At 45.8% G+C, this 71,687-nt stretch overlaps 3 protein-coding genes across 3 annotated transcripts; 2 read left to right on the top strand and 1 right to left on the bottom strand.

Annotated features, from left to right (window-relative positions):
- Nucleotides 1-22,109: 22,109 nt before the first annotated feature.
- On the top strand, nt 22,110-28,232 carry LIP1 (lipase 1). The gene is made up of 9 exons (XM_048673637.2): nt 22,110-22,394; nt 23,553-23,663; nt 23,848-23,988; nt 24,461-24,571; nt 24,654-24,797; nt 24,878-24,918; nt 24,995-25,074; nt 26,460-26,555; nt 27,746-28,232. The coding sequence occupies exons 1-9, from the start codon at nt 22,206-22,208 to the stop codon at nt 28,075-28,077; spliced, it is 1,245 nt and encodes a 414-aa protein (XP_048529594.1). The 5' UTR covers nt 22,110-22,205; the 3' UTR covers nt 28,078-28,232.
- A 2,762-nt stretch (nt 28,233-30,994) lies between these two features.
- LOC125508840 (Pseudouridine synthase family protein) lies at nt 30,995-38,106 on the top strand. Its single transcript, XM_048673634.2, has 10 exons — nt 30,995-31,384; nt 32,868-32,939; nt 33,816-33,956; nt 34,042-34,089; nt 34,181-34,258; nt 34,762-34,875; nt 34,978-35,070; nt 36,039-36,150; nt 37,219-37,265; nt 37,353-38,106. Exons 1-10 carry the CDS (start codon nt 31,046-31,048, stop codon nt 37,713-37,715), a joined length of 1,407 nt encoding a protein of 468 aa, XP_048529591.1. The 5' UTR covers nt 30,995-31,045; the 3' UTR covers nt 37,716-38,106.
- A 101-nt stretch (nt 38,107-38,207) lies between these two features.
- LOC125508841 (PRP38 family protein) lies at nt 38,208-43,230 on the bottom strand. The gene is made up of 6 exons (XM_048673636.2): nt 42,786-43,230; nt 42,557-42,678; nt 42,337-42,427; nt 41,748-41,877; nt 41,580-41,665; nt 38,208-38,885 (listed from the first exon to the last, which is right to left on the bottom strand). Exons 1-6 carry the CDS (start codon nt 43,073-43,075, stop codon nt 38,420-38,422), a joined length of 1,185 nt encoding a protein of 394 aa, XP_048529593.1. The 5' UTR covers nt 43,076-43,230; the 3' UTR covers nt 38,208-38,419.
- Nucleotides 43,231-71,687: the final 28,457 nt, after the last annotated feature.

The raw sequence follows: 71,687 nt of genomic DNA, 5'->3' as shown, positions 1-71,687 counted from the left end.
CTCATACATCACATATATATCATTCATCATTCAACACAACTTTGGCCATATCACATCACAAAACACTTGCTGCAAAAACAAGTTAGACGTCCTCTAATTGTTGTTGCAAGTTTTACGTGGCTGCAATAGGGTTCTAGCAAGAACGTTTTCTTACCTACGTGAAAGCCACAACGTGATTTGTCAACTTCTATATACCCTTCATAAGGACCCTTTTCATCGAATCCGCTCCAACTAAAGTGGGAGAGACAGACACCCGCCAGCCACCTTATGCAACTAGTGCATGTCAGTCAGTGGAACCGGTCTCACGTAAGCGTACGTGTAAGGTTGGTCCGGGCCGCTTCATCCCACAGTACTGCTGAAGCAAAATAAGACTAGTAGCGGCAAGAAAGTTGACAACATCTACGCCCACAACAAATTGTGTTCTACTCGTGCAAAGAGAACTACACATAGACCTAGCTCATGATGCCACTGTTGGGGAACGTTGCAGAAAACAAAAATTTGGGGCAGTTCCGCTTCCAGTGACCACTTTCCTTGCAATAAAAGCACTCAGTCTCGGGCTTGGGTCCATTCTTTGGCTTCTTCCTGGCAGCTTGCTTGCCGGGCGCGGCAACTCCCTTGCCGTCCTTCTTGAAGTTCTTCTTACCCTTGCCTTTCTTGAACTTAGTGGTTTTATTCACCATCAACACTTGATGTTCCTTTTTGACTTCTACCTCTACTGATTTCAGCATTGCAAATACTTCAGGAATGGTCTTTTCCATCCCCTGCATATTGAAGTTCATCACAAAGCTCTTGTAGCTCGGTGGAAGTGACTGAAGGATTCTGTCAATGACCGCGTCATCCGGGAGATTAACTCCCAGCTGAGTCAAGCGGTTATGTAACCCAGACATAGTGAGTATGTGCTCACTGACAGAACTGTTTTCCTCCATCTTACAGCTGAAGAACTTGTCGGAGACTTCATATCTCTCGACCCGGGCACGAGCTTGAAAAACCATTTTCAGCTCTTCGAACATCTCATATGCTCCGTGTCTCTCAAAACGCTTTTGGAGCCCCGGTTCTAAGCTGTAAAGCATGCCGCACTGAACAAGGGAGTAATCATCGGTACGTGTCTGCCAAGCATTCATAACGTCTTGTTCTGCAGGGAGAACAGGTGCTTCGAGTGCTTGTAGGACATAATCTTTCTTGGCAGCTATGAGGATGATCCTCAGGTTCCGGACCCAGTCCGTATAGTTGCTGCCATCGTCTTTCAGCTTGGTTTTCTCTAGGAACGCGTTGAAGTTGAGGACAACGTTGGCCATTTGATCTACAATACATGTTGTAAAGATTTTAGACTAAGTTCATGATAATTAAGTTCATCTAAATCAAATTATTCAATGAACTCCCACTCAGATAGACATCCCTCCAGTCATCTAAGTATAACATGATCCGAGTTAACTAGGCCGTGTCCGATCATCACATGAGACGGACTAGTCAACATCGGTGAACATCTTCATGTTGATCGTATCTTCTATACGACTCATGCTCGACCTTTCGGTCTACTGTGTTTCGAGGCCATGTCTGTACATGCTAGGCTCGTCAAGTCAACCTAAGTGTTTGCATGTGTAAATCTGTCTTACACCCGTTGTATGTGAACGTTGGAATCTATCACACCCGATCATCACGTAGTGCTTCGAAACAACAAACTGTCGCAACGGTGCACGGTTAGGGGGAACACTTTCTTGAAATTATTATGAGGGATCATCTTATTTACTACCGTCGTTCTAAGTAAACAAGATGCAAAAACATGATAAACATCACATGCAATCAAATAATAATAGTGACATGATATGGCCAATATCACATAGCTCCTTTGATCTCCATCTTGGGGCTCCATGATCATCCTGTCACCGGCATGACACCATGATCTCCATCATCGTGTCTCCATGAAGTTGCTCGCCAACTATTACTTCTACTACTATGGCTAACACGTTTAGCAATAAAGTAAAGTAATTTACATGGCGTTTCTCAATGACACGCAGGTCATACAAAAAATAAAGACAACTCCTATGGCTCCTGCCGGTTGTCATACTCATCGACATGCAAGTCGTGATTCCTATTACAATAGCATGAACATCTCATACATCACATATATATCATTCATCATTCATCACAACTTTGGCCATATCACATCACAAAACACTTGCTGCAAAAACAAGTTAGACGCCCTCTAATTGTTGTTGCAAGTTTTACGTGGCTGCAATAGGGTTCTAGCAAGAACGTTTTCTTACCTACGTGAAAGCCACAACGTGATTTGTCAACTTCTATTTACCCTTCATAAGGACCCTTTTCATTGAATCCGCTCCAATTAAAGTGGGAGAGACAGACACCCGCCAGCCACCTTATGCAACTAGTGCATGTCAGTCAGTGGAACCGGTCTCAAGTAAGCGTACGTGTAAGGTTGGTCCGGGCCGCTTCATCCCACAATACTGCTGAAGCAAAATAAGACTAGTAGCGACAAGAAAGTTGACAACATCTACGCCCACAACAAATTGTGTTCTACTCGTGCAAAGAGAACTACGCATAGACCTAGCTCTGATGCCACTGTTGGGGAACGTTGCAGAAAACAAAAAATTTCCTACGGTTTCACCAAGATCCATCTATGAGTTCATCTAGAAATGAGTGATCGGATTGCATCTACATACCTTTGTAGATCACACGTGGAAGCGTTCAAAGAACGGGGATGAGGAAGTCGTACTCGACGTGATCCAAATCACCGGAGATCCTAGCGCCGAACGGACGGCACCTCCGCGTTCCACACACGTACGGTCAGCGTGACGTCTCCTCCTTCTTGATCTAGCAAGGGGGAAGGAGAGGTTGATGAAGATCCAGCAGCACGACGGCGTGGTGGTGGATGCAGGGGTCACCGCAGCAGGGTTTCGCCGTTCTACTACGAGAGGGAGAGGTGTAGCAGGGGAGAGGGAGGCGCCAAGACTCAAGGGTGCGGCTGCCCCTCCCCCCCCCTTTATATAGGCTCCCCTAGGGGGGCGCCGGCCCTAGGATATGGGATCTCCTAGGGGGGCGGCGGCCAAGGGGTGGAGTGCCCCCCAAGCCAGGTGGGGCGCCCCCCCACCCTAGGGTTCCCAACCCTAGGCGCATGGGGTGTGCCAAGGGGGGCGCACCAGCCCACTATGGGCTGGTTCCCCTCCCCACTTTGGCCCATGGGGCCCTCCGGGATGGGTGGCCCCACCCGGTGGACTCCCGGGACCCTTCCGGTGGTCCCGGTACAATACCGGTGACCCCGAAACTCTCCCGATGGCCGAAACTGCACTTCCTATATATAATTCTTCACCTCCGGACCATTCCGGAACTCCTCGTGACGTCCGGGATCTCATCCGGGACTCCGAACAACTTTTGGGTTACTGCATATTCATATCTCTACAACCCTAGCGTCACCGAACCTTAAGTGTGTAGACCCTACAGGTTCGGGAGACATGTAGACATGACCGAGACGGCTCTCCGGTCAATAACCAACAGCGGGATCTGGATACCCATGTTGGCTCCCACATGGTCCTCGATGATCTCATCGGATGAACCACGATGTCGAGGATTCAAGCAACCTCGTATACAATTCCCTTTGTCAATCGGTACGTTACTTGCCCGAGATTCGATCGTCGGTATCCCAATACCTCGTTCAATCTCGTTACCGGCAAGTCACTTTACTCGTACCGTAATGCATGATCCCGTGACCAGACACTTGGTCACTTTGAGCTCATTATGATGATGCATCACCGAGTGGGCCCAGAGATACCTCTCCGTTATACGGAGTGACAAATCCCAGTCTTGATCCGTGTCAACCCAACAGACCCTTTCGGAGATACCCGTAGTATACCTTTATAGTCACCCAGTTATGTTGTGACGTTTGGTACACCCAAAGCACTCCTACGGTATCCGGGAGTTACACGATCTCATGGTCTAAGGAAAAGATACTTGACATTGGAAAAACTCTAGCAAACGAACTATACGATCTTGTGCTATGTTTAGGATTGGGTCTTGTCCATCACATCATTCTCCTAATGATGTGATCTCGTTATCAATGACATCCAATGTCCATAGTCAGGAAACCATGACTATCTGTTGATCAACGAGCTAGTCAACTAGATGCTTACTAGGGACATGTTGGTGTCTATGTATTCACACATGTATTATGATTTCCGGATAACACAATTATAGCATGAATAAAAGACAATTATCATGAACAAGGAAATATAATAATAATCCTTTTATTATTGCCTCTAGGGCATATTTCCAACAGGCGCCGCCCCCCTTCCTAGCCTAATTCGGACTTGGGAGGGGAGGGGCGTGCGGCTGCCCCTTGGCCGCCTCTCCTCTTCCACCAATTGGGCCCATGAGGCCCATTAACTTCCAGGGGGGTTCCGGTAACCCCCCGGTACTCCGATATATATCCGATAACCCCCGGGACCATTCCGGTGTCCGAATATAGTCATCCAATATATCAATCTTCATGTCTCGACCATTTTGAGACTCCTCGTCATGTCTGTGATCACATCCGGGACTCCGAACTACCTTCGGTACATCAAAACACATAAACTCGTAATATAACCATCATCGAACTTTAAGCGTGTGGACCCTACGGGTTCGAGAACTATGTAGACATGATCGAGACATGTCTCCGGTCAATAACCAATAGCAGAACCTGGATGCTCATATTGGCTCCTACATATTCTATGAAGATCTTTATCGGTCAAATTGCATAACAACATATGTTGTTCCCTTTGTCATTGATATGTTACTTGCCCGAGATTCGATCGTCGGTATCTCAATACCTAGTTCAATCTCATTACCGGCAAGTCTCTTTACTCGTTCCGTAATACATCATCCCGCAACTAACTCATTAGTTGCAATGCTTGCAAGGCTTAAGTGATGTGTATTATAGAGTGGGCCCAAAGATACCTCTCCGACAATCGGAGTGACAAATCCTAATCTCGAAATACGCCAACCCAACAAGTACCTTTGGATACACCTGTAGAGCACCTTTATAATCACCCAGTTAAGTTGTGACATTTGGTAGCACACAAAGTGTTCCTCCGGTAAACGGGAGTTGCATAATCTCATAGTCACAGGAACATGCATAAGTCATGAAGAAAGCAATAGCAACAGACTAAACGATCAAGTGCTAAGCTAACGGAATGGGTCAAGTCAATCACATCATTCTCCTAATGATGTGATCCCGTTAATCAAATGACAACTCATGTCTATGGCTAGGAAACATAACCATCTTTGATTAATGAGCTAGTCAAGTAGAGGCATACTAGTGACACTTTGTTTGTCTATGTATTCACACATGTATCATGTTTCCGGTTAATACATTTATAGCATGAATAATAAACATTTATCATGATATAAGGAAATAAAGAATAACTTTATTATTGCCTCTAGGGCATATTTCCTTCAACTGGTGCAAGCATCTCGGAGTTGGAATATATGCTTTGATAAAGTGATCAAAGCATATGGTTTTATACAAACTGGCGGTGAAGCCTGTATTTACAAGAAAGTGAGTGGGAGCACTACAGCCTTTCTGATAAGTATATGTGAATGACATATTGTTGATCGAAAATGATGTAGAATTTTTTGGAAAGCATAAAGGAGTGTTTGAAAGGAGTTTTTCAAAGAAAGACCTCGGTGAAGCTACTTACATATTAAGCATCATGATCTATAGATATAGATCAAGATGCTTGATATATTTTCCAATAAGTACATACCTTGACAAGATTTTGAAGTAGTTCAAAATGGAATAGTCAAAGAAGGAGTTCTTGCCTGTGTTGCAAGGTGTGAAGTTGAGTAAAGACTCAAAACCCGACCATGGCAGAAAATAGAAAGATAATGAAAAGTCATTCCCTATGCCTCAGCCATAGGTTCTATAGAGTATGCTATGCTGTGTACCAGACCTATTGTGTACCTCACCAAGAGTTTGGCAAGAGAGTACAATAGTGATCCAGGAGTGGATCACTGAACAGCGATCAAAATTATCCTTAGTGGAATAACGGAAATGTTTCCCAGTTATGGAGGTGACAAAGAGTTCATCATAAAGAATTACATCGATGCAAGCTTTGACACCGATCTGGATGACTCTAAGTCTTGATCTAGATACATATTGAACGTGGGAGCGATTAGCTAGAGTAGCTCCGTGCAGAGCATTGTAGACATAGAAAATTCGCAAAATACATACAGCTCTGAATGTGGCAGACCCGTTGACTAAAATTCTCTCACGAGCAAAACATGATCAGCACCAAGACTCCATGGGTGTTAGAATCATTACAATGTAATCTAGATTATTGACTCTAGTGCAAGTGGGAGACTCAAGGAAATATGCCCTAGAGGCAATAATAAAGTTGTTATTTATATTTCCTTATATCATGATAAATGTTTATTATTCATGCTAGAATTGTATTAACCAGAAACTTTGTACATGTGTGAATACATAGACAAACAGAGTGTCACTAGTATGCCTCTACTTGACTAGCTCGTTGAATCAATGATGGTTATGTTTCCTAACCATAGACATGAGCTGTCATTTGATTAAAGGGATCACATCATTAGAGAATGATGTGATTGACTTGACCCATCCGTTAGCTTAGCACAATGATCGTTAGTGTACTGCTATTGCTTTCTCCATAACTTATACATGTTCCTATGACTATGAGATCATGCAACTCTCGAACACCGAAGGAACACTTAGTGTGCTATCAAACGTCACAATGTAACTGGGTGACTATAAAGATGCTCTACAGGTGTCTTCGATGGTGTTTGTTGAGTTGGCATAGATCGAGATTAGGATTTGTCACTCCGTGTATCAGAGAGGTATCTCTAGGCCCTCTCGGTAATGCACATCACTATAAGCATTGCAAGTAATGTGACTAATGAGTTAGTTGCGGGATGATGCATTACATAAAGAGTAAAGAGACTTGTCGATAATGAGATTGAACTAGGTATTGAGATACCAACGATCAAATCTCGGGCAAGTAACATACCGATGACAAAGGGAACAAAGTATATTGTTATGCGGTTTGACCGATAAAGATCTTCGTAGAATATGTAGGAGCCAATATGAGCATCCAGGCTCCGCTATTGTCTATTGACCGAAGATGTGTCTCGGTCATGTCTACATAGTTCTCGAACCTATAGGGTCCGCACGCTTAACGTTCGGTGAGGATCGGTATTATGAGTTTATGTGTTTTGATGTACCGAAGGTAGTTCGGAGTCCCGGATATGATCATGGACATGACGAGGAGTATCGAAATGGTTGAGACATAAAGATTGATATATTGGACGGCCATATTCAGACACCGGAAGTGTTCCGGGTGATTTTGAAGAAAACCGGAGTGCCGGAGAGTTACCGGAACCCCGCCGGGGAACTAATGGGCCACATGGGCCTTAGTGGAGAGAGAGGAGGGTCGGCTAGGGCAGGCCACGCGTGTAACGCCCCGAGACCGATGTGCCAGTTGTCGTCCAGTTATTCGCCATCGTTGCCATGTCATTCGCTTGCGTGTTGCATCTTGTCATGTCATCATGTGCATTGCATCATCATGTTTTCAAAACTTGCATCCGTCCGGGTCTCCCCGTTCCTTCCATTATCCGTTCTGAGTCCAATCACACTTGCACGCGCCCGCGGAATGTCCGAAATAGTATTTTATAAGTGGCCGGAAAATGTCCTCGGAATGGGTTGAAAGTTGGCGTGTGGTCTTATTATAGTGTAGATAGACCGCCTGTCAAGTTTCATCGCGTTCGGAGTTCGTTTGATAGCCCAATGGATAACTATAGCGGCATTATAGTCGGTCTAACGTCGGACGTTTTCGGTCTCCGGGAACAGGTGTCGGGCCCTCTCTCTCTCTCTTCTCCCCCTCGCAGTCTCGCCACAGCCCACCTAGTCCATCCTCCTTCCCCTCTTCGCTTCCGGAGTTGTCCGATGCGACCGCACGGTCCGAAACCCTCTCTGCACAATGCATCGAATCCCTCACGTGCGCGTCCGAAATTGTCCTGGACCCGACCCGGGCAGTCGTCACCGTTGGGTCCGGAACATCCCCAAACATCTACAAAACGACACCATTTTCTTATTTGGACCTCCTAACTATTTATTTTCTCAACCGCCCGATTACGATCGGAGGGATCCGATAGCCCCAACTTAATCCACCTGCCACATAAATACACAAGGTCCAACCCTAAAAATCAGGTACCTTGTCCCATTCTACCTAGCGCCGCGCCACTCCCTCGGGATCCTCTCATTCCAATCTGCCCAACCACAGCGCTGCCTCCACCTACCAATCCATCGATCCACCCAACCAGAGCCCTCCCATGGCTCCCTTCGATTCCTCCTTCCTCCTGGCCGAGGAACCAGCGCCGCTCGCCGATCTCCTGCCCGAGGCCTCGTCTCCGCCGACGACCAAGCCTAGCAGCAGCTCCTCGCGCGTCCCTGCTCCTCGACATCCTCTGCTAGCAGCCGCCTCCCCTCCCGACTCTCGTGCGGGTCCAGCACCAAAGGAGAGCAGCTCCTCAAGCCTTCGTACGGTCTCTGGAGACCTCGTCGCCGGCAAGCCTCACCGGAGAACCTCCCAGGTCGGATCCCGCCGCCCTGCTCCGTTTTTCCTGGCCATCTCCTTCTCCCCCTTCCTCTAACCTCTCTCTATCTCCAGCCTTGTACAGGGAACCCCAGGGCCACCGGATCTGGGTGCCCCGCCGTCGTCCTGCCCGTTTTCGGCCTCTCGTGCCGCTGCCTCGCCCGGATCAGGCGGATCCAGCGAGTTGTTCGCCGCCGCCGCCCGCATCGGCTGCCTGCTCGTGCCTCGCTTCAGGGACGAGTCGAGCGCTGCCCCGTTGACCGCCCTTTTCCTTTGCCAACATGAACAGCGACCGCGCCCTGGGCCTCAAACCAGGAGCAGCCCAGCAGCCGGCCTCATCCACCTCAGCGCCTGGCCCAGCCGCGTGCGTTGACTGCGCCGCCAAGGCCCAGCGCAGCCGCATCTGTTCCGCCAGCCCAAGATCCACGCCGCCCCATCCGGCCTCCTCTGCCAAGCCGGGCCGAGGCCCATGGTGAGGCCACCCCAGCGCCCGTCCTTTTTTCCCTTTGTTGGGCTTCCTGTCCAGATTCAGCCCGTTGATGTTTTTTTTCAGGATCTGTGAATTTGTCTGTTTATCTTGAGACTCCAGTTTTACAGAAAAGGCCCTCATGTTCATGCATATAATAACTCACAATTCGTACATCGGTTTAAAATGATTTATATATGAAACTTGCTTAGAATTTTGTCTAGTTTAATAATATGCAACTTTCATCCATGTTTAAAATGTTTAAAATATTGTTTGTTTAAATTTTCTCCTATGCCATGCTAAAATGATTTAATTCATAACTATTCAACCGTAGCTTCGAATTAAATAAACTTTATATGTAATTGGGGTAGAATTTTGCCTAGTTTATCATGATGGCTTTACTTTGCATGTTAAACAACTCTAAAATTGTGTTTAGGGCAGAACAGCACCAAATCTAAAATATGCATATGGAGATTTACCGGAATTTGTTGTTCGTTGTTTCCGGCCTCATTTAAACTTGACTAGATAGGTAGTTTTTCTTTGCTTCACCCTCTTGCCATGTTTAACAACATTTAATATTGTTGGGTACATAAACAAGATCGAACTTAATAAGTCACGTGGTGTTTCGTCAATATGCAACGGAGTTACATATTGAGCTCCACTTAATTTGTAGAATTTGCTTGTGCATTTTGCCATGCCATGCCTCATTAAACCGGACATGCATCATACTTGTTTGCGCATCGTGTCATGCTTATGTGGTGGTTGTTTACCATGATTGTTTGCTTCTTTCCGGTGTTTGCTTCTTCGGGTTGGTTCCGATTAACATCGCGTTTGTGAGGAACCGTTCGACTACGTCCGTTTGTCTTCTTCAGGGACTCGTTCTTCTTCCTTGCGGGATTTCAGGCAAGATGACCATACCCTCGAAATCACTTCTATCTTTGCTTGCTTAGTTGCTCGCTCTTTTGCTATGCCTATGTTGCGATACCTACCACTTGCTTATCATGCCTCCTACTTTGTTCAACCAAGCCTCTAACCCACCTTGTCCTAGCAAACCGTTGATTGGCTATGTTACCGCTTTGCTCAGCCCCTCTTATAGCGTTGTTAGTTGCAGGTGAAGATTGAAGTTTGTTCCTTGTTGGAACATGGAGATGTTGTTCCTTGTTGGAACATGTTTACTTGTTGGGTTATCACTATATATCTTATTTAATTAATGCATCTATATGCTTGGTAAAGGGTGGAAGGCTCGGCCTTATGCCTGGTGTTTTGTTCCACTCTTGCCGCCCTAGTTTCCGTCATATCCGTGTTATGTTCCCGGATTTTGCGTTTCTTACGCGGTTGGGCTATTATGGGAACCCCTTGACAGTTCGCCTTAAGTAAAGCTCTTCCAGCAATGCCCAACATTGGTTTTACCATTTGCCACCTAGCCTTTTCTTTTTCCTTGGGAGTCGCGCTCCTGAGGGTCATCATTATTTTACCCCCCCCCCCGGGCCAGTGCTCCTCTGAGTGTTGGTCCAACTTGTCAGCCGCCGGTGGCCACCAGGGGCAACTCTGGGCTGGCCTACCGGAAGTTTAGACAATCCGGTGTGCCCTGAGAAAGAGATATGTGCAAATCCTATCGGGATTTGTCGGCACATTCGGGCGGTGTTGCTGGTTTAGTTTTACCCTGTCGAAATGTCTTGTTGTACCGGGATACCAAGTCTAATCGGAACGTCTTGGGAGGAGGTCTATTCCTTCGTTGACCGTGAGAGCTTGTGATGGGCTAAGTTGGGACACCCCTGCAGGGATTTGAACTTTCGAAAGCCGTGCCCACGGTTATGGGCAGATGGGAATTTGTTAATGTCCGGTTGTAGATAACTTGAACCTTAACTTAATTAAAATGAATCAACAGCGTGTGTTACCGTGATGGTCTCTTTCCGGCGGAGTCCGGGAAGTGAACACGGTTGTTGGAGTTATGCTTGACGTAGGTTGTTTAGGATCACTTCTTGATCATAGTTGCATCGACCGTGCTTTGCCTTCTCTTCTCGCTCTCATTTGCGTATGTTAGCCACCATATATGCTAGTCGCTTGCTGCAGCTCCACCTCATACTTTTACCTTACCCATAAGCTTAAATAGTATTGATCGCGAGGGTGCGAGATTGCTGAGTCCCCATGGCTCACAGATACTTCCAAAACCAGCTTGCAGGTGCCGATGAGTCCGTGCAGATGACGCAACCAAGCTCAAGGAGGAGCTCTATGAAGATCTTGTCCTTTATGTTGTTTCGTTCTAGTTGATCAGTAGTGGAGCCCAGTTGGGGTCGATCGGGGACCTTTGTCGCATTTGGGGTTCTTATTTTATTTTGGTTCCGTAGTCGGGCCTTGATTGTATCTGGATGATGTAATGTTTTATTCATGTAATTGTGTGAAGTGGCGATTGTAAGCCAACTATGTATCTCTTTCCCTTATGTATTACATGGGTTGTGTGAAGATTACCTCACTTGCGACATTGCTTTCAATGCGGTTATGCCTCTAAGTCGTGCTTCGACACGTGGGAGATATAGCCGCATCGAGGGCGTTTCAAGTTGGTATCAGAGCCTTCCCCGACCTTAGGAGCCCCCACTGTTTGATCGTTTTTAGCAGCCGTTGTTGAGTCTAGAAAAATGTTTTGAGTCATTTAGGAATTATATATCGGAGAGTTTAGGAATTCTTTTTACTTCCCAGTCTCCTCATCGCTTTGGTAAGGCATCCTGACGTAGAGTTTTGACTCTTCTCTTCTCAAATTTCACTAATTTTTTTTTTAGGATCACGCGGGTATCTTGGAATCGTTCCGATGGTTTTATGACGAGAACATTGTCTTGGTGCCTCCTGTCAGGGGTTTTGTGGAAGTGTCCCGGGGAGTTGAGCTCTGAGGTGTTGTCGTCATAATTTTATCATTGCAGTTCTGGGATACCTGAATTTAGTACGCTGACATCGAAAATCTCTTTTATGCAGTTCGTTGGTGAGATAACCTCGACGCCACCCAGTACTGGGGCGGGAGTTCGGGAGTATTGCCATAACTTGTATAACAGATGCTTTTCGAAGGTTGAGGTAGACGATTTCCGAAGGTTTCTTGGTTATGTGTTGAAGGATGGATACAGCTGGATGTAGGATTTGCTAGTTTGGGTGAGATATTATGCTTCCCCTGTATCCCCAACACCTGATTGCATAACCGGAAAGTTTCGGGAGTTTCATAGGTGGGAATTCAAGTAGCTCTTAGGATATCTTTCCAACAGATGTATGATATGAAATTGGGGTTCGGCGTCTAGTGGTCCGCCTATTCACGGTCGGTTTTACAGTGGTCTCGTTGTGTCTTAAAGAGTCCTTGGCTATGCCGACTCGGGGACGCTTCGTATGTCATGTGCACTGCCTTGTACATGATGGTGTTGTATGATGGAGCCCGTGTAGGCCCACCACGAAAACTTCGGACAAAATCTCTATCATATGTTTGTTCCAGCTTATTCTGCAAGCCAATCCTTGTTTTGTTTTGAGTTGTGGTATTCGAGTTGCTTCAATGTCAAATGTTGATTCCATACCTTCCCTAAGCGGTGTTCTCATACTCCGATGTGAATACCAATCCTTCATGATAATCGAGATTGTCATGTCAATCCTTTTTCAACCGGCGTGTTTCTCTTCAAGTGGATCCGATCATTTCAACTTCCGCAAGATCATTGATCAGTTCTTCTCAACGGTGTTTGTTTCATCCGTCTCCAAGTTGCCTTTGTTTTTCCCGCCCACCCACCCTTTTTCCTCAAGGACTCGGATTTCTTTATCAAGTATCCTTTAATTCTTGTGAAGTCTCTCCATTCTTTTTTTCCGTTAATATCCTTATCTGGCGAATCTCATGAAGATTCTAATGGAGCTCCAAGTTCGTCATTCTTCATTCTTTTCTTCTCCGGTGGTTTCAATACAAGCTTTTGGTGTTGATCATATCCTTTCCTCGTTTCAGAAGTTTTATCATACCGGTGCTCATCATATTCATTCATTTCTCGCTATTCAATTATTCCGGAGTGCTGAAGATATCTCGGAAGGCTCGTCTTTTCCTTCAAGATCCGTTCAAACCTAATCCGAGGTTGTTATCTCTTTCAAGCCATTTTAATTCAACCGGGGCAACCTCTCTTTTAAATCTTTTCAACGGTGTTTTCTTTTGAGTGGGCCCTAACCCACAGGTCTTTTTTCAGGATCTTACCTGACTCTTCTTATTTTCCCGGCGTTACTTTCAAATTCTTTTCCAAGTTTGACGTAAGAATGAGTTATCATCAGTCAAATGCCTTCTCCTAGATCTTTCACAATTCTTTTCATCGTTGGCTCAACCTCTCCTCTTTTAATCATCCCGGAGTGTCTCAATAATTCATGGTGGTGTCTCTCATCGTCATTCTCTGTATTTGAAGACCGAAGAAGATTTTTCTCTCAATCTCGCTTCATTCTTTTCTAGATTCGTGATTCTAGCTTGTTGCCATCCTCTCATAATTGTATTCGATTGTGAGAATTCTTTTCAACCATCTGGAGTAATTCAGGAGCCTTTTCAGTTTGTTCATCCGGAGCCCATCATCTAAGATTTATTCATTCTCAGCTTTCAGCTATCATTCTCCAAATTTTACCGGTGCTTCGTTCAAGTGATCTTTAATCGGCTCGTGTTCTCTTTGTCTGATGTATCTAAATCCTCTCAAGCATCTTCGTTCATTTTATAATTCTTCCCGGTGTTTCTTTATCTTCTCATCGTTCTTTTCAATTCTTACGGTGGTTGCTCAAGTGTTCTCTTCCTTCTTCATCATATCAATTCATTCCTTGTTTCAATCCCACCGGTGGTCCATTAAGTTTGCGCTATATCTCTCTTAATCTTTTTACGAGGATAAGTAGTATGCCAAATCCGTTGCTTGTCAGCAATTAAATTGTTGAAGGATACGCATAACATAATTCTTATTCTTGTTTCATCCAAGTGATTAATTTCCTATTCCGTAGGCTTACCAAATTCCTGATTTCAATTGTTTCATCTTCTCTTTTTCCCGGAGTTCCAAGCTTTTCCGCATTATCTCGTCGCGAAGCTCCATCTAAATCATTGAAAGGCTTCACCTTGTGTTTTCAACTACCCTTTCTTTCCGTTCGATCATTCTTTTGTTTAACGGAGTTCTTCATGGAGGTTCTACATGATGGTTCATCAAGGATTTATTTCCTTCTCGAAGTGTTCATCAAGATTCTTTTCTAAGAAACTCAAGCTTTCTTCATATTGTAATTCGGAGTGCAATTCTCTCTTTCGTATCATTGGAGGTGGTATTATGTCATTCTTGATAATTTGAATTCATGTTTCATGATTCACATGTTGTTAGGAATGAGGTATTTTAAATCCATCAATCTCGTCATTGGAATTATCTTGGGTTATATTTCACCTAAAGCTTTCCCTAAGAATTTTGCTATTTATGGTGCTTATAAATGACCCAAGTTCTTCATCTATCCTCCCGGTGAAATATAGTCTCGTCTCTTTGTTTATATCAACCCAATTATTTTTCCCGTTAGTGGCAAAATTTCACCTCATAGTTTTGAGATGTTTTTCCATAAGCCCACTACAAACTTATTCGTTTTGTCGTTGGTCTTTCCCAACAACTCCGTTTTAACCTTCTTGGAAGGGTGCCTTCCAAGATCATTTGTGGCAGAAGTTGCCATTTTCTTCTCAATTCCTTCTTTTCATTTATCTATCGTCTATTTCTTTCTTCTGGAGGCATTGTGATGTTGCTCTCTTCGACCCATCATCTTGTTTTGTCAAGATCATGTTCTTTCCTTTGCTAATTCATTCAACCGGAGTGTCGTGTCATCTACTCAAGTTCTTTTCGTCTTATAAAGTCTTGCATCTTGTTTCAATCGGAGTGCTTGCATCTAATTCTTGTCCATTGTAACCTTTTCTTATGTCTTTCAACCTCTCAAGGTTCTTTGGTCTCACTCGTTTGTCAAAGAAGCAACTTAGTTTTACCTCTTCTCTTTCTCTTCCGTTTTTCCCTCCGGTGCCATTCTAGATCTCGGGACGAGATCCTCTCGTAGTGGTGGAGTGTTGTAACGCCCCGAGACCGATGTGCCAGTTGTCATCCAGTTATTCGCCGTTGTTTCCATGTCATTCGCTTGCGTGTTGCATCTTGTCATGTCATCATGTGCATTGCATCATCATGTTTTCAAAACTTGCATCCGTCTGGGTCTCCCCGTTCCTTCCGTTGTCCGTTCTGAGTCCAACCACACTTGCACGCGCCCGCGGCATGTCCGAAATAGTATTTTATAAGTGGCCAGAAAATGTCCTCAGAATGGGTTGAAAGTTGGCGTGTGGTCTTATTATAGTGTAGATAGACCGCCTGTCAAGTTTCATCGCGTTCGGAGTTCGTTTGATAGCCCAACGGATAACTATAGCGGCATTATAGTCGGTCTAACGTCGGACGTTTTCGGTCTCCGGGAACAGGTGTCGGGCCCTCTCTCTCTCTTCCCCCCCTCGCAGTCTCGCCACAGCCCACCTAGTCCATCCTCCTTCCCCTCTTCGCTTCCGGAGTTGTCCGATGCGACCGCACGGTCCGAAACCCTCTCTGCACAGTGCATCGAATCCCTCACGTGCGCGTCCGAAATTGTCCCGGACCCGACCCGGGCAGTCGTCACCGTTGGGTCCGGAACATCCCCAAACATCTACAAAACGACACCGTTTTCTTATTTGGACCTCCTAACTATTTATTTTCTCGACCGCCCGATTACGATCGGAGGGATCCGATAGCCCCAACTTAATCCACCTGCCACATAAATACACAAGGTCCAACCCTAAAAATCAGGTACCTTGTCCCATTCTACCTAGCGCCATCGCTACTCCCTCAGGATCCTCTCATTCCAATCTGCCCAACCACAGCGCTGCCTCCACCTACCAATCCATCGATCCACCCAACCAGAGCCCTCCCATGGCTCCCTTCGATTCCTCCTTCCTCCTGGCCGAGGAACCAGCGCCGCTCGCCGATCTCCTGCCCGAGGCCTCGTCTCCGCCGACGACCAAGCCCAGCAGCAGCTCCTCGCGCGTCCCTGCTCCTCGACATCCTCTGCTAGCAGCCGCCTCCCCTCCCGACTCCCGTGCGGGTCCAGCACCAAAGGAGAGAAGCTCCTCGAGCCTTCGTACGGTCTCTGGAGACCTCGTCGCCGGCAAGCCTCGCTGGAGAACCTCCCAGGCTGGATCCCGCCGCCCTGCTCTGTTTTTCCTGGCCATCTCCTTCCCCCCCTTCCTCTAACCTCTCTCTATCTTCAGCCTTGTACAGGGAACCCCAGGGCCACCGGATCTAGGTGCCCCGCCGTCGTCCTGCCCATTTTCGGCCTCCCGTGCCGCTGCCTCGCCCGGATCAGGCGGATCCGGCGAGCTGTTCGCCGCCGCCGCCAACGTCGGTTGCCTGCTTGTGCCTCGCTTCAGGGACGAGCCGAGCGCTGCCCCGTTGACCGCCCTTTTCCTTCGCCAACGTGAACAGCGACCACGCCCTGGGCCTCAAACCAGGAGCAGCCCAGCAGCCGGCCTCATCCACCTCAGCGCCTGGCCCAGCCGCGTGCGTTGACTGCGCCGCCAAGGCCCAGCGCGGCCGCATCTGTTCCGCCAGCCCAAGATCCGCGCCGCCCCATCCGGCCTCCTTTGCCAAGCCGGGCCGAGGCCCATGGTGAGGCCACCCCAGCGCCCGTCCTTTTTTTTCCTTTGTTGGGCTTCCTGTCCAGATTCAGCCCGTTGATGTTTTTTTTCAAGATCTGTGAATTTGTCTATTTATCCTGAGACTGCAGTTTTACAGAAAAGGCCCTCATGTTCATGCATATAATAACTCACAATTCGTGCATTGGTTTAAAATGATTTATATATGAAACTTGCTTAGAATTTTGTCTAGTTTAATAATATGCAACTTTCATCCATGTTTAAAATGTTTAAAATATTGTTTGTTTAAATTTGCTCCTATGCCATGCTAAAATGATTTAATTCATAACTATTCAACCGTAGCTCCGAATTAAATAAACTTTATATGTAATTGGGGTAGAATTTTGCCTAGTTTATCATGATGGCTTTACTTTGCATGTTAAACAACTCTAAAATTGTGTTTAGGGCAGAACAGCACCAAATCTAAAATATGCATATGGGGATTTACCGGAATTTGTTGTTCGTTGTTTCCGGCCTCATTTAAACTTGACTAGATAGGTAGTTTTTCTTTGCTTCACCCTCTTGCCATGTTTAACAACATTTAATATTGTTGGGTACATAAACAAGATCGAACTTAATAAGTCACGTGGTGTTTCGTCAATATGCAACGGAGTTACATATTGAGCTCCACTTAATTTGTAGAATTTGCTTGTGCATTTTGCCATGCCATGCCTCATTAAACCGGACATGCATCATACTTGTTTGCGCATCGTGTCATGCTTATGTGGTGGTTGTTTACCATGATTGTTTGCTTCTTTCCGGTGTTTGCTTCTTCGGGTTGGTTCCGATTAACATCGCGTTTGTGAGGAACCGTTCGACTACGTCCGTTTGTCTTCTTCAGGGACTCGTTCTTCTTCCTTGCGGGATTTCAGGCAAGATGACCATACCCTCGAAATCACTTCTATCTTTGCTTGCTTAGTTGCTCGCTCTTTTGCTATGCCTATGTTGCGATACCTACCACTTGCTTATCATGCCTCCTACTTTGTTCAACCAAGCCTCTAACCCACCTTGTCCTAGCAAACCGTTGATTGGCTATGTTACCGCTTTGCTCAGCCCCTCTTATAGCGTTGTTAGTTGCAGGTGAAGATTGAAGTTTGTTCCTTGTTGGAACATGGAGATGTTGTTCCTTGTTGGAACATGTTTACTTGTTGGGTTATCACTGTATATCTTATTTAATTAATGCATCTATATACTTGGTAAAGGGTGGAAGGCTCGGCCTTATGCCTGGTGTTTTGTTCCACTCTTGCCGCCCTAGTTTCCGTCATATCCGTGTTATGTTTCCGGATTTTGCGTTCCTTACGCGGTTGGGCTATTATGGGAACCCCTTGACAGTTCGCCTTAAGTAAAGCTCTTCCAGCAATGCCCAACATTGGTTTTACCATTTGCCACCTAGCCTTTTCTTTTCCCTTGGGAGTCGCGCTCCTGAGGGTCATCATTATTTTACCCCCCGGGCCAGTGCTCCTCTGAGTGTTGGTCCAACTTGTCAGCCGCCGGTGGCCACCAGGGGAAACTCTGGGCTGGCCTACCGGAAGTTTAGACAATCCGGTGTGCCCTGAGAAAGAGATATGTGCAGCTCCTATCGGGATTTTTCGGCACATTCGGGCGGTGTTGCTGGTTTAGTTTTACCCTGTCGAAATGTCTTGTTGTACCGGGATACCGAGTCTGATCGGAACGTCTCGGGAGGAGGTCTATTCCTTCGTTGACCGTGAGAGCTTGTGATGGGCTAAGTTGGGACACCCCTACAGGGATTTGAACTTTCGAAAGCCGTGCCCGCGGTTATGGGCAGATGGGAATTTGTTAATGTCCGGTTGTAGATAACTTGAACCTTAACTTAATTAAAATGAATCAACAGCGTGTGTTACCGTGATGGTCTCTTTCTGGCGGAGTCCGGGAAGTGAACACGGTTGTTGGAGTTATGCTTGACGTAGGTTGTTTAGGATCACTTCTTGATCATAGTTGCATCGACCGTGCTTTGCCTTCTCTTCTCGCTCTCATTTGCGTATGTTAGCCACCATATATGCTAGTCGCTTGCTGCAGCTCCACCTCATACTTTTACCTTACCCATAAGCTTAAATAGTCTTGATCGCGAGGGTGCGAGATTGCTGAGTCCCCGTGGCTCATAGATACTTCCAAAACCAGCTTGCAGGTGCCGATGAGTCCGTGCAGATGATGCAACCAAGCTCAAGGAGGAGCTCTATGAAGATCTTGTCCTTTATGTTGTTTCGTTCTAGTTGATCAGTAGTGGAGCCCAGTTGGGGTCGATCGGGGACCTTTGTCGCATTTGGGGTTCTTCTTTTATTTTGGTTCCGTAGTCGGGCCTTGATTGTATCTGGATGATGTAATGCTTTATTCATGTAATTGTGTGAAGTGGCGATTGTAAGCCAACTATGTATCTCTTTCCCTTATGTATTACATGGGTTGTGTGAAGATTACCTCACTTTCGACATTGCTTTCAATGCGGTTATGCCTCTAAGTCGTGCTTCGACACGTGGGAGATATAGCCGCAACAAGGGCGTTTCAGCGCGCCCCTCCCCCTCTGGTCCGAATTGGACTAGGGAAGGGGGGCGGCGCCCCCCTTTCCTTCTCCCTCTCCTCCTTCCTTTCCCCCTCCTAGTAGGATTAGGAAAAGGGGAGTCCTAGTCCTACTAGGAGGAGGAACCCTCCTCTCCTGGCACGCCCCAAGGGCTGGTCGGCCTCCCCCTTTGCTCCTTTATATACGGGGGCGGGGGGCACCCTAGAACACATAAGTTGATCATTGATCTCTTAGCCGTGTGCGGTGCCCCCCTCCACCATAATCCACCTCGGTCATATCATCATAGTACTTAGGCGCAAGCCCTGCGATGGTAGCTTCATCATCACCGTCATCACGCCGTTGTGCTGACAAAGCTCTCCCTCGACACTTAGCTGAGAGTTCGTGGGACGTCACCAAGCCAAAGGTGTGCAGATCGCGGAGGTGCCGTACTTTCGGTACTAGGATCGGTCGGATCGTGAAGACGTACGACTACATCAACCGCATTGTCATAACGCTTCCTCTTACGGTCTACGAGGGTACATGGACAACACTCTTCCCCTCTCGTTGCTATGCATCACCATGATAGATCTTGCGTGTGCGTAGAATTTTTTTAAATTACTGCGTTCCCCAACACACTAAGGGGTTGTGCGCCCCTCCCACCCCCTCTCACGTAACCTGGAGAGGTGGGGGTGCCTCCCCTAGGGCAGTCGCCCCTCCCGGCTTGGGGGCAAGTTTCCTAGGGGTGGGGGCGCCCAAACCCATCTAGGGTTTCCCATGTGGTCGCCGCCCCTCCCCTAGGGAACCCTAGGGCGCCTCCTCCTCCCCCCTTCCCCCTATATATAGTGAGGGAGATAGAGGGCAGCCGCACCCCTTCCCTGGCGCAGCCCTCCCCCTCTCCAACACCTCCTCCTCCTTCGTAGTGCTTGGCGAAGCCCTGCAATCTCCATCACCACGCCGTCGTGCTGTCGGAGCTCTCCCTCAACTTCTCTTCTCCCCTTGCTGGATCAAGAAGGAGGAGACGTCCCCAGGCTGTACGTGTGTTCAACGCGGAGGTGTCATCCGTTCGGCGCTAGATCGGATCTTCCGCGATTTGAATCACCGCGAGTACGACTCCATCACCCGCGTTCATTGTAACGCTTCCGCTTAGCGATCTTCAAGGGTATGAAGATGCACTCCCTCTCTCTCATTGCTAGCATCTCCTACATTGATCTTGGTGACATGTAGGAAAATTTTGAATTATTACTACGTTCCCCAATAGTTTTCATACTATCGCGCGCTCTTGTCCGGCGGCGACTTCATGTCATTTTATTTTTCTTATTTTTGTTCTTTTTTGGCACCTTTATGCCAATCTGTTTTCTTATGGTCCACGTGTTTGAGTGCTTCATCTTCTTCTTGTATCGTTCTGTTGTTTATTGTGTTTGTTGCTTTATATATAAAGCAGAGCGAAAGCCTATTTCGATAGTATTACTCAAGAGCAAAGAAGTTCTTCCCTACACAAGCTAAGACTAACACTAGGTCCAGATTGAAATCATACCATTGTATGGTCTCCGTTCTACCAAAATTAACTAGAACGTGGGTAACATTATTTTGCTCGCTTCTAATAACTATATACTCCCTCTCACCCATAAGCCTCTTCAACCATGGCATATGAAAACTCGTTCTGCTCACTAGAGTTCATCATTTGTTGCTATCACATTCAACAATGGTCTGCAAAATGTGTCCATTGATGTGTTAGCGCCGGGCTTTCCATGCATCCAACCAATTCAGTGTGCAAAGCATCAGGGCACAACCAGAGTGAGTGAAGCGTTGAGACGATGATCACCCCATCATAATCCCGGAGAATCATTCTAGCCCCTGCTCTCTCATCCTCGGCCGAGAAAGAGTCGTCAACATTGAGTTTCGCCCAGTTCATGGGGGTAGCTACCACATGCATGATTCGTGATGTGGGGGCTTCACATGTGATATAGGGGCTACACGTCCCTCATCAACGGCAGTACTGGATACCGAATAACAATGTAGCATAGCTCTGTAGGAACCTCCTTAGATACTTCAAACCGAGGGGGGTCATGAGTCGCCTCTTTGCGGGCGGGCGAGCATCTCCACGACACCATCAGCAGGCCTAAATGGTCACCCTTGTTCGGCTCGGAGATCACATCCAGAAGCCACTCTGGCCCACTGTGACGCACACTATGAATGTTTGGAATGCACCATACTTTTGCATGGCCTTCCAAAGATTGACCACATTGGGGCACCTACAGAAGGCGTGAAGTGTGCCCTCTCACTCAAGACCACATAGGGGACATAAATCAAATTTCTCGATAATACCGATCAAATTTATTACCCCCACATAGCCAAAGTATCAGTTGCAATTCTCCATTCGAATACATAGCCTTTGAAGGAGCAGGACAACTCCATGAGAATGATTAGACGTCACGTCGCCCGTCTGGTGCCCTGCTCGCCGCGACTGAAGAGGGACAAAACTTCACCTCGAGCACAAATCGATACGCACTACACACGGTAACGATGTCGTTCTGTTTCGTGTCCCATGACAGAATATCCTTTCCCAACCGGGGTGAGGCCTTGATCTTCAAAATCTCTTGTACATGATCGGCAAAAAGTACTGGCACAACAAGTTACCTCGCCATGTACCATGCTCGTCTAATAACTCATGGACACGGCACAACATGCGTCTTCTTGTAAAGAAATTGATGTTTGAAAAAATGTCTTAATATTGTGGAAGGGAGGGAGTATATTTGATGATGAAACAGAAACCGTGCGGCTGCCGATCCTTTACGTACCCGTCGTCGGTCGCGCGCCCAAATAAAACATTTTGCAGTACTAGTATAATCTCGCTCGTGTGGCGTGTGTAACTGCCAACTGCCCTCGACCCGCCGCTTCTGCCTTCCCGACTCCCGACCGAAGGAGATGGCGGTCCCGGGAGGAGGTGCCGCCGCCGCGCTCGCCCTGACCCTCCTCCTCCTCCTCTGCTCCTGCGTTTCCGGCGCGGCCCACGCCTCCTCCGCCCTCCGCCACGCCGCGCCGCGCGGCGACGCCGGCGGCGGACTCTGCGGGCAGCTGCTCCTGCCGCTGGGCTACCCGTGTACCGAGCACACCGTACGTACGTTCCCTGCTGCTAGTATATGTAGTACAGTACTGCACATCTTCCTCTTCCCCCCATCCCTCCCCTCTCCGTTCCTCCACTGCTGATTAGTCTTGTGCTTTTCATGCCGATTTCGACCATTTCCCCCCAGCGAATGGAAGGGGGAGGTTTGTTTACTCGTTGACTTATCCGTTTGGAGTTGAGCCACGATTGTGTCTATCCGGATGGTAATCGAACAGCTAGCCTAGCAACCAAGGTAGATCGGGGGAGCCGAATTGTTCCGTGTCCATACGCAGGCTTGCGTGCATTCACACGGCAATGTCCTTCTGTTTTCTTGCCAGGTGAAAATGAAATGGCCGAGATACTATTTTGGTCCCAGTTGGGCTTGTGTAGAGCCACCAAAGTCTGTTTCTCACGTCCCGTTCCAAGAGAAGAAAATGCAATCGTCGCAGGGAAAAAATAAGCAATAAATGTAAGAGTGTGTCTCAAGTGAACTGGAGCAGCAATTACTTGTGTCATGGAGCTCCTTTACTCTCAGGCAAAGTAGTAGCCCGTATCCTTTGTTTCAACTCCAAGCAAAAGACAAACGTACTGGTTGACCGTGCTTACACTCCTCTTCTTCGATTCCTAGTTTCAGGGCACAACTCTACAATAGGCATTGTCACATCCATCTTGAGTAAACATTCTTCCATTAGAGCTGGCTTGTGATAAATGACTCCGACTTGTTAACACCATTTTATGGTGCAAATACCCGCTTGCAGGTTCATTTCTTTAGCACAGATGTCTTGCGATAATGTCACCAACTATTGTCAAATCATTGATTGCACAATCATCCTGGTATCACATGGTACATGGTGATGGCGCTTCTGCACACGGTGATGCCAGAGTGAAGGAAGAGGGATCTTGATTTTTGATTTAAAACACTATTAATATCCTACAGTGAGACCAAAACTAATGTGTCCTTACGTGTATTTATATCAATTAATCTTGAAGGTATTTTACCAAACGCCATGAACCTTTTCTAAAAACTTAGTGTCCTTCTTTTCCTTTCATTCCTGCTTTTAAAGCTCACCAAGTGAATTGTAGCAGAAAGCTCCCCCTGTTACTGACATGTAGAGTGGCCGCCACTCTTTCTTATATGGATCTTATTTATTATTTTCTTGGCCTTGCAGGTTGAAACAAACGATGGCTTTCTTTTATCTCTTCAGCATATTCCACATGGCAAAAATGGAATTGCAGACAATACTGGACCTCCAGTTTTTCTTCAACATGGTCTTTTTCAGGTTTTTTCTCATTACAGCCATTCTCACATAGCTTTTGATTGTATCATGTTACAGTTGCAGTTTGTTCCATATCTGGATGTTTCATTAGATAATGCAGTTCTTATCTTCAATTGCCACAATCACTGTCCAATCGCATCAACCTCTATTTTTAAAATGTTTTTTGCTTTATCTATATCCTTGACAGGGAGGAGATACATGGTTCATAAATTCTGCTGAACAGTCGCTTGGATATATCCTTGCTGATAATGGGTTCGATGTTTGGATTGGAAATGTTCGTGGAACACGTTGGAGTAAAGGCCATTCCACTTTCACTGTGCATGATAAGGTGAGTGTACTCTATAGAAAGTTACATTATGAAACACCACTTTCTGCAAACAAGGAATGAATTGGGTATGTACAGTAAGTCTTCTGATTTGACCATTCACCCAATTGCATAGTAGTAAAAATAAAGTGGAGTTGACCTTTATAGAACCTGGAAGTCACTCGAAATGAAGATTTTCATTATTAAAATTGTGGATGAAATTGCATAACATGTGCTTTAAGACACAAATACAGATCATAATGTGCTCCCTGACCTGTCCATGGTCCCTATGGTTTAGGCTCGCTTGACAGCGGTGAGCTTTTCCGAAGCTTTTTCTAGTTTTGGATATACAGTTGTAAGCACATTCTAGCCATGATAAATGCAATTAGTAAAATTCATGTATGTAACTAGATTCCATTGTGAGGGCAGCACAGCACAGCAACTACAAACTGGTTCTAGTCTTTGATTCTGACCAAATCCTGTGGGAGCTTTGCAGCTTTTCTGGGATTGGAGCTGGCAAGAGCTTGCTGAATATGATCTTCTGGCAATGTTAAGCTACGTTTATACAGTTAGGCAGTCCAAAATTTTGTATGTGGGGCATTCACAGGTAAGCTGTTTGGGGTTCGATTGAGAAATGTTTGTTGTGAATCCAAAAAATTGTGGTAATAAATATTTTCCTTTTCTTGTAGGGAACTATTATGGGTTTGGCTGCTTTTACATTGCCTGAAATCACAAAGATGATTAGCGCTGCTGCACTTCTTTGTCCAATTTCTTACCTTGATCATGTTAGTGCTAGTTTTGTTCTCAGAGCAGTTGGCATGCATCTTGACCAGGTGCTTTACTATCCTTTGAATAAATCCACCAAATAAATGCCAGTAACTTCCAAACTGACTTATGGTGAGCTTTGACATAGATGCTTCTTACCATGGGCTTCCATCAGCTGAACTTCCGGAGGTATGGCACTTCTTTCCCTAGCCTTCCTTTTTTTTTCTCTTTGGGTGTGATTGTAATTGTCCAACTCGATGAATAGCGATATGGGAGTTCAAATAGTAGATTCTATATGCGATGATGGACATGTGGACTGCAACGATTTGCTGTCTTCGATAACAGGTATTGTATTGTTTCTTTCGGAGTTTTTATAGATTTTTACTTGCTATAAAGAAAAGGTGAGATTGTCCTAAATTTGATATTGCTTGAGTTCTACTGTTCTGTTGTCCAAACACACATTTTATATGCACTAGAACATAACCATTGCCAAATAATCCAGATACTGAAACTGTGTATATTACTCCCTCCGTTCGGTATTACTTGTCGCAGAAATGGATGTATCTAGACGTATTTTAGTACTAGATACATCCATTTCCGAGACAAGTAATTCCGAACGGAGGGAGTATAAGTTACTGAGCTTGTAAGGCAGTTGTGCTCACAATTTTTATCTTGAGAAAATGTAATAGTCTTGTGTCTGATAACTCAATAGATAGAAAAAGTAACATGTTCAACGGGCCTTTGAATAGACCGAAACACCGACAACACGAACCACGCCTTAAGCGGTAAGCTCCGCCGGTGATGACACCTGTAGGCCAGTCACACCTGCCTTACCCTACAAACTTGCCTTTGTCTAGCAGCATAACGATGCCGGGTTTGTCACTGTTGAAGGCAGCAGCGTTCGCTGCTTCCAGATGATGATGGTGGATTATCACAGACAAATTCGGTGTCGTAATAATGCACCGTACATTATCACACAGACAGATTTGATGGCAATGGTGATGGATTGCAAGATTAGGTGTTTAAAAGGCATGTCAACAATGTTATGTTAATTTGTGGAGCCTAGACCAGTTCTTGTGCATGCCAGGTTATGCTTGAACTTTTATCAGGGGTCTGCTCTCATCCAATTAGAGCACTGGCATTCTCAGTTTCGAGTTTAATTTCAAGGGTGCAGTTAACTTTCTGTTTTGAGTTTCAGTAATTGTAGAATTCACAGTCCATGATACTTCTGATAGTGGCACACAAGTTTCACATCTCAAAGCAAAGTCAAACTGTTTGTTCTAAGCTAGTATCTTTCTTTATTAGAACTGAGATATAATTACCTATTTAATTATCTAGATGGATCACATCATCATGGATGTAGATGAATGAACTAACACAATTTAGCTGTGCTGGCTGCTTATGCTGTGGCATATTTGAGCCACCGCCAAGTTAACTTTCTGTATCGAGTTTCAGTAATAGTAGAATTCACATGCCATGCTACTTCTGATAGTGGCACACAAGTTTACATCCTGAAACAAAGTTGAACTGTCTGTTCTAAGTTAGTGTCTCTCCTTATTGGAAATGCACACGAATGGAATTACCTATTTAAGATCTAAATAGATCACATCATAAGGGATGTTGATGAATGAACTAACACATTTTAGCTGTGCTGACTGCTTATGCTGTGGTATATTTGAACTGCATTCTTAATTTCTTGTTGTTTTGATTTAATTCATTTACTTTTTCAGGGGAAAATTGTTGCTTCAATGGATCACGGATTGACCATTACTTGGAGTACGAACCTCATCCATCATCAACTAAAAACTTGCATCATCTTTTTCAGAGTATGTTTTCTCATGTCTAATTCTTAAGTTGTTTAGACAATATGTCTTGGAACATTATTTCCCCTTACTTTGTACTACCTCTGTACCAAAATATAGAGGGAGTAGTTTATAACTGAGAGTTGCAAACAGTGCCTAAATTGGCCTCCATTTCTTCAATCCTTTTGAATGTGCACGTGTACTTGCACTTGCATGCAAGCACTTTTGGTCTTTCTGATGGGCATTCATCTCCATAATCTTAAAAGTGTAGAATGCAGGCAAGTTAATTGATTTATAGCTGTAGGAATTTGAAAGGGTGGTTTCTAGAGTGGCATCACATAGAATTCCCTCCATGGACCATTATTGTCCCGGCATGTATCAGTAACTCAGGACTCGTCCCATCTGCCATCTCATAGCTGTGATGGTGGATGTATAACCTCCAAGACCATTGGATGATGTAGATTTGCACAACCAATGGTGAGGATTTCAATCGCTTCCCCAACTGTTCAGACATGGTCGAGTGGGTAGTAACTTAACACTTGATTAGCATGAGTTCATACCAGTTTGAGGAACGAAGTTGATTTGGATACTGTTAGGAGAATAGTTTATAGAGATCAGCTCAGCTCAGCTGAGAAGTTGATGGATTTAAAACTTTGATGACGAAAATATGGCATACTTCTACCATTCACTTCAGTCCACGGTAGAGAAAGGTTTTTATTTATTTATCTGGAAAAAACCCCACAAGAGTACCTGTTGCTATGAGCTCAAGCACAATTCCAAACTAAGTAATTGGTTATGCACCAGTAAAAGATTCCCAGTTATGGAACATAGCATCAAATAGCAACAAGCAAAATTCCAAATTGAGAAATTGGTTATGCACTACTAAAAGATTCCCAGTTATGGTACGTAGCATCAAAAGCTTTCAGTTCACTTGAATACCATCCAAGTTCGTTAGTATCAACCGAACTGCTATTTACTTTGTGCTTGGACCAGCATGAAAGTATCAAACAGTATGAATTAACTAAGGCAACTCTACAGAGTTTCATTCGTTGCAGTTGCTTTGCTGCTAAAATTAGGACTGTTTCGTTGTTGCTATTGATATTGCATTTAGGTCATTTCTCAAAGCATGAGTATTGCTTACAGAAATAGTTACTGGCTAGTTAAAACAATCTTTCTAGTCATCTTAAAGCAGGGATTTTATTTCGTCTATGCAGTGATCAGGAAAGGCACTTTCGCAAGGTACGACTATGGATTGTGGGGAAACCTAAGGCACTACGGCCAGCTGTCGCCCCCTCCATTTGACCTAAGCAGCATACCAGAATCACTGCCGATGTGGATGGGGTACGGAGGTCTTGATGCATTGGCTGATGTCACTGATGTCGCGCGTACCGTCAAAGAGCTGAGATCTACGCCAGAGCTGCTATACATTAGTGGCTATGGCCACATTGATTTCGTCATGAGCGTGAAGGCCAAAGATGATGTTTATGTCGACTTGATGAGGTTCCTCCGCCTTAGGGCAAATGGATCATTGCACAGTAGCTACTAGGACATGTCCTGCACGCTGGTGTGTGTAATACATATGTACAGTTCTTCTCTTTTCTGGATTTACGAGATTGACGGTACCACTATTTATGTATATTATGAGATTGTACATCTCAAGAAATAGTATGAAACTGTATATAAGCTTGCTGGGTTGTGCAATTGGTTCCTCTTGTGTATACTAGAGCTAATATAGTACTCCCTCCGTCTCAAAATAAATGACTCAACTTTATACTAGCTTTAGTATAAAGCATAGACACAGGAACTTATCCTACAAAATCACTTTAGTCCACTAAGTTGCAGAATGATATGGACTAGTCCATTAACTTGTCTGATCGCGTTGGAGAGGGTTGACTAGTGCTCGCATGTTGAGCACGTGACGTTTTGTGCGCCTCGACTAAGACAGGAAATTCTGCAAAAATCCTCCCTGAAGTTACTATAATCGCATAATTCCATCCTAAAATCATTGAAATGGTGTTATGATGTGTGCTTAGAGTTATAGTATGTTCCTAATATAAGTCTTTTTAGGGATTCTAATATGGACTAAATACGGAATAAAATAAATGATTCTGCACTCTAAAATATATCTACATACATTCGTATGTAGTCTATTGAAATCTCTAGAAAGGTGTATTTAGAAACGGAGGGACTACAAGACATTTGTGGTGACTTCGTCAATCTCAAGATTTGTCGGCTCAGTTTTTCACGTTCATATGGATGAATATATATGGGTGTATATGGGCATCTACATTTGTATTGTGTTGTAGAGTAGTCATTCAACAATTCTACAGTTTAAGCGGCCTAAATCGTTACTGAAAGGCACTATAAACCAATGTAATTGCTTTTTTCATAGAGAGGGTACAGCTCGAGAGTAAAATGCATCATAAGTCTCAAAAATATTGGAGGTGCGTCAGTTCAGTCTTACAACTTCAAAACTGCAGTTTTAGCCCCTAAAACTATTGAAGGTGTGTCAATTTAGTCCTGTAACTTCGAAACTACGGTTTTGAGTCCCACATGCGGCCATGCTCGTGCCCAAATAACAACCTGCACGACCAACTCTACGGCAGAGGTGTTGGGGTAATAAGGATGTTATAAGAGAGAGAGAGGGGGGTGGAATGGGGTCCTCTATCCCGATTGGCTTGAGGTCATCCGGCGGGCAGGCTGAGGGAGAGGGATTTCGTTCTCCATTCCGACTAGCTCATGGTCTCCCCGGCTACCGTACCAAACCTCTCAACGAGGCTACCCTGCAACTCATGGCCACACAGGTGATGGGCGTGCAGGTTGCAGCACACTCTGCGACCTGGAAGCGTATGGATAACTTTTGGGGAAGTAAACACATATAAATAGCTCATTTGAAAGGAAACAAAATGCAACGTAGATGTTGAACATGCAAGCTTAGGAACTGAGATGAACAAACATATACCGAAAAAGGGTTTCCCCCGCTCCGTATTCCAAAGCAACCAACACCGATACAAGGATCGCTGGGGCGAACAGCATATCAAGCCCAAAAGAAAAAGAAGAAGAAACAAATGCCAACAATGGCAGCTCGACAAAGCGCGGATGACCCGCTATCGCTACGCCCTACAGAAACAAACCACCACAGCCCAAGGCTCCGAACCGCCACGTACCAAGCAGCACCTCCAAGAAGGAAAGCGGCGCGGACGACGCTGTTGCCCGGACATGTCCTAGGTTTCCCCTGGCACGCGGAGGGAGGTGGGGGATGGATATCACCGACACCCTTCAGGAAGGAATGGTGGCACCCGTAGGTGTCACTGCATCGGAGCCGAAGAACCGGCAAAGATTTCTCCTGCACTCCAACCCCACCGCCTAACCGGACCGGAGCCGACTAGCCAGACCGCCGCCCACCACCATGTGCCATCGCAGTTGCGCCACCACTCACGCCGCCTCACTGCAAACACCAACACGAGGCCAAGAGGACCGGAGAGAAGCGCCCCGCGGAGGGAGAAGCAACACCGTAGCCGAACGGGAGGGAACCACCTCCACCGCCGTCGTGCAGGAGGCCAGAGCCTCCGACACCGTCGCGGTAGCCGTCGGACGCGGCAGCAGGGCATGCCAGGCCACCCCTGGCCCGGCTAGGCCCGAAACGGGCCCGCTAAGCCCCGCTGGCCACGCTGCAGCAAGCCGGTGATGGCGCCGCTAGCACCCAGCCGCTCATCGCCTCTCCCATGCCTCCCAGAAGCCACGAAACAGACCCACCCCGCCGCCGGCCTGCCTAGGCCCGGATGGCCCCGAAGGGCCCGGATCTGGGCCGAGCGGGCGCCGCCGCGTCGATCCGCCGCCCAGTAGCCCGCCCCCGCTCGTGTTAGGAACCCCCGCCGCCGCGCAGGACCGCCGCCCGGAATCGCCCCTTCCCGCGCCGGAGGATACCCGAGAGGGGAAAAGCCAGGGGGCCGCCGCCACCAGCATCGCCCGGGCCAGGCCCGCGGCAGGCGCCAGCGACGGCGGCAGGGAGGAAGGGGGGAGACGCGCGGAAGAGGAGGTTGGGCGCGGCCGGTCGCTCGCGGGGGCGACGCGGTCGCGGTCGGGAGGGAGAGGAGCGGGCTTTCTCGGGCTTCCCGTATTTCAATCTTTGCTTTAGGACCCCAAACTGCAGTTTTGAAGTTATATGACTAAACTGAAACCTTCAATAGTTTTAGGACCAAAAACTACAGTTTCAAAGTTATAAGACTAAAAATATACGGATAAAAGTTATAGGACTAAATTGACACACCTCGGTTTTAGGACTTATGATGCATTTTAGTCTTATTATTTTACATTCATTATATCTCAAAAATCAGGGAGCAATTCAATCATTATGTCTTACGTGCTGTTAAAATATAAACATTTCACGCAAATATTGTTTTGTTTTTGGCGGGAAGTAACATTTGGAGGCTCGTTTGATGAGTACAAATGGATCCGACGGCTAGGAATACCCAGAGAAAAGGCACCAAGTCTTTCTCGGCTCGACAACGAGAATGGCGGCGCTCCTCTTACTCCGAAGGCTGGCGGCCGGCGGCGCGGTGGCAAGGCTGCAGCAACCATACGCCGGCCTAGCCACCGCAGCAGCGAGGCAGGAAGCTCTAGACTCTACCAGCGAGGAGAGCGGCCGGCCGGACAAGGGGAACAAGAACCGCTGGATGGAGCTCCCCCCGTTCACGCCGGTCGATGCCGCCGCCGCTGCGAGAGCCATTTTTCGAGGGCAGGGAGGAGATGAGATAGAAGGGAGCTCCAACTCCACCGCCATCAGATGGGTCCGGCGATGCTGCCCCCACCTGCCCGCCTCGCTGGTGCAGAAGCTCTTCCGCCTCCGCAAGGTGCGCACCACATGCTCGACCAAATGCGCCAGTGAACTGCTTCCTCTTATGGAAAAAAGGAGTTTGTTGCCTAATCTTTACACGATCATCTAATTGCTCGCTCCTATTGTGTGGTCGCTGAGTTGAATTCCTGCACTTGCATGCACAAAAGACCTTATTTATCCAGAACCTCAGGCTACTGAAGGAAACACAATCGTTGGAGTTGTTCTCAATAGAATACCCTACTTACAGTACCTCAAAATCCAGTTCTCTGATCGGAGCTGAGATGGCTCGTTTTAGGCAGCAGTGCAGGCTTAGTTTCTCTAGCCTGTTGGCTGGAAGGATGGCTCCTGCTGTCCAGCAATTATGTGGCGTGCTATGTCTTCTTTGCATTTTTTTTTTGTTCTATATATTGTTGCACTTCCAAACAAAGCAAGTGGTGGAGGTTTCACTTGGTAGTTCATGAATAGATTGGTATCTGATCAACAGATATTTTTAGTTTTTCCTACTGGGTGTAAGTTTGGCCCTTGTGTGCATGCACTTGCACTCATAAACTACCAGATGATAAATGATATAGTTATCAACTTATCATCTCAGCATTCTTGAAATAATACACTGCACACTGTATGATTCACATATTTGCTTGGAAGTATGTTTCCTCTTTTAATTCAAAATGGCATGCTTCTTTTTATTAAACTGAGAGATTTGTTAAGCTCCATACCCTAGCCAACACAACCAAAAAGTCCGAGCTGATGGAAAGGGTTAGGCAATTCACACCACCAAGGTATAGCTCAAGAGGCCTATACATGGACACAAAGGGGGCCACAGCAATTTTTTTGGATACATTGCGAAAGCCAGGGCTTGAATTCAAGACCTTTGGCCCTGATACCATGTTAAGCTTCATGCACTAGCCAACACAACCAAAAGTCTGAACTTATGGAAAGGGCTAGGCCATCCACATATACACTTCAACAAGATTCATATACCAACATTTGGAAAAACGTCATCAGGCCATCAACATTTGAAGGCTGGTTAGAATTGTTACTAGAATTATTTAAATATAATTGCAGCAAGAATTACTTAAAAATATAAACAATTGCTCATGCACAAATTTGCCAAAGAGCAAAGCGTTCCCGTTTTGTTACCACTTACCACCAATATATACTTGAGGTGGTGGAAAACTGTGCAGACAGAGTTTTTTTGTGAACTGAGTATTCATGCAAGAACATGAGGCGTTCTTGCTGGATACTGTTTGTAGGTCTGAGGTACTCAAGTTTTTTTTTTGTTTTTTTTTTAATCTTGGTTAAGAACAATCTAGAGCAGGCTTCTGTTTGAAAATGCATGTTAAAACTGCAGTAGATTAGAAATCTACTATGTTTTTTATTTTAAATACCGTAAACTGTATGCTTTCTTAACGACTACTGTGATATTAGTTATTTTTCTCCATGAGCGATAAAATAGAAAGAATATTAAGAAGATCTTAATTGTGTTTGGTGACTGACAGGTTAAGAAGAATGCTGTGACTGCTGAGACATCTTCCACAGATGCTAGTGCTAAGCAATTCCGGTTGAGAAGGGTAACGAATACAATGTGTGAATTAGATATACCTAGCAGTCTAAATTAGAAATATTTGTGTTGTATCATTTGTAGCTCATTATACTTAGTACTTTTCTGGTTTGCAGACACATACACACTCATCAGTCAAATACATGAATAATGGTATTAACTGAATTTGTCGAGTGAGATAATAAATTTGAACATCACCTATTTTTACGTAATACTTAACTGAGAAACCTGGTAACTTGTTACCATTGTTTCTAAAATGCAATATAACCACTCCAGTCGACATGACCAGATAATGACACATATAACAGCAATACCAGCCCAAGGGATAGTGTAAAACACTAAAACCCAATGTATCAGTCATTCGCATTCATACTTCTGTCATTACTGGAAGTCATTACTGGAACCAGACATATAATGTTCATACTCTTTGCTGTATGGTCGCTCGGGTAAATATGAAAGAATTCGTTGAGCCTCGATTTTCCCTTTTTCGCCTGCCTTCTCCATATGATGTTGTGTTTCCAGTATTTTTTTAAGGGTGTTTCCAGTATTTCTTCATCCATCATATCACATTGTCCCATACTACATGGCCTGATTCTTCCTTGACATATGCTCTGTGTTTTGGTTTTGTTACTGCATAAAACATACTCCCTCTGTACCACAATACTTGTCGCTGGGGGATACTTGTCGCTGGGGGAAATCAGTACAAGTTCCCCCAGCGACAAGTATTGTGGTACAGAGGGAGTATGTGGTACCACTATAGGATGTGGGATGAGATTATATAGCACTGTAAATCTTAGTTGGTACCATGCCTGATGAGATAAGAGAGCATGTATTTTTACTGGTCCTGAGTGCTCTGGCAGTATGTGACTTTGTTTCATTGTTGAAGGTTTCGGCGAAAGATCACCTAGTACCTGGCGATACCCTCTTTCTACCTGTTAATATTCAAGAATCTCCTGTTGCTGAGAAGGCCAGGAAATTTGATAACAGGAATGAGATTGATTTTTTACGTAGCCTTGAGATTTACAAGGTCTTGATTTATTCTTGTATTTAAAAGATTATTTTAATTGATTTGGGTGGTAAATAATGTTTGCTGGTGTTTGGAATTCTTTCAGGATAAAGCCATCATTGTGGTCAACAAACCCCCTGGAATGCCGGTTCAAGTAGGTGAATTTATGCAGGCTTAATTTTTGCCTGATTTCTCATAAGATTTTACAGTGCATAATAAAGGTTTTCTTGTTTCTCTATTTGGAGGGTGGTGTTGGCATAAAAAACAGTATAGATGTGCTTGCCCCGATGTTCGAAGAAAATTCTTCTGATGCACCTCGCCTGGTGAGTTCGGTACAGTTCAGTTGTTTCTCACTTGTAGCAAAGGCTGTAAGCATGGAAGTTTTGCCTGTTGTATCTCCTTCGTTTGGGAAAAAAAGTACTTCCTGAGGGAATATAGAATCGCCTGTCATTGATGTGAGCGTAATAATTAGGATAAAGGCATACCCTAAGCATTCTGAGAAGATAATGATTAGGGTAGTGTTGTGCTACTAAACTTTTTTTTGAGAGGAGCACAAGATTGAATTTGTATTTGTCAAGGTAGACCTATCTCAATTCAGTGAACATTGTATTCTGATTCAAACTAAAACTTGTAAGTCTCTGTTGGTAATTCATGTTTACATTCATGTAAATTAAGACTGTACTATATACTTTCGATAAGTAATATATTCTGTATAATTATTCAAGATCTCTTTCCATTTGTAGTATTGCTATATTTGGATAAACAACTTGTTTGTGTTGATATACGTAGAGTTGCATGTTTGCTGATGCCCTCATTTGCTTTTCAGGTCCACAGACTTGATAGGGATTGTAGCGGCGTCCTTGTTCTGGGTAGGACTCAACTTAGTGCTTCCATTTTGCATGCTATCTTTCGTGAGAAAACTGCTGATGCTTTAGCTGATGTAAGTAGTTCAGTGTAACTTCTACTGTGTTTTTCAATGCTCCTATTGAATTCCGCACCATATTATATACTTATCTTGATACTCATATATTTTATGTTGAAGGGTACTCAACAAGTATTGCAACGAAAATATGTTGCACTTGTTATGGGAACACCTAGACATCCCAAGGGTTTACTTTCGGCTCCACTTGCGAAGGTTTGTAGAATATGCGTTGTTCCTTTGCTGTTTCTATTTAGCAAAAATATTCTTTATAGTTTTGAAACGTGCAACTTCACTGACAAGAGATGTAGCCAGAAATAAACAATGAGTTCAAGTCAGATACAATAGATATTTACTTAACAAGAAGACACATCCTCTTTTTCCTCCATAAGTTAAGATATAAATTTGTTTTACTTTAAAATAATAGAAAACTAATTGAGTGTAGACAGGTGATTCAATTATAGAATTTCACATTTGGTATTTACCGAATTGTGTACTGTAGGTGGGAGATTGCGACCTTAGTAAATGACAGGAGTATGGGGCAATTTCCTCTATCCGCAAGTTGGATATTCCTCAGTCACATGTCATTTTATCCATCTCATGCTCAGAACTCTTTGTTCTTTCTTACGTCGTTTGTTCATCCAATACCTTGATCATTATTGTGATTTGTATCCCTTCGTTTATTTGTATGAAGTGTGGTTTAGCTTCGCGTGACTGTGATGACCATTAGTTTCGTGTATGATATATTGTTGGATTGTTTAATAACTGCAAAATCGTGACTACCTGAGAAGTACTTCAAGAGAACGTGCATCTAACATGGTGGTAAGACCTCCAGGTGTGGGGCTGCCAACCAGGCCGGTTCTCACAAAAAAGGCCCCTCGCTTAGTTTGTTCCCTATGCGTGTCAGATCACCAATTGCGCCACCATAGTGGGTGGAGCCAGTGTTCAGGACCTTTCCTCGACCTAAAAGGCAATGCCTTCAGGTTTCATTCCCAGAGCGTCGAGTGTTTTTTTAGAAGTACTTTGAAATACAAATCTGATGGTACAAGTTTTGTACAATGAAACCTATACATTGCTGGGGACATTGTTGGTCAAAATTAAAAGGTTATAATCTTAAAAGGCATTGGTGCCACGATAGAAATCAGCGGATGTCGTATTATTTTATGGAGGTCTGCTTTTTGCAGGTTTTATTACAAGATGGCAAGTCTGAGCGTCTGACAGTTAGAGCTGGTCCAAATACTACGTCTGTTCAGGATGCTTTGACAGAATACAGAGTGATTGAATCTTGCCCCCGAGGTAGGCGAACAATAATCTTGTCTGTTGAAAAACAAACATTAGTTTCTTTTACAAAGTAAATTACTGGTAGCAGTTTTATGTCAAGATCTCAAGTTCTTCTGAACATATGATATGATAATTCAGTACCATAACGGAATCAGTATGACCAGTAGTGTAAGAATGCCAAACACTACAAGTCACGTGCAGACTTATGATAGTGATGAGAAACAGACTTACCCCGATTTAGTTTCAACATGACACACTTTTATATGAGTACGTTACCTTTTACCAGTAGATAATGATAAATTACATTAGAACTTATGCAGTTATGCATGACATCAATTTGCAGTTCCGCTGCATCACAATATACTGTATAAAATGGTAACAGCATTATGTTACTCCAGTTAAAAGGCACCCCCCCCCTCCCCCCTCCCAAAATATAAGGTGCGCTTAGCTTTTGATGGTCTTAAGTCTATGATTTTGACTCGATTTTTGTTTACAGTATTGTTTATGAAATTAGTATGAAGACATAGGGCATAAAATTATTTTGCAGGATAAATACAACAAATACCATTCATATATGTCCAATATGTATACTTTGTTATATAGCACTCCCTACGTTCACAAACATAAGTTGTTTTGGATATTTCAATATGGAATACATACGGATTGAAATGAGTGAACAAGCACACTAAAACGTGTCTATATAAATCCGATTCACAAAAAAGTTGGAACATCTTATATTTGTGAAGGGAGGGAGTAGTAGTCAAAGTTGTGCTTCAAAGACCGTGAGAAGTCAAGTGCGCCTTACATTTTGGGAAGGATGTGCATCAAACAAGTGTGAAATGTTATGTGGAGAAAAAAATCAGTTAGTGAAAACCAGAGCATAGGCAGCAAGGTAAAATGGGTTAAAAGTAAAATATTCATATGGCAACATTGCTCTGTATGTTTTTCTAGCATTACAGTGTGATCTTTAGATTGCCCTGAGTGATGAGTATACAAACCAAGAAAAAGAATGCCAATATGACATGGAGTGTTAAGTATTAACCATCATCATTCTATATCATTGGGGTTTGCTAATGATTGTAGGGTTCACTTGGTTGGAACTATTTCCTCTTACTGGAAGAAAGCATCAGGTAATTTCAATCCCTGAACAAAGATCTTACAAAGTATCAGAATCACTCACCACTAGAAAACCTGATTTCTCCTGAAAACCCGCCCAGCTCCGAGTCCACTGTGCAGAGGTTCTCGGAACGCCGATCGTAGGGGACTACAAGTACGGGCGGCAAGCGCACCAGGACTGGACGCCTCTTCCCGTGCCGCAAACCGTCGACGAGGAACTGCTCAGGAAGCAGAGGCTTCCCTTTGGCCTTGTCCTGGGCGGCGGGAGCGTCGCGGAGGAGCAGCCTCAGTTGCATCTGCACTGCAAGCAGATGATGCTCCCTGATATCTCAACTGCCTTCCAAGGGTTGCAGTCTGAAGACGCCGAGCGTGACTTCTCGGGTCTCGAGAAGCTCAGCTTCGTTGCTCCATTGCCGCTGCACATGCGGCTGAGCTGGGAGGTTTTGAAGTCCGTTGACAAGTAATCGAAGAGTGGCGTCTGAGTCTGTCCGTTCTCTACGCCGACCTACTGTGATACAGATGCTGTGTTGCTCAAGACTACAGCCACAGAAGTTGACCAAAAGATCTCATTTTAGTACTATAGCACAGTGACAGCGGTTCCTTTTTTCTTTTTGTTAGGGAATTCACTATCCACCACATTTTCATTTTCTGTTTGGAGCCTTAACGCTCAAGGGATGTACTTTAATGGTTACATTGTTTTCAATCGGCAACATCGTTTATAGTAGATCACTAGTGATCTATAAACGATCTTATATGTATCTAACATCTTGTCAGCTAAGTATGAAGCAATCACTGAGCATGAAATTGTATGACACAGTTGACCAATATCATGGTCAAAATGCAGCTTATTGCACATCTCATCTTGGCACGATTATTGCACAGGATGCAGCTTATTCACTAAAATATGACAAATTATTGAACAGAAATATCTAGTCGATTTTGTCAACACAATACAGTTGAAATCAAATGCTTTCCTTCATCAGCCTTCACTGTGTCTCAAGAAAAATGCAAAAAAGACCGTGGAAGGTAGAGCCAGAAAAGCAGGCCAAACCGCCAAAGTTACATTACAGGGTATTTTGACAAGCTTGCAGTGTTAAAAGAAAAATGCTAGCTAATCCTTTGTTGGTTTTAAGCTTGGAGCTTCAAAATACATTACAGCAATGTGCCACTACTTCAGTGGTCCCAACCCTATCGATGCACGCAGCTTGTTCATCTCTATAATCTCTGGATCATTAGGATCTGGACCGTTCCCGCTGCCCTTCTTCTCTTTCTTTTCCTTTCTCTTCTTATTAGGCTCCTCCCTCGGACCATCCTCGGCACGCCCTCGAGGAGGACTGGCACTACCACGGCCACGCCTCTTACGGAGCTCTCCCACTTCACGGTCTCTTTCACGCCGATCCCGGCTCCTGCTCCTTGAGCGACTCCTGTGCCTGCCACGGTCTCTGTCCCGGCGTTCCCTTTCCCTGCCATCCCGGTCTCGATCTCGGTTGTAATCGTCATCTCGGATGCGGTGACGGTCTCGTTCCCTATCCCTCTCTCTATCTCTTTCACGGCCTCTATCTCTGTCTCGATCTCTTTCCCGGCCTCTTCCATAGTCCCTGTCATGATCCCGATCTCTGTCATGATCTCGGTCCCTGGAAAAACAAAGATCAAAAGGCACAGGCAGTCATTATGTAGAGACCAAATCAACACACTGATAGCTAGTGCATGTATCACAGAGAAACATCACACCAAGTTTTCATAAGTATGTCAGTAACCTCAAACCACAGAATGAACATGCTGAGAAACTACAGATCATTTAGTCACATGTCAGCACCTCAAAACCATAGACAAAACATGCCGAGAAACAAGGGATCAATAGTTATTCAGCAATTGCCCCCATTCCCCATACCTATGAAAAACCTCTGGCCAAATAATCAAATCCATTTACATGACAATTAAATGGACCTGGTGCCTTCAGAAAGATATGTCTACAAAGCAGGTACTTTTTTAAGATCTTATCACATTTGAACATCTATCAGGCTTCCATTCCTAAAACAAATCTGTCCAACCCTGATAAAATATTTTGACTCACATAATTACTTTTACGCAAGCACCTACAGTACTCTCCACCATATGAGTTTATTTTCTCAAACAACAAGTCTACAAAATTACAGGCTATAAAATGGGCAAAAGTTCACACAGATGCTTAAGGGGAAACCATAACAATAACTGTAGTTTACTGAACTTAGAAAGTAGCTCAATGTTAAGAACATCGTACACTTGTGCACAGCTAATGAACATGACCAGCTATCAAAAAAATCATTACAGTTCTTTATGACATAATCCAAAGTTAAACCCTTAGGCAGTATCTCAATACATCCTTAAAAAGTGAGTTTCCAAAAATGACCGAATCCTTTTCTTCATTTGGTTATGAACAAACAAATCTCAAACTGATCTTATCTAGGCAGAGCATCAAGCTTAGCTATGCAATTATATCAGGTTCTATACATTTATACATGAAAGAAAGGCTTCTTAACATGGACTAAACAAGAGCAACAAAACCGATAAGCAAAATGTTCAAATTTGAACCACTGTGGATAAGAACTATCTGTTTGGTCCATCATACTTCTCACTGCACACTATCAGTGCAAAGAAACCTGGCAGAGCCATGATTATTCACTATAGGAAGCAGCTTGCCTACCATGGCTCTTGACATTAACATGCCATGGCAGTAACTCTAGTATGCAAAATAATGCAACTGCAATGCTACAGCATCAGCTTCCAGTATGATCTCCAGGATTAAACAACTACTCCCTCCGTCCCATAATGTAAGACGTTTTTTCACTCTAGTGTAGTGTCAAAAAACATCTTACATTATGGGACAGAGGGAGTATAATAAAAGCTCCTGCGCTGCTCTTTGGCCTTCTTAGCATTTTTACATTGCATACTTTCCAATGATTTGCAATTTCTGCTCTCAGATTATTTGCATTTTGGATATAATCTAGTTGCCAAAACCAAGATAGCAAAATGCTTATGGCTTCTAATTTAGTATATATTTTCCAAATTGATGTGGCTTCGCATGACATCACTAATACGTATGATGTATCAACATGAAAAAAAAATGAGATTACTTCTATGCCCTTAACCAGTAAGAAGAAATAGAACATCGGTGACTTGAACTCTCAAAGAGCGTGTAAATCAACATCATACTCAAAACTTGCCGGAAATGAATATAAGCTCCTTTGGCTCTTATCTGATTTTTACTTTCATGCAAGAGCAATATGCATGCTAGGCACATTAAGCTTTGGGGAAAACACTTACAATAACTCGTTGGCAAACCCATCTGGCACCGCTACAAAATTCTATGAGGCTCTATACATTTTAGACACGATTAAAACAGGCTTCTTACATGTTTTTATAAAAGCAGATACAAAAACAAGCAAGAGCTCTTCATTTCAAAAACTCAAAAGGTTGTAAGCGGCAGAAAAATGGAGGATGTGATGAAACTGATATGATAAAGTTTAACATAAATCCGAATAAGATAGCAAATTTCAATAAGCGAAAATTTCAAATTTGGACCAGTTTGTGATTTTAAATCTGTTTGGCACATCATACTTCTCAACTGCACACTATCAGTGCAGAGAAACCTGGCAGGGCCACAAACATTCACTGTAGGAAGCAGCTCATCAACCAATGGCTCTTGACATTAACATGCCATGGCAGTAAGTACTAAGTGTGCAAATATGCAATGCAACGCTGCAATGATACAGCAACAGCTTCCAGTACAATCTCTATAACTAAAAGAAATACAATATCAAAAGAAAATAAAGAGAAAGTCACTGTTTCAGTCTTGTGCAGTGATACAAGACAAGTGAACCTGCTCGTGCATGGCTGCCCCAGAAGCTCTTACTCTGCTTGTTGGTCTTGTGTTATTGAGTCACGTCCATGTATGAAAAGGATAGCTTACACGGATGTGGTAATTTTCCTATATATATTCTACAGTTAACAAAACCAAGATAGCAAAATGCTTAGGGCTTCTAAGTATATATTTTCTAAGTTAATATGTCTTAAGCATGACGTCACCAACATTTATCAATGTAAAATCAGTGAAACATAGGTTACTTCTGGACCCTTAACCAATAAGAAAACAGAACATCCCTTGGCCTGAACTCCCAAAGCACACAGTAAACAGAGTACTAAAAACTTGGCATCCGATGAATATTAACCAATCAGCTCACACCTGATTCTTCCTTAAGCACGAGAGCAGTACAGATGCATTTCAAGAAACAATAGATAAGTCGTTGACAAACCATCTACGTAACAAGCAATTCATATATAGCAGATACCTGTGATGCCTTTCGTGTTTCCTGTCTCTGTCCCTCTCCCTTTCCCTATCCCGTTCTTTGGTGGGGCTCCTTCCACGAAGATGGTCCTGTTAACACATTAAAACAAGTCAACACCTCTGGTCAACAAATTAGGCGAATTGATTTAGATCATTTAGCAAGTATGCTCACCTTTTCACGAGTGTTAGGCTCGTCTACGTCCATAGGCTGTCCATCCTCCTTATCTTCCTCCTCTTCATCAAAATCGTCTTCAAGTGCACTTCTTCTAGGTTCTAGAGTTCCAGAAGCTTCAAGGATCCATCTGTTGAAAATATTCATAAAAATGAATTTGTGAAGCATCTGGAGCACATCAAGAGGCAAACCTGTATTTAAGATTACTGACTAGCGGTCAAAAGAAAATATCTCTAAACCAAAAACATATTACTGAAACACACATGACAACTGCTCCCTCTGTTCCAAAATAGATGACTCAACTTTGTACTAACTTTAGTACAAAGTTAGTACAAAGTTGAGTCATCTATTTTGGAACGGAGGGAGTATGCGTTTAACAGAGAGGGAACAATCAACAACTCCAATCTTTAACACAGAGAGAACAGTGAACAGCTTCAATCTCAAAAGGGTTAACTATCTTTTTAAGATGTCGCTAGTCTCAAAACATCAGCGAGAAATTGAGCAGTAGCAGATGGCAGGGTAGATGCAGATGTCGCAAACAAGATAAATTTCAACTGCACGGCAGAGTTTGGGACAGAGAAAATCAAACCTTTTCTGAATGCGGGGGAGGGCAGTGTCGCAGCTATAGTCCTTGGTCAGGAGCTCGTCAATGAATTCGTCAACGTGTGTCAGCGTGAATTCTGAAACGAATACAGATGATCAATGAGTAAAATAACCGCATACCCCCAAATCTGACATCTCATACACCTAGCTAGCTACCAGCATAAGTAACAATGTGATATCAAAAGAAGTAAATTTGGAGTGCATACTTCCATCGCTGAGCTTTTGCCTAATCTTGCGGTAGTCGTTGTAAAGCGGCTCGAGGTACTGGTAAACGTCGGCGACGGTGCCAGTGAGGCGCAGGTAGAAGGCCCCAAGAACCCGGACATACCTAGAGCAGAAACAACAAGATAAGGGCATCGGTTTTTCAATTCAATGCCTACCAGAAGCAGTAGAGGTAGAGGACGGAATCGACGAATAAGTTAAAGAGGGAATTACTTGTAGTCCTCGTTCTTGATGAACTCGACGACGATTTCCTTGTCGGGCTGGATCTGGAGCATCTTGAGGGCGAGGCAGAGGAAGGGGGTCGGCCTGCGGTTGCCGCCGTGGGTGCCGCCGGTGTGGTCGAGCTCCATGGCCTTGTCGACCAGGGTCTCCGCCGTGAGGCCGAAGCACTGCTCCTTCCAGTAGTTGCTCTGGTAGATCTTGGCCCGCACGATCTTCTCCACCAGGTTCTGAGGGTTGGTGCCGTGGATGCTCCGGGCCAGGGGGTCCGTGCGGTTCGCCATCGTCGCCGGCTCTCAGGCGCGGGCGCCGAGGGCGGCCGAGGCGGCGGCTACGCCGCTCCGCTGGTGGGGGCGGGATTAGGATTGGGACTGGGACGGGGACTGGAATTGGGGTTTGCGGGCAAAACCCTAGACTATAGTAGACAGCCAGCCCCGCGGGAGCTTTTGAACCGACCTTGGCACCGGCACCAAAATACTCCCTCTGTAAACAAAGAACAAAGTGATCTAAACGCTCTATTTGTTTACGGAGGAAGTACAATGCAGTTTATTTTTCTTTTCCTTCTACTCCCTCCGTTCCGAATTACTTGTCTTGGATTTACTAGATAAATCCAAGACAAGTAATTCGGAACGGAGGGAGTATTACACTTTCAAATAACATGATTTTACACTCTTTTCTCTTCTTGTTAAAAAGACAAATCTTTGCATTAATGAAACATCAGCATTATAAGAAAAATGTACTAAAGGAATAATAAGATACAATCCAATTCTGGGAGAATCCTCCGGCCACTCCGTCCCACACATGCTCAACGATGTTGTCACGCCAGAGTTCCGCATTGTCAATGAAACAAGAAAGTAGTATCCACACACACAACCGGGAAGTGTCGGTGACATTGATCCCAAAGGATCCACGGACTGGATGAGTAGAAGATGGTGGCTCGGTCACATATAGACGTCCGCTCGAGTCGACGAGATAACCAAATCTACGGCATTGATACCGAAGCACCATCGACTAGACTACGACACACAAACTCTCGCTGCTTCCAAAACATGTCCACCTGATCTCGTCTCTGTAACGGGCAGCGCACTGACCATCGAAGCAGAAGAAGACGTTATTTAGCACCACCCCCACTACTAACGGAAGTGAAGTGACGAGCGGAGAAGACCTACCTCTTTGCATGATCTCATTTGTTGGATCTGATAAGCACGCATCAGCAAGCCAAAGAAAATGTCGGGGGAACCATTTGTTTGTCGGTGATGAGTCAAAGTACTTATCGGCATGCATCCCTTTGACACCCAAGTGGGCCCACAAAGCTCAAGAAAACCAACCTACCCTAGGAGGATTGCCATCGCCTCATGAGGAGACTTGCCACCATACAATGCCAATGGAACTAGGAAACACTCACGGATAGGAAAAAGAAGTCAAACGTGTTGTATATCAACACCCGGGTCGACTCCTATCCCTGCATGCCTCCAATGCACCAACATTGGAGGTCTTCCATAACATGTGTTATATAAGGGGTACCAGGGGCACCGTAGAACGGTACCTCTTCGTCGCCATAATTTAGTCTATACCACATAGAATGATTTTGGTGCTTCTCGGTGTCAAAACCGGCGGATCTCGGGTAGGGGGTCCCGAGCTGTGGATCTTGGATCAATGGGGAACATGGGACGAAGGACATGATTTTTACCCAGGTTCATGCCCTCTCTAAGAGGTAAAACTCTACGTCCTGCTTGATTATATTGAAGTGTATAGGATGATTACAGAGTCGATCTACCACGAGATCAGATGAACTAAACCCTAGGCTAGTAGGATGATGGTTGTTGTTCTAACCTCTACGGACTAAACCCTTCGGTTTATATAGACACAAGGGGTACTAGGGTTACACATGGTCGATTACAACAAGGGAAATAACATGTCGAATCTCCTATCCTGACTTGGAGGACACACCAAAATCTCCTGTCCGAATACGACACTGCCTCGTAGTCCGGTCTTCCAGCAATTGTAGTGCGGCCCACCTGTCCGGCCCATGAAAGATGAGGCAGCGACCCGAGGACCCCCTAGTCCAGGTCTCCTTCAGTAGCCCCCGAACTAGCATCCAATGCCGGGGTTCGTAATTGTCGGCCACCCTGTGTGCCCCAAAGTCTTTGGCTTGCGAGGCGAGTTCTTCACCCCTTCCTTGTTCGGTTGTTTTAACAGTTCGGCCGCCGATGACCTCCTAATCCGTCAAGTCATTGTAGGACCCTTAGTATTAATTTTTATCAAGGGTTAAAGACAACCCTCGACTTCCGTTCGCTCATCAGGAGGCAGACAGTCCAACGCTCTTTTACAGAAACGCCCCTGGGACCAGAAAGCGTCCCCATATAACAGGTCAGGAGCGCGACGGGTGGTTAATCCATCCAAAGCAAGAGGCCAAAGATCGAACCAAAGAAATTTTGGGTCAAATGGTCAGCGCCCTCATGGCCCTCTCCCGGGCGACTGGGCTAGCTACTCGGTTCCACGCCTCCAGTTAAGCAATCTCCAAACGCAAGGATATCTTCCTGTTACAGATCTCGTATTTGTCCGCGCCGGATTAACTTCCGTGAACGATGAGGCCTTGATACATCTCCAACGTATCTATAATTTTTTATTATTTCATACTGTTATATTATCAATCTTGGATGTTTTATAATCATTTTATAGTCATTTTATATCATTTTTTGGTACTAACCTATTGACATAGTGCCAAGTGCCAAGTGCTAGTTGTTGTTTTTTGCATGTTTTTACATCACAGTAAATCAATACCAAACGGAGTCCAAATGCCACGAAACTTTACAGAGATTTTTTATGGACCAGAAGACACCTAATGGGCCCTGGTTGCGCCTAGGGGGTACTTCGAGGAGAGCACAACCCACCAGGGCGCGCCTAGCGCGCCCTGGTGGTTGTGCCCACCTCGGGTGCCTCCCAGACCGCCTCTTTGCTCTATAAACACCCCAATATTCCCAAAACCCTAGGGGAGTCGACGGAATATTGATCCAGCCGCCGCAGAGTCCAGAACCACTAGATCCAATCTAGAAACCATCTCGGATGGGGTTCACCACCTCCATTGCTGCCTCTCCGATGATGCGTGAGTAGTTCTTTGTAGACCTTCAGGTTCGTAGTTAGTAGCTAGATGGCTTCCCCTCTCACGCTGAATTCTCAATACAATGTTCTCTTGGAGATCCATATGATGTAACTCTTTTTGCGGTGTGTTTGTTGGGATCTGATGAACTTTGAATTTATGATCAGTTATATCTTTTTATATCCATGAAAGTATTTGAGTTTCTTTGATCTCTTTTATGCATGACCTCTTATAGCCTCGTATTTCTTCTCTAGTATTTGGGTTTTGTTTGGCCAACTCGATCTATTTATCTTGCAATGGGAAGAGGTGCTTTGTAGTGGGTTTGATCTTATGGTGCTTGATCCCAGTGACAGAAGGGAACCGACACGTATGTATCGTTGCTACTAAGGATAAAACGACAATGTCTATCTCTACATAGATAGATCTTGTCTACGTCATGTCATCGTTCTTATCGCATTGCTCCGTTTTTCCATGAACTTAATACACTAGATGCATGTGTTGGGGAACGTAGTAATTTCAAAAAAATTCCTAAGCACACACAAGATCATGGTGATGCATAGCAACGAGAGGGGAGAGTGTTGTCTACGTACCCTCGTAGACCGGCAACGGAAGTGTTGACACAACGTAGAGGAAGTAGTCGTACGTCTTCTCGATCCGACCGATCCAAGTACCGAACGTACGACACCTCCGAGTTCTAGCACACGTTCAGCTCGATGACGATCCCCGGACTCCTATCCAGCAAAGTGTCGGGGAAGAGTTCCGTCAGCACGACGGCGTGGTGACGATCTTGATGCTCAACTGTCGCAGGGCTTCGCCTAAGCACTACTACAATATTATCGAGGATTGTGGTGGAAGGGGGCACCACACACGGCTAAGAAAACGATCACGTGGATCAACTTGTGTGTCTAGGGGTGCCCCCTGCCCCCGTATATAAAGGAGCAAGGGGAGGAGGCCGGCCCTATGGCGCGCCAAGGAGGAGTCCTCCTCCTAGTAGGAGTAGGACTCCTACTAGGAGGGGGAAGGAAGTGGGGAGGGAGAAGGAAAGGGGGGCGCCCCCCCCTCTCCTAGTCCAATTCGGACCAGGGGGGAGGAGGCGTGCGGCCCACCCTGGCTGCCCTTCTCTCTCTCCACTAAGGCCCATATGGCCCATTACTTCTCCCGGGGGGGGGGGGGGGCCGGTAACCCTCCGGCTCTCTGGTTTTCTCCGAAATCACCCGGAACACTTCGGTGTCCGAATATAGCCGTCCAATATATCAATCTTTATGTCTCGACCATTTCGAGACTCCTCGTCATGTCCGTGATCGCATCCGGGACTCCGAACTAACTTCGGTACATCAAAACTCATAAACTCATAATATAACTGTCATCGAAACCTTAAGCGTGCGGACCCTACGGGTTCGAGAACAATGTAGACATGACCGAGACACGTCTCCGGTCAATAACCAATAGCGGAACCTGGATGCTCATATTGGCTCCTACATATTCTACGAAGATCTTTATCGGTCAGACCGCATAACAACATACGTTGTTCCCTTTGTCATTGGTATGTTACTTGCCCGAGATTTGATCGTCGGTATCTCAAATACCTAGTTCAATCTCGTTACCGGCAAGTCTCTTTACTCGTTCCGTAATACATCATCTCGCAACTAACTCATTAGTTGCAATGCTTGCAAGGCTTATTTGATGTGTATTACCGAGAGGGCCTAGAGATACCTCTCCGACAATCAGAGTGACAAATCCTAATCTCGAAATACGCCAACCCAACATGTACCTTTGGAGACACCTGTAGAGCTCCTTTATAATCACCCAGTTACGTTGTGACGTTTGGTAGCACATAAAGTGTTCCTCCGGCAAACGGGAGTTGCATAATCTCATAGTCATAGGAACATGTATAAGTCATGAAGAAAGCAATAGCAACATACTAAACGATCGGGTGCTAAGCTAATGGAATGGGTCATGTCAATCACATCATTCTCCTAATAATGTGATCCCAATAATCAAATGACAACACATGTCTATGGTTAGGAAACATAACCATCTTTGATTAACGAGCTAGTCAAGTAGAGGCATACTAGTGACGTTTAGTTTGTCTATGTATTCACACAAGTATTATGTTTCCGGATAATACAATTCTAGCATGAATAATAAAAATTTATCATGATATAAGGAAATAAAATAATAACATTATTATTGCCTCTAGGGCATATTTCCTTCAGTCTCCCACTTGCACTAGAGTCAATAATCTAGATTACACGGTAATGATTCTAACACCCATGGAGCTTTGGTGCTGATCATGTTTTACTCGTGGAAGAGGCTTAGTCAACGGGTCTGCAACATTCAGATTCGTATGTATCTTGCAAATCTCTATGTCTCCCACCTGGACTAGATCCCGGATGGAATTGAAGCGTCTCTTGATGTGCTTGGTTCTCTTGTGAAATCTGGATTCCTTTGCCAAGGCAATTGCACCAGTATTGTCACAAAAGATTTTCATTGGACCCGATGCACTAGATATGACACCTAGATCGGATATGAACTCCTTCATCCAGACTCCTTCGTTTGTTGCTTCCGAAGCAGCTATGTACTCCGCTTCACATGTAGATCCTGCCACAACGCTTTGTTTAGAACTGCACCAACTGACAGCTCCACCGTTTAATGTAAACACGTATCCGGTTTGCGATTTAGAATCGTCCGGATCAGTGTCAAAGCTTGCATCAACGTAACCATTTACGATGAGCTCTTTGTCACCTCCATATATGAGAAACATATCCTTAGTCCTTTTCAGGTATTTCAGGATGTTCTTGACCGCTGTCCAGTGATCCACTCCTGGATTACTTTGGTACCTCCCTGCTAGACTTATAGCAAGACACACATCAGGTCTGGTATACAGCATTGCATACATGATAGAGCCTATGGCTGAAGCATAGGGAACATCTTTCATTTTCTCTATATCTTCTGCATTGGTCGGGCATTGAGTCTTACTCAATTTCACACCTTGTAACACAGGCAAGAATCCTTTCTTTGCTTGATCCATTTTGAACTTTTTCAAAACTTCGTCAAGGTATGTGCTTTGTGAAAGTCCAATTAAGCGTCTTGATCTGTCTCTATAGATCTTAATGCCCAATATGTAAGCAGCTTCACCGAGGTCTTTCATTGAAAAACTCTTATTCAAGTATCCCTTTATGCTATCCAAAAATTCTATATCATTTCTGATTAGTAATATGTCATCTACATATAATATCAGAAATGCTACAGAGCTCCCACTCACTTTCTTGTAAATACAGGCTTCTCCAAAAGTCTGTACAAAACCAAATGCTTTGATTACACTATCAAAGCGTTTATTCCAACTCCGAGAGGCTTGCACCAGTCCATAAATGGATCGCTGGAGCTTGCACACTTTGTCAGCTCCCTTTGGATCGACAAAACCTTCCGGCTGCATCATATACAACTCTTCTTCCAGAAATCCATTCAGGAATGCAGTTTTGACATCCATCTGCCAAATTTCATAATCATAAAATGCGGCAATTGCTAACATGATTCGGACAGACTTAAGCATCGCTACGGGTGAGAAGGTCTCATCGTAGTCAATCCCTTGAACTTGTCGAAAACCTTTTGCAACAAGTCGAGCTTTGTAGACAGTAACATTACCGTCAGCGTTAGTCTTCTTCTTGAAGATCCATTTATTCTCAATTGCTTGCCGATCATTGGGCAAGTCAACCAAAGTCCATACTTTGTTCTCATACATGGATCCCATCTCAGATTTCATAGCTTCAAGCCATTTTGCGGAATCTGGGCTCACCATCGCTTCTCCATAGTTCGTAGGTTCATCATGATCTAGTAGCATGACTTCCAGAACAGGATTACCGTACCACTCTGGTGCGGATCTTACTCTGGTTGATCTACGAGGTTCAGTAGTATCTTGTTCTGAAGTTTCATGATCATCATCATTAGCTTCCTCACTAATTGGTGTAGGTGTCATAGAAACTGGTTTCTGTGATGTACTACTTTCCAATAAGGGAGCAGGTACAGTTACCTCATCAAGTTCTACTTTCCTCCCACTCACTTCTTTCGAGAGAAACTCCTTCTCTAGAAAGTTTCTGAATTTAGCAACAAAAGTCTTGCCTTAGGATCTGTGATAGAAGGTGTATCCAATAGTTTCCTTTGGATATCCTATGAAGACACATTTCTCCGATTTGGGTTCGAGCTTATCAGGTTGAAGCTTTTTTACACAAGCATCGCAACCCCAAACTTTCAGAAACGACAACTTTGGTTTCTTGCCAAACCACAGTTCATAAGGCGTCGTCTCAACGGATTTTTATGGTGCCCTATTTAACGTGAGTGCGGCCGTCTCTAGAGCATAACCCCAAAATGATAGCGGTAAATCAGTAAGAGACATCATAGATCGCACCATATCAAGTAAAGTACGATTACGACGTTCGGACACACCATTACGCTGTGGTGTTCCGGGTGGCGTGAGTTGCGAAACTATTCCGCATTGTTTCAAATGTACACCAAACTCGTAATTCAAATATTCTCCTCCACGATCAGATCGTAGGAATTTTATTTTCTTGTTACGATGATTTTCCACTTCACTCTGAAATTCTTTGAACTTTTCAAATGTTTCAGACTTATGTTTCATTAAGTAGATATACCCATATCTGCTTAAGTCATCTGTGAAGGTGAGAAAATAACGATATCCGCCACGAGCCTCAACATTCATTGGACCACATACATTTGTATGTATGATTTCCAACAAATCTGTTGCTCTCTCCATAGTACCGGAGAACGGTGTTTTTGTCATCTTACCCATAAGGCACGGTTCGCAAGTACCAAGCGATTCATAATCAAGTGGTTCCAAAAGTCCATCAGTATGGAGTTTCTTCATGCGCTTTACACCGATATGACCCAAACGGCAGTGCCACAAATAAGTTGCACTATCGTTATCAACTCTGCATCTTTTGGCTTCAACATTATGAATATGTGTATCACTACTATCGAGATTTAATAAGAATAGACCACTCTTTAAGGGTGCATGATCATAAAAGATATTACTCATATAAATAGAACAACCATTATTCTCTGATTTAAATGAATAACCGTCTCGCATCAAACAAGATCCAGATATAATGTTCATGCTTAACGCTGGCACCAAATAACAATTATTTAGGTCTAATACTAATCCTGAAGGTAGATGTAGAGGTAGCGTGCCGACCGCGATCACATCGACTTTGGAACCATTTCCCACGCGCATCGTCACCTCGTCCTTAGCCAATCTTCGCTTAATCCGTAGTCCCTGTTTCGAGTTGCAAATGTTAGCAACAGAACCAATATCAAATACCCAGGTGCTACTGCGAGCATTAGTAAGGTACACATCAATAACATGTATATCACATATACCTTTGTTCACCTTGCCATCCTTCTTATCCGCCAAATACTTGGGGCAGTTCCGCTTCCAGTGACCAGTCTGCTTGCAGTAGAAGCACTCAGTTTCAGGCTTAGGTCCAGGTTTGGGTTTCTTCTCTTGAGTAGCAACTTGCTTGCTATTCTTTTTGAAGTTCCCCTTCTTCTTCCCTTTGCCTTTTTTCTTGAAACTAGTGATCTTGTTGACCATCAACACTTGATGCTCCTTCTTGATTTCTACCTCCGCAGCTTTCAGCATTGCGAAGAGCTCGGGAATAGTCTTATTCATCCCTTGCATATTATAGTTCATCACGAAGCTCTTGTAGCTTGGTGGTAGTGATTGGAGAATTCTGTCAATAACGCAATCATCTGGAAGATTAACTCCCAATTGAATCAAGTGATTATTATACCCAGACATTTTGAGTATATGCTCACTGACAGAACTGTTCTCCTCCATCTTGCAGCTATAGAACTTATTGGAGACTTCATATCTCTCAGTCCGGGCATTTGCTTGAAATATTAACTTCAACTCCTGGAACATCTCATATGCTCCATGACGTTCAAAACGTCGTTGAAGTCCCGATTCTAAGCCGTAAAGCATGCCACACTGAACTATCGAGTAATCATCAGCTTTGCTCTGCCAGACGTTCATAACATCTGGTGTTGCTCCAGCAGCAGGCCTGGCACCCAGCGGTGCTTCTAGGACGTAATTCTTCTGTGCAGCAATGAGGATAATCCTCAAGTTATGGACCCAGTCCGTGTAATTGCTACCATCATCTTTCAACTTTGCTTTCTCAAGGAATGCATTAAAATTCAACGGAACAACAGCACGGGCCATCTATCTACAATCAAACATAAACAAGCAAGATACTATCAGGTACTAAGTTCATGATAAATTTAGGTTCAATTAATCATATTACTAAAGAACGCCCACTTAGATAGACATCCCTCTAATCCTCTAAGTGATTACGTGATCCAAATCAACTAAACCATGTCCGATCATCACGTGAGATGGAGTAGTTTCATTGGTGAACATCACTATGTTGATCATATCTACTATATGATTCACGCTCGACCTTTCGGTCTCCGTGTTCCGAGGCCATATCTGTATATGCTTGGCTCGTCAAGTATAACCTGAGTATTCCGCGTGTGCAACTGTTTTGCACCCGTTGTATTTGAACGTAGAGCCTATCACACTCGATCATCACGTGGTGTCTCAGCACGAAGAACTTTCGCAATGGTGCATACTCAGGGAGAACACTTCTTGATAATTAGTGAGAGATCATCTTAAAATGCTACCGTCAATCAAAGCAAGATAAGATGCATAAAAGATAAACATCACATGCAATCAATATAAGTGATATGATATGGCCATCATCATCTTGTGCTTGTGATCTCCATCTTTGAAGCACCGTCGTGATCACCATCGTCACCGGCACGACACCTTGATCACCATCGTAGCATCGTTGTCGTCTCGCCAATCTTATGCTTCCACGACTATCGCTACCGCTTAGTGATAAAGTAAAGCATTACAGCGCAATTGCATTGCATACAATAAAGCGACAACCATATGGCTCCTGCCAGTTGCCGATAACTTGGTTAAAAAACATGATCATCTCATACAATAAAATTTTAGCATCATGTCTTGACCATATCATATCACAACATGCCCTGCAAAAACAAGTTAGACGTCCTCTACTTTGTTGTTGCAAGTTTTACGTGACTGCTACGGGCTTAAGCAAGAACCAATCTTACCTACGCATCAAAACCACAACGATAGTTTGTCAAGTTGGTGCTGTTTTAACCTTCGCAAGGACCGGGCGTAGCCACACTCGGTTCAACTAAAGTTGGAGAAACTGACACCCGCTAGTCACCTTTGTGCAAAGCACGTCGGGAGAACCGGTCTCGCGTAAGCGTACGCGTAATGTCGGTCTGGGCCGCATCGTCCAACAATACCGATGAACCAAAGTATGACATGCTGGTAAGCAGTATGACTTATATCGCCCACAACTCACTTGGGTTCTACTCGTGCATATAACATCAACACATAAAACCTAGGCTCGGATGCCACTGTTGGGGAACGCAGTAATTTCAAAAAAATTCCTACGCACACACAAGATCATGGTGATGCATAGCAACGAGAGGGGAGAGTGTTGTCTACGTACCCTCGTAGACCGGCAACGGAAGTGTTGACACAAGTAGAGGAAGTAGTCGTACGTCTTCCCGATCCGACCGATCCAAGTACCGAACGTACGACACCTCCGAGTTCTAGCACACGTTCAGCTCGATGACGATCCCCGAACTCTGATCCAGCAAAGTGTCGGGGAAGAGTTCCGTCAGCACGACGACGTGGTGATGATCTTGATGCTCAACTATCGCAGGGCTTCGCCTAAGCACCACTACAATATCATCGAGGATTATGGTGGAAGGGGGCACCGCACACGGCTAAGAAAACGATCACGTGGATCAACTTGTGTGTCTAGGGGTGCCCCTTGCCCCCGTATATAAAGGAGCAAGGGGAGGAGGCCGGCCGACCCTATGGCGCGCCAAGGAGGAGTCCTCCTCCTAGTAGGAGTAGGACTCCTACTAGGAGGGGGAAGGAAGTGGGGAGGGAGAAGGAAAGGGGGGTGCCGCCCCCCCTCTCCTAGTCCAATTCGGACCAGGGGGAAGGGGCGGCCCACCCTAGCTGCCCTTCTCTCTCTCTCCACTAAGGCCCATATGGCCCATTAATTCTCTCGGGGGGGGGGGGGGTTCCGGTAACCCTCCGGCTCTCCGGTTTTCTCCGAAATCACCCGGAACACTTCCGGTGTCCGAATATAGCCGTCCAATATATCAATCTTTATGTCTCGACCATTTCGAGACTCCTCGTCATGTCCGTGATCGCATCCGGGACTCTGAACTAACTTTGGTACATCAACACTCATAAACTCATAGTATAACTGTCATCGAAACCTTAAGCGTGCGGACCCTACGGGTTCGAGAACAATGTAGACATGACCGAGACACGTCTCCTGTCAATAACCAATAGCGGAACCTGGATGCTCATATTGGCTCCTACATATTCTACGAAGATCTTTATCGGTCAGACCGCATAACAACATACGTTGTTCCCTTTGTCATCGGTATGTTACTTGCCCAAGATTTGATCGTCGATATCTCAAATACCTAGTTCAATCTCGTTACCGGCAAGTCTCTTTACTCGTTCCGTAATACATCATCTCGCAACTAACTCATTAGTTGCAATGCTTGCAAGGCTTATTTGATGTGTATTACCGAGAGGGCCTAGAGATACCTCTCCGACAATCGGAGTGACAAATCCTAATCTCGAAATACGCCAACCCAACATGTACCTTTGGAGACACCTGTAGAGCTCCTTTATAATCACCCAGTTATGTTGTGACGTTTGGTAGCACACAAAGTGTTCCTCCGGCAAACGGGAGTTGCATAATCTCATAGTCATAGGAACATGTATAAGTCATGAAGAAAGCAATAGCAACATACTAAACGATCGGGTGCTAAGCTAATGGAATGGGTCATGTCAATCACATCATTCTCCTAATAATGTGATCCCGATAATCAAATGACAACACATGTCTATGGTTAGGAAACATAACCATCTTTGATTAACGAGCTAGTCAAGTAGAGGCATACTAGTGATGTTTAGTTTCTCTATGTATTCACACAAGTATTATGTTTCCGGATAATACAATTCTAGCATGAATAATAAACATTTATCATGATATAAGGAAATAAAATAATAACATTATTATTGCCTCTAGGGCATATTTCCTTCAGCATGATGGATAGTGGTCGATGTGTGGAGTAATAGTAGTAGATGCAGGCAGGAGTCGGTCTATTAATCTTGGACGTGATGCCTATATAATGATCATTGCCAAGATATCGTCATGATTATTTGAAGTTCTATCAATTTCCCAACAGTAATTTGTTCACCCACCGTTTGCTATTTTTCTCGAGAGAAGCCACTTGTGAAACCTACGCCCCTCGGGTCTCTTTCTCATATATTTGCCTTTGCGATCTACTTTTTCTTTGCATTTATTTTTCAGATCCACTAAACCAAAAATACAAAAATAATTTGCTGCACTTTATTTTATTTGCGATCTATTTATTCAATCTATTACAACTTTCTGCCATCCATGTACCAATTTCTAGCACCGTTACCCGAAAGGGGTTGACAACCCCTTTAACACGTCGGGTTGCGAGTGGTTGTTATTTGTGTGCCGGGGTTGTTTACGTTGTGTTGCTTGGTTCTCCTACTGGTTCGATAACCTTGGTTTCATCACTGAGGGAAATAACTACCGTCGATGTGCTGCATCATCCCTTCCTCTTTGGGGAAATACCGACGTAGTCCTAGCCGACATCAGGCCTTCGCGGAGAACTCCCCTACCCCAAGCAAGGAAGAGAGGGTATGTTTTGTGCCTTTCCTTCTACGAGGTCTAGGCTTCCCCATTCACCCCTTCCTGCGGGGCTTGCTAGAATTTTACGGGATCCAGCTTGACCACCTCACCCCCGGACCCATATTGCACATCTCCGGCTTCATTGCCCTTTGCGAGATGTTCTTGGGTTGTGAGGCTCATTTCGAGTTATGGAGGAACTATTTCTGCCTCGCCTCCCGTACCCGTGGGGGATCAATTTTTGAAGTAGATGGAGCTGAGCTATGGCGCATAGCCAGAACGGGGTATCCTATTGGGACCCCGAAGAAGGATTCTGAAGAGTGGACCTCGGAATGGTTTTATATTGAAGATGTTCCCTTATCCGAGCCAATTTGGAGGGTGTCGTGGTTTTATCACGGCAGATGCCCTAGCGAAAGGAATTAGGTGTGGATCCAATTCGGAGGGTGTCGTGGTTTTATCAGGGTCTTTATTACAAGATTGACTGTGGATAGTACGACGGGTCATTCCAAGATTACCTAGGCGAAGTGACAAGGACATACAAGCGGGATAACCCGGAATTTGGACTTTACACCTGGCATACAAGCTGATCAAGAGGGTAAGTATAGCTATGCTCATTGAACAGGAAGCCCCCAAATAACCTATAATGATCCCTCAAGGCAGGATACCTATGTTTGAAGTGCACACTACAGCAAGTTCTCTTTGGTAACCTTTGACTTGGGCAGGAAGCCCCCAAGTGATTTGTAATAAGGCGTGTAAGCCGGATCAAGAGGGTAAGCACAACTATGCTCATTGAGCAGGAAGCCCCCAAGTGATCTTATGACTCGATAATAAAGACTCGGATACTCAGAAATGAAACGACAGAGGCCCTGAATTATCAGGGATGCCGACTTTATTATACTAATTATAATATATACATTGATGAAAGTATGTACAACACAAGAGCCGATGGCTCAAGTGTAATAAGGCCGAAGATGAGCAATATTCCAAGGACGACGGGTCTCCTCCTCCGATGTGCGTGAGTCCTTGTGGTATCGAATATCAATGAGGTGGTACAACTTGTTGTTCAGGTTTTTGCTGACCACAAAAGGTCCTTCCCAAGGTGGGGATAATTTGTGCATATCTGTTTGATCCTAGATGAGCCAGAGCACCAAATTGCCTTCTTGAAAGGTTCGGGTCTTAACCCATCGACTGTGATAACGACGCAGATCTTGTTGATAAATCGCCGAATGAGCCGCCGCAAGGTCACGCTCCTCATCCAAGAGGTCGAGATCATCCTGACGTGCTTTCTCGTTATCAGCTTCAACATAAGCCGCCACACGGAGCGAGTCATGACGAATGTCACCAGGAAGAACCACCTCTGCTCCGTAAACCATGAAGAAGGGCGTATAACCTGTGGATCTGTTGGGAGTAGTATTGATACTCCAAAGCACTGAGGGTAACTCCTCCACCCAACAACCCGGTGTCCTCTGCAAAGGGACCATAAGCCGGGGCTTTATGCCTCTCAAGATTTCTTGATTGGCCCTTTCAGCTTGACCATTGGACTGGGGGTGAGTCACTAATGAAACGTCAAGACGAATATGCTCTCGCTGACAAAATTCTTTCATAGCACCATTAGACAGATTAGTACCATTATCAGTTATGATGCTATGAGGGTAGCTGTCGGTGTCAAAACCGGCGGATCTCGGGTAGGGGGTCCCGAACTGTGCGTCTAGGCCGGATGGTAACAGGAGACAAGGGACACGAAGTTTTACCCAGGTTCGGGCCCTCTTGATGGAGGTAAAACCCTACGTCCTGCTTGATTAATATTGATGGTATGGGTAGTACAAGAGTAGATCTACCACGAGATCGGAGAGGCTAAACCCTAGAAGCTAGCCTATGGTATGATTGTTGTTCTATATGTTGTCCTACGGACTAAAACCCTCCGATTTATATAGACATCGGAGAGGGTTAGGGTTACACAAAGTCGGTTACAATGGTAGGAGATCTACATATCCGTATCGCCAAGCTTGCCTTCCACGCCAAGGAAAGTCCCTTCCGGACACGGGACGAAGTCTTCAATCTTGTATCTTCATAGTCCAGGAGTCCGGCTGAAGGTATAGTCCGGCCATCTGAACACCCCCTAATCTAGGACTCTCTCAGTAGCCCCTGAACCAGGCTTCAATGACGACGAGTCTGGCGCGCAGATTGTCTTCGGCATTGCAAGGCGGGTTCCTCCTCCAAGTACTTCATAGAAGATTTTGAACACAAAGATAGTGTCCGGCTCTACAAAATAAGTTTCCACATTTGCCATAGAGAGAATAATATTTACACAAATCTAATCTGCTGACGTATTCCGTAGCGTGACATCGCACCACGACCAAGCCTTTATTTGAATCATTTTATTGTTCCACCTCAGCGTGTCATGCGAGGCGGTTTCCTTGGCATGTCTTGTCGAAGCAGAGATCGTGTCCCCTTATTCCGGGATTCTCATCAATACGGGCGTGGGTAACCCAACCTCTTCTAGGACTCCTAGACTATAGGCAAGTCCAAACGGCCACGGAGAGGACGCTTGATATTCACCCTCTTTATAAAGGAACGAGGCTTTTTTTTTCCCTCCCATGCTCAATCGAATCCTTCCCCCACCTCAAGCTCAAACGCCCAAAGTTCAGGTCAGGTGCTCCGAACCTTCAATCATGTCCGGATCTAGCCTTCAAGGCCGATGGGTGCCTTCCTCCGTCACGGAAGAAGACATCAAAAAGTTGAGGGAGGCCAAATATCTGACCGCCGAGGTTTTGCATCGGCTGCCTGCCCGAGGGCAGGCCGTCCCCTCCCCCGAACCCAATGAGAATGTCGTGTTCATCTCCCACTTCCTCGAAGGTCTAGGCCTTGCTCTGGATCCTTTCGTCAGGGGTTTGATGTTTTATTACGGGCTAGATTTCCATGATCTAGCTCCGGACTCCTTTCTTCATATTACGACATTTATTGTCGTGTGTGAGGCCTTCCTCCGGGTTACCCCTCACTTTGGCCTGTGGCTCAAGACCTTCGAAGTAAAGCCGAAGATGATCGGGGGGCAACATGCAGCGTGTGGAGGTGCCTCAATACGCAAGATGACGGGAGCTCCATGGCTCAAAGGTTCCATTCCAGAGGTGTCTGAATTGTGGCAACAGGAGTGGTTCTACATCACGGCTCCTAGAAGTGCCAAGTGGGCGGCCGCCCCTGTTTTCCGCTCGGGCCCTCCACCACAACTAATGTCATGGATCAGCAGAAGTCTGAGCTGGGGTCCAGCCAAGGACGTGCCTATACTGCAAAGCCGCATTCGAGATCTCTCCAATGGAGATTTTCGTTTGGTTGCGGTAATACAAGTTATGCTGGTTCGTCAAGTCCAGCCTTGCAAACGCCGGCCCCTTCGCTTGTGGGAGTTCAATCCTGAGGGACCGCGCGTCATTCAAAATTTCCTTGGCCTAACGCACGAGGAGATGTACAAGTTATTCTTCGGACCTCAGGTAGGGAAATCACCGAGGACGTGGGCCTGAGCAGCAACCGCGCCACCGAACAGGTAAGGAATCTTCCGGCCGAACATACTATCTCTCATTTGTTACGAAGTTATTTCTGAGAGTTCGCTTTTTTGACCAGGATTGGCTAGCAAAGGCGAAGTTGATTCGGTGTTCGGCCCCCCTCCCTGAGGGTTTGGACAATCCGGTATTGGAAAAGATGCTCCAGGTCGCACCTTGCCCGGAGCCCTTAAAGGAAGATACTAGGGAGGATAATACGGGCGGACGCGGGCCCCCAACGCTGCCCATTCTGACCGAGGGAGCGAGTGTCTCCATGAAGGAAGACGACCGGAGGAGGAAAAGGACTGCGCCCGGGGATTCGGAAGCCGAAGCTTTCAAACGGGAGAAGAAGTCTCCCACAGAGGGTCCTACCTTGGGGGGTGCTTTTGCCGCACAAAGTCCGCGGGGGGATCAATTCTCCAGCGAGTCGTAAGTGACCCGTAATACTTTAATAGTACAGGTATGCCGTCTTTTTCTTCTGAGAAAATAACCACCGCATATATTTTTGCAGTTCGGGCCTTAGCCCCTCTCAAATGAGCTCGTCTTCGGGGGATCTTCTTCCAAAGATGATGGAGAGCGAAACGCCTCCTCCGGACTCCTCCGCTCCGGAAGCGGGCGACCCCGAAGTGTCGTTGCGGAGGGCCTCTCCGAGTCTGGCGAGGCCAGAAGATAATCCTATTGACCCCCGAAGCCCCCAGTGTCTGGCTCCCAAAGAGAGCGGACAAAAGAGTTCGACACCGTCTGGTGCGCGATCGGATGTCCTGAGGGAGTTGGTGGGGCGAGCGGCCATCTCAAATGAACACCGTGTGCTGATGAATACGGTGATCGAGAGAATCTCGTCCGCCGAAAGCGGATTGCATGAAGCTTTTATGAGTCTACTGACAGGCTTTGAGGTACGTAAAATAATGTATGATAGTCCTGCACATGCTAGGTGTGCCCTGTGTATATAGTAGCCCCTGAGACTCTGGTTGTCGTCAGAAACGACGATGAACAGAGGATCATATTCCCAGGTAATAACCATACTGCCTCTATGTGCAGGTGATGGAAGCTCCGGTGGCTAGCCGGACTAGCGAGTTTGCCCATTTAAAACGGCAGTTGGATGCGGCGGACGCCGACATCGAGCTTGTTAACAAAAGGCTTGACGAGGCACAGGGTAAGTGTCATTATCTGGTAAACGCCACATAGTAAGAGCAGCATGATGCCAGTATCTTTAATATGTTGTGACTGCAGATGGAGCTGCCACTGTTGAAGCCTTGCGGGCAGAACTTGCCTGAGCCAAGGAACAAGCGAGGTTTGCTGATGCGGCTGCTTTGAAGGCGGCCGAAGAGTTGAAAGCCGAGAAGGCGCGCATGGCGAGAGCCGAGATAAGATGGCCAAGATGGCCATAGAATTAAAAGCCACCGCCGACCGTTGCCAGATTCTTGAAAAGGAAAACCTAGTGAAGGCATTGGACCTTGAGAAGGCTGTTGCGACGAGAAAAGACATCCGCTCTGCTATGAGGGCGAAGAAGGAGGAGCTGCGGGAAGCCGGGGATATTGTAGCTGGGAAATCCTTTATGTTGCGGAGGAAGTTCAGAGATCCACGGTATGCCTCTCTGGATCGGCTGTGGAGTTCGGAGGATGTGTATATGGATTTGGCGGTGAGCGCTGCCGATGCGGCCAAGTACTTCCAGGGTCAGACGGACCGTGAAGTGGACCAGCTGTTTTGGACACAATTCCATTCTCCCGAGCGTCCACTTTCATTGACTGACCAATTAGCCGAATGGGCCGAACTGAATAGGTTGTCCGGACTCGCCATGAGGTCTGTTGTGGATCAGCTATGGCCGGAAAGGCCAAAACCGAACAACTATTTCAGCTTGGTGCAGCAGCTCCTTGACGTGGTGCCGCGCATTAATGCGATGAAGAGGTCGGCGTGCATAGAGGGCTCACAGATGGCCTTTGCCCGTGTTAAAGCATACTGGGCGGAGATGGATGCTACCACTGTTGCAGCGCGGGATTCGGCCATAGGTCGAACGACTGCTGAGCACTACTTTGAAGAAGTTCTTGAGGGTGCTCGTTTGATAGAGACCCAGTGCTCAAAAGATATTATGTTTGAGTGATATGTAATCTCATTGTAAGCGAAATGCTTTTATAAATTTTTATAAGGCTATTTTTATACTTTTGCCTGAAAGTAATATGATGCCTCCTGGACGGCCGTTTATGTATACATGTGTATAACCTGAAAGATTGCAGCCGTCGGCTTCAACCCCCACGCATATAATGCGGAGGTGCTCGCAAAAAACACGTGTTCACACTTAACCCAACGTCTTGGTCCTATTAAGGAGGTGATAGCGGAGCGAGCGAGGCAACCGGACTATAATGCTTTAGCACTTTCACTTAGCCATAGGAGTTTGACAGTGGGGCTACTAGATAGCCCCTGGTGGCTCCGCACTCTCCCGATCCCGGGGTGCGTACATGCCTGGCCGGGAAACGGCCCTTTGTTAAGGCGGAGGAATTCTAACATTCCAACAGGTCATCGAGTGGTTGACCAGTCTCACGCTATATCATGACAGTCAATTTTCAGCTTTCTCTACTGAGGTGCTCGTCCGGATGAACCATGGCACAATCGCAGTAGTTCTCCTGGTGCTACCTTAGCCGGTAAAGCGGAACGTAAGGCACCAAAACACAGGAGTCGGGCAAACCCAACATTTGACCAAAGACAATGATTCGGAGCTGATGCATATAGGGCCAAACTCGCGACGCCGAACACTCCCTAAGGTATTCGCTCTTTGTGGTATAAACCAGGCCTAAATAATGGCCTTTGTAAGAAGCCCCTTGTGTCCAGGTACGTGCATTGTTCTGGCATGGCCTCATGCCAAGACGTCAGCATCCTTCTCAACGGTGGATATGTATCAACAAGAGACAGCAAAAAAGGTTTACGCAGGGTCTTAATCTAAAAAGAATCCTTGGATCGTGTCCCTGCTGCACGTCTGCGCCTGTGTCTCTGTTGTGCCGTATCCTGGACGGGTGTAGCACGATGATCGTCTGTAAAAGAGAGGAATTTAGGTGAAAAAGTTGTCGTGCAAAAAGATAGTTTTTTAAAGAAACCATGTATAACTCAAGATGAGAAGAAATTGCCACTTGTCTGCGCGCGCTGAGCCCCTTGTATTGACAAATGGGGGTGTGACCATTTATTCGGTATAAGTAGCGGTGCCGGACTTGATTAGTTGCGTCTGAGGTCTTGACGACCTATTGGATGCTTTCGCTGGTCCGGGCGCCTTTAGTGTGCGGCTGCCAAGGCAGCTGCACTCTCTTCGGCGCGCAGAGATCGCTTGATATTTCCGTGCACTGAAATGATGCCACATGGACCGAGCATCTTGAGTGTGAGCGAGGCGTAGTGTGGTATTGCATTAAAGCAAGCGAAAGCTTCGCGTCCGAGCAGTGCTTGATGGCCACTTTGGAACGGAGCGATGTGGAAGGTTAAATGCTCACGACAGAAGTTATCGGGGGAGCCGAATATAACTTGTAGTAGGAGGGAGCCCGTACAACGAGCCCCTGGGCCTGGTGTTACTCCTTTAAAGGTAGTATTGCTATGGCGAATTTTTGTTGGGTCTAACCCCATCCCGCGGATTGTATCCTGATATATTAGGTTTAGATTGCTGCCACCGTCCATCAAGACTCGTGTGAAGTGATATCCGCCAATTACTGGGTCTAATATCAGGGCAGCCCATCCTGCGCCTCGGATACTTGCTGAGTAATCGTGATGGTCGAAAGTGATCGGTTGAGACGACTAGTGGCAGGACTTTGCGGTGACAGGCACTTGGGTATTTTTTCCTGGGAGTGCCGCGTTATTTTTTCCCTTGATCACGTGTAACACGTTTACTATTTTGACTTCTGGTGGAAATTTCTTTTGTTCCCCAATGTCTTGCTTGGGAGGCTCGTCCTCGTCTTCACTTGGTGTATCCTCCCCCTTGTGTACGGCGTTGAGCTTGCCGGACTGCTTGAAGACCCAACATTCTCTGTGGGTATGATTAGCAGGTTTACCAGGGGTACTATGGATCTGACATACTTGGTCCAGAATTTTGTTGAGGCTGGACAGTTCATTCCTGGTGCCTTTAGAGGGTGGCTTTTGCTGACCTGGCTAAGAGCTTTTGAATCCGGCGTTTACTGCCGCGCCCTTCGTGCTGTCTTCTTTATTTCGGTGTTTGTTATTGCTGTTGCGCCGTGATTTCCCGTTTCCATCTCTAACTTCAGATGTACTGGGGTCGCTGGTGCTGCATCTAGCTAGCCAGCTGTCCTCACCCGTGCAAAAGCGGGTCATGAGGTTTGTTAATGCGGCCATCGTTCTCGGCTTATGTTGGCCGAGGTGTCTGGCGAGCCATTCGTCATGGACGCTATGCTTGAAAGCTGCCAAGGCTTCGGCGTCCGGACAGTCGACAATCTGGTTCTTTTTAGTAAGAAACCTATTCCACAGCTTTCGGGCTGACTCTCCGGGCTGTTGAGTTATATGACTCAAATCGTCCGCATCCGGAGGTCGGACATAAGTCCCTTGAAAATTTGCCCGAAAGGCGTCTTCGAGCTCTTCCCAACTTCCAATGGAGCTTCCGGGGAGGCCTTTAAGCCAGTGACGAGCTGGCCCTTTGAGCTTGAGGGGTAAGTACTTGATGGCGTGGAGATCATCTCCTCGAGCCATATGGATATGAAGGATGTAGTCCTCAATCCAGACCCCAGGGTCTGTTGTTCTGTCGTATGTCTCTATGTTTACGGGTTTGAATCCCTCTGGAAATTCATGGTCCAGCACCTCATCGGTGAAACATAGGGGGTGTGCGGCACCCCTGTAGCTGGGTGTACCGCGTTGTTCGGATGTTTGTTGTGTTGCATTGTATGCTGGGGCGCGCTTGCGTGGTCCATAGATGGATCTTGTTGCGCCGTCCTTTGGGTGCGAACCCTTGCATGGGTTGCGTGTTGTATTGTGAGTGGCCTTGTATGCCGCTCTGTGTTGGTAGAGGGGTCGTCTATCCGGCCGGGTGGCTGCTTTGATATTTGGTTGTGGGGGGTCTGAGGCCTCCTCATCGAATTCAGGTAGCAGCTTCCGCTTTGGGTAGCTCTTGGAGGGGCGATTGTCGCCGTACCTCGCTGCTGTGTTGAGTATTTTACTCCATCTGATTTGGAGTGTGTCTTGCGCATCCTTGAGCCTTTGCTTTTGCTTTTTAAGACTCCTTGCGGTGGCAAAAAGCCTTTTACGGGCATTCTGTTGCTCCGGGTGCCTGTCCGGCGTTATATCGTCCGGACCATTATCCTTGATAGAATTTGTTTGTTCGGTTTGATTATCCGGATTGCCGTTGTCCGGCAGTGGTTTGCCCTGCTCCAGCGTTGGGTCTGTGTGATCGTTATTTCTGTCGAGGCGGGATTTGGGGCGGCGCTTGCGTCGCCTCTTTGACTGCTTCTCGAGGGAACAAGCCTTCGGTGCGTCCTTCCGCTCCTCGTCGTCATCTTTTGGTGCGTCCACCATGTATACGTCATATGACAAGGTGGCTTTCCCGGGCACAATAGGCGCTGGTTCTTCATCGTCTCCTACATTGGCGTCCATACCGTCGATGTCTTCGGAGTCGAAGTTGAGCATGTCGGTTAAGTCATCGACAGCGGCTACAAAGTGGGTGGTGGGCGGGCTTTGAATTTCTTCATCGTCCGTATCCCCACCTTGCTGACCGTAGTCCGGCCAGGGCTATCCTGATAAAGAGAGAGACTTCAGTGTCTTCAGAATATCGCCGAAAGGCGAGTGCTGAAAGATGTCCGCGGCAGTAAACTTCATGATCGGCGCCCAATCAGATTCGATCGGCAGGGGCGCGGCGGGTTCGGAGTCCGGAGAGGAGTCCGGCTCCTTGGAGTCACGAGTCTCGTGGAGTGCGGGGCTGGTGTTTGGCTCGATCACCGCTGGGATCGCAACCCCCGAGGCGGCGTCCAACCACCCATCCTCGATCGGCGCAGTTGGCTCCGAATTAAGGGTCGAAGCCGATGCGGGTGCAGCCTCCAGGGCACTGTTCGGCGGAAGAGCTAGATCATGCTCGTCGTGACAGTGCGGCACGCTCGACAGTGGCTCGAATCCGTCGAAGATCAAGTCCCCGCGGACGTCAGCCGTGTAGTTTAAACTTCCAAATCTGACCTGACGGCCAGGGGCATAGCTTTCGATCTGCTCTAGATGGCCAAGTGAATTGGCCTGCAGTGCGAAGCCGCCGAAGACGAAGATCTGTCCGGGGAGGAAGGTCTCACCCCGGACTGCATCGCTATTGATGATCGTAGGAGCCATCAAGCCTAACGGCGACGACACAGAGGAACTCTCAATGAAAGCACCAATGTCGGTGTCAAAACCGGCGGATCTCGGGTAGGGGGTCCCGAACTGTGCGTCTAGACCGGATGGTAACAGGAGACAAGGGACACGAAGTTTTACCCAGGTTCGGGCCCTCTTGATGGAGGTAAAACCCTACGTCCCGCTTGATTAATATTGATGGTATGGGTAGTACAAGAGTAGATCTACCACGAGATCGGAGAGGCTAAACCCTAGAAGCTAGCCTATGGTATGATTTTTGTTCTATATGTTGTCCTACGGACTAAAACCCTCCGGTTTATATAGACACCGGAGAGGGTTAGGGTTACACAAAGTCGGTTACAATGGTAGGAGATCTACATATCCGTATCGCCAAGCTTGCCTTCCACGCCAAGGAAAGTCCCTTCCGGACACGGGACGAAGTCTTCAATCTTGTATCTTCATAGTCCAGGAGTCCGACTGAAGGTATAGTCCGGCCATCCGGACACCCCCTAATCCAGGACTCCCTCAGTAGCCAAAACGGAAAACCACCTTTTTAATGAATTGAACCGCCGTTGCCGCATCACACTTGCTGACTGGCTCTGCCTCAACCCACTTTGTAAACATGTCAACCGCCACCAAAAGGTGGGTCTTTTTATCCTTGGATCTCTTGAAAGGTCCAACCATATCCAGCCCCCAGACTGGAAACTACCAAGTGATTGGAATCATCCTCAATTCTTGAGCCGGCACATGAGCTCGTCTGGAAAATTTCTGACAGTCGTCACACTTGCTAACCAGATCTTCTGCATCAGCATGAGCCGTCAGCCAATAAAACCCATGACGAAAAGCTTTGGCTACGAGGAACTTAGAGCTGGCATGATGATCACAATCTCCTTCATGAATCTCTCTTATAATCTCACGGCCCTCCTCAGGAGAAATACAACGCTCAAACACCCCTGTGACACTGCATCGGTGTAACTCGCCGTTGACAATGGTCATTGACTTAGACCGCTGGGTTATTTTCCTGGCCAAAGTTTCATCCTCAGGTAACTCACCCCGGGTCATATAAGCCAAATACGGAACTGTCCAATCAGGAATAGCACGAAGAGCCGCCACCAACTGTGCCTCCGGGTCAGGGATAGCAAGATCCTCTTCCATAGGCAATTTAACTAAAGGATTATTCAAAATATCAAGAAAGACATTAGTTGGTACCGGCTTATGCTGAGACCCCAGACGGCTTAAAGCATCAGCCACCTCATTTTCCTGCAATCAACATGTTCCACTTGATAACCCTTGAAATGACCAGCAATACCATCAACCGCCCCGCGATAAGCCGCCATGAGTGGGTCTTTGGAATCCCAAGTTCCTGAGACTTGCTGAGCCACCAGATCTGAATCACCAAAACACCTGACCCGGCTTAGGTTCATTTCTTTGGCCATCCGAATGCCATGGAGTAGGGCCTCATATTCAGCTGCATTGTTAGTACAAGGAAACATCAGCCTTAAGACATAACAAAACTTATCACCTCATGGGGAAGTCCAAATAACTCCAGCCCCCGAGCCTTCCAAGTGCCTGGATCCATCAAAATGAATAGTCCAATACATATTATCAGGCTTTTCCTCAGGCATCTACAACTCTGTCCAGTCATTGATGAAATCCACAAGTGCCTGAGACTTGATGGTTGTCCGAGGCATATACTTCAAACCATGGGGTCCAAGCTCAATGGCCCACTTGGCCACCTGGCCTGTAGCTTTTCTGTTTTGAATAATACCCCCTAGAGGAGGAGAACTGACCACAGTGATGGAATGACCAGGGAAATAATACTTCAACTTCCGACCAGCCATGAACACTCCATAGACTAGCTTCTGCCAATCTGGGTACCTCTTCTTAGACTCAATTAGCACCTCACTGACATAGTAAACCGGCCTTTGAACCGGATACTCCTTGCCTGATTCCTTCCTTTCCACAACAACCTCCACACTAACGGCTCTGCTGTTAGCAACCACATATAAAAGCAAGGGCTCCTTATCAATAGGAGCTGCAAGAACCGACGGCTCAGCTAACTGTTTTTTAAGCGCCTCAAACGCCTGATTGGCAGCTTCATGATACGTCTCCAACGTATCTATAATTTTGATTGTTCCATGCTGTTTTATTATCAATCTTGGATGTTTTATAATCATTTTATAGTCATTTTATATCATTTTTTGGTACTAACCTATTGACATAGTGCCCAGTGCTAGTTCCTGTTTTTTCATGTTTTTTACATCACAAGAAATCAATATCAAACGGACTCCAAATGGCAAGAAACTATATGATGATTTTTTATGGGCCAAAAGGAAGCAGATGGGCCCTGGTTGCACCTGGGGGGTGCCACGAGGGGGGCACTGTTGTGGGAACGATTCCGACAATAATAAGGTATAGGGTAACGGAGCATGATCTATTGAGATGCAAATGGGTGAACAGTGGTTTTTGCGAGTTCGGGCCTCTCATGGTGGAGATAACAGCCCTACGCCTCGTGCTCCGGAGAGGCTTTGTTTTATCTTAGTCTATATCCGGAGAATACATGGTGTATTTGAGAGAGAGGGGGGAGAACGGATCTCCATGCCTCAAGTTAAATGGTGAGAAAGAGAGAGAGGTGGAAGAAAAAAGTCCCCTAGTCTAGTGGTGGGGGGTGGCTTATATAGAGTGCGCCACCCCCTCACCCCTTATGTTACACAGTGGAGCATCAATGCCATAATACCTGCCCACTACAAAACCGTCATGCTGACTATTGGTCTTTGCATATCCGAGTGAGTTACATGACCGAGTGGAATGAGCTCGTCGAGTGAAGTGTCGTGCTCCAAGTGGTTGTTGCTGTCCGAGTGACTTTCAAGTTGCGGTACATCTGGACGGTGATCTGGCCCAGGGGCCTAGTACAAAGTATACGGTGTCCATGGGTAGGGCCTTTAGGTCAGGCCTGTTACCCTACCCCCAATACATGTCCTCGTCATTAGCCCCCGAATCGATCGAGGTTGAGCGGGTCGAGTCGAGGTGAATTCCCAGATGAGTCGAGTGCTACGGAGGCACTTATGAACTCCCTCTGGTCACCCGGCGATCTTATCTCCACGTGTTGCCTTGACGTATTCCAGACTGCATGGTGTCCGAGTGAAATGAGCTCAAATGGGTCCGTGGAGGAGCGTTAAACTCACCTTATAGCAATTTTTTTGGAGTGATTTGGAGCTGGTCCTACATCGAGTAACTGATTACTCGGAATTTCTTCACGCCTGGAACGTGTCTTTTTTTGTTGTTTGGCCGTCACTCGGACCGGGCGGACCGTTCCGAGTGGATACCATTCCAGTGGGGGCACGCCGAGTGCACCCACTGGGTGTAGTCCCCGAGACTGCCGTCGACTGCGGGCAGTCAACGGGGGTCTGAGAACTAAAAATCTTCTTAGTTGGTACTGATCGAACTTGTTCTTCTCTAACTCGGAGGCCGGGTAATTCTGGAGCTGGTTTTGCATCGAGCAAAATGTTTCTTTCTGAGTTCTCTTTCAGTGGGGGCACGCTGAGTGCATCCACTGGGTGTAGTCCCCGAGCCTCTGTCGGACTAGATGAGTCTGGCAGAGGCTTTAAGTCTCCTGGTAAACCTCCATGCAGTCGGCATGGTAAATATCTTTGTCTGAAATTGAGTCAATCGGATGGATCTTCAAGTGCTTGGCATGGTAAATAAGCTCAGCCTGGAGCTGAGTCAGTCGAACTGATCTTCGTGCACTTGGCACTGTAAATAAATTCAACCTGGAACTTGGTCAAGCAGGTGAGTCTTCATGCTCTCGGCACAAGGAATGAATTCAGCCTTGAAACTACCGACTGTAGAAAAATGCTGGACACTCCAGGGAGTAACCGTTCCAGTAGTACTTCTTATATTGACCGTCATCTTTTGCATGAAGGGGGTATTTGTAAGAGTACATTGTATTCGAAGATGAGTTTTGTTCTCAGCCCTTTGCATGAAAGGGGTATTTGTCCGAGTGGATGTGCTTCCCGACTGATCAGAGTATGTTGACTGCGAGGAAAAACTTGGTGGCACTCATATGTCTCCCGAAGGAGATAGACTAGTGGTCTGACATGGACGTGCCATGAAACCCGAACGGCGAGGCTAGTGTGTGGGCTGATTCTCCGTAGAGATGCCACTCATTATCCCGGGGGAACACTGAGAGGATCGAGAAGAGGTGTCTAGAGGGGGTGATTAGACACTAAGTGCCAAAAGTTGCAGATTTTAATATACTTAAGTTTAAGTGGAGTTTAAGAACAAGTTTAACAAACACAATACATATCAAGCAAGCATGCAGTGAGTATATGAGCAGCGGAAAGTAAAGCATGCAACTTGCAAGAATGTAATGAGAAGGGTTTGGAGTATTCAAACGCATTTGGAGACACGGATGTTTTTGTCGTGGTTCCAATAGGTGGTGCTATTTGTACATCCACGTTGATGGAGACTTCAACCCACGGAGGGTAACGGTTGTGCGAGTCCACGGAGGGCTCCACCCATGAAGGGTCCACGAAGAAGCAACCTTGTCTATTCCATCACGGCCGTCGCCCACGAAGGACTTGCCTCACTAGCGGTAGATCTTCACGAAGTAGGCGATCTCCTTGCCCTTACAAACTCCTTGGTTCAACTCCACAATCTTGTCGGAGGCTCCCAAGTGACACCTAGCCAATATAGGAGACACCACTCTCCAAGAAGTAACAAATGGTGTGTTGATGATGAACTCCTTGCTCTTGTGCTTCAAATGATAGTCTCCCCAACACTCAACTCTCTCTCACAGGATTTGGATTTGGTGGAAAGAAGATTTGAGTGGAAAATAACTTGGGAAGGCTAGAGATCAAGATTCATATGGTTGGAATGGAATATCTTGACCTCAACACAAGTGTAGGTAGTTCTCTCTCAAAAAATGTGTATTGGAAGTGTAGGTATGTTCTGATGGGTCTCTCCACGAATGAAGAGTGGGTGGAGGGGTATATATAGCCTCCACACAAAATCTAACCGTTACACACAATTTGCCAAACTCGATGGGACCGAATGGTTAAACTCGGTCGGACCGATTCAGCAAACTTAGTGACCGTTAGGATTTTCGGTGGGACCGACTGGATTAACTCGGTAGGACCGATGTGCTAGGGTTAGGGTAAATCCAAAACTCGGTTTGACCATTACTCAAACTCGGTGGGACCGATTTGGGTAATAAGCGAAACAGAGAGTTGGCCAAGCAAACTCGGTGGGGCCGATTGCATATCTCGGTGGGACCGAAAATATTGCAATAGGTAACAGAGAGTTTGCAAGCCCATCTCGGTGAGACCAAACTGATTAGGGTTTCTGCCAGTGGCTATGTGAACTGAACTCGGTGGCTCCGGATAGAAAGAGTCAGTGGGGCCGAGTTGGATATTTGGTGTGGGACATATTTGGAAGTGAGAAAGTGGTTGAGGGCTTTGGAGCATATCACTAAGCACTTTGACCAAGCAAGCCATTAAGCAACATCTCATCCCTTCTTAATAGTATTGGCTTTCCTATAGACTCAATGTGATCTTGGATCACTAAAAATAGAAAATGCAGAGTCTTGATCTTGAAGCTTGAGCCAATCCTTTGTCCTTAGCATCTTGAAGGGGTTCCACATCCTCTAGTCCATGCCACTCCATTGTTGAACTTATCCGAAACATACTAGGTAAAAGTGTTAGTCCAACAAGAGATATGTTGACATTAATTACCAAAACCACCCAGGGAGCACTTGTGCTTTCAAACACCAGCACATGCCATCTATGAGTCCAAGTTTGTGAAACTAACGCCTTGGACCCTAGGATAAGGGCCAAGTGTATCAGTAGAGGAGCGTCATTTTCACCCTTTTGCAGTCCTGAAGATGACTTCAAGAAATGATTTGGGCGATCGTCCGAGTGGACAGTACTACCCTTATAGATTTTCAGCGGAACGAGCATATATGGTTAGAAAGATATTCCTGATGTGATCAATGGGTTGATCTAATGGGCGTAACCCCTGAGGGCAACATGGCCAATGGATGTGTGTAGCCCCCGAGTGATGCTCGAAAGAGGTAAGCTTGCTACAGAGTGTGATATAAGGTTTGATCATATGAGTAACTTAGTCGTTCCCGTGCTGAGGGTGTAGAGGTAAAGACATGTCCAACTGATGGTGA

This window comes from Triticum urartu, chromosome 5A (genome assembly GCF_056163025.1).
Source record: "Triticum urartu cultivar PI428250 chromosome 5A, HENAU_Tu73, whole genome shotgun sequence".
NCBI classification, from domain to species: domain Eukaryota; kingdom Viridiplantae; phylum Streptophyta; class Magnoliopsida; order Poales; family Poaceae; genus Triticum; species Triticum urartu.
The sequence above is the reverse complement of the archived record's forward strand: the minus strand, read 5'-3'. Positions and strand labels throughout refer to the sequence as shown.

Bases quoted from the DNA above. Each gene is read 5' to 3' on its own strand.
- LIP1 (XM_048673637.2), top strand. From the start codon at position 22,206: ATGGCGGTCCCGGGAGGAGGTGCCGCCGCCGCGCTCGCCCTGACCCTC. The intron at 23,664-23,847 runs GTTTTTTCTCAT...TATCCTTGACAG, and splicing joins TTCAACATGGTCTTTTTCAG to GGAGGAGATACATGGTTCAT. The intron at 23,989-24,460 runs GTGAGTGTACTC...GGAGCTTTGCAG, and splicing joins CTTTCACTGTGCATGATAAG to CTTTTCTGGGATTGGAGCTG.
- LOC125508840 (XM_048673634.2), top strand. From the start codon at position 31,046: ATGGCGGCGCTCCTCTTACTCCGAAGGCTGGCGGCCGGCGGCGCGGTG. The intron at 34,259-34,761 runs GTGAGTTCGGTA...TTTGCTTTTCAG, and splicing joins CTTCTGATGCACCTCGCCTG to GTCCACAGACTTGATAGGGA. The intron at 35,071-36,038 runs GTTTGTAGAATA...TGCTTTTTGCAG, and splicing joins TTTCGGCTCCACTTGCGAAG to GTTTTATTACAAGATGGCAA.
- LOC125508841 (XM_048673636.2), bottom strand. From the start codon at position 43,075: ATGGCGAACCGCACGGACCCCCTGGCCCGGAGCATCCACGGCACCAAC. The intron at 41,878-42,336 runs GTTTGATTTTCT...TATTTTCAACAG, and splicing joins CTCCCCCGCATTCAGAAAAG to ATGGATCCTTGAAGCTTCTG. The intron at 38,886-41,579 runs GTATCTGCTATA...TTGTTTTTCCAG, and splicing joins AAACACGAAAGGCATCACAG to GGACCGAGATCATGACAGAG.